Source organism: Drosophila albomicans, chromosome 3 (genome assembly GCF_009650485.2).
Source record: "Drosophila albomicans strain 15112-1751.03 chromosome 3, ASM965048v2, whole genome shotgun sequence".
Classification (NCBI taxonomy): domain Eukaryota; kingdom Metazoa; phylum Arthropoda; class Insecta; order Diptera; family Drosophilidae; genus Drosophila; species Drosophila albomicans.
Window position 1 is genome coordinate 26,707,201 of NC_047629.2, and position 72,089 is coordinate 26,779,289.

The 72,089-nt window shown below is 37.7% G+C and overlaps 4 protein-coding genes across 5 annotated transcripts in view; 3 read left to right on the forward strand and 1 right to left on the reverse strand.

Moving 5' to 3' along the window:
• Positions 1-258, forward strand: part of LOC117567874 (putative phosphatidate phosphatase) — an 80,107-nt gene extending 79,849 nt beyond the window's left edge. For both annotated transcript variants that reach the window (XM_034248142.2, XM_034248143.2), the window contains exon 2: positions 1-258. This exon is cut by the window's left edge and continues 1,388 nt beyond it. In XM_034248142.2, the coding sequence (XP_034104033.1) occupies positions 1-105 (105 nt within the window). In that variant the 3' untranslated portion in view covers positions 106-258.
• Positions 259-2,900: 2,642 nt separating this feature from the next.
• LOC117567876 (putative phosphatidate phosphatase) lies at positions 2,901-4,070 on the forward strand. Its single transcript, XM_034248145.2, has one exon. The coding sequence runs from the start codon at positions 2,961-2,963 to the stop codon at positions 3,924-3,926; it is 966 nt and encodes a 321-aa protein (XP_034104036.1). The 5' UTR covers positions 2,901-2,960; the 3' UTR covers positions 3,927-4,070.
• A 16,890-nt stretch (positions 4,071-20,960) lies between these two features.
• On the forward strand, positions 20,961-21,692 carry LOC127565389 (serine protease 1-like). The gene has a single exon (XM_052003543.1). It carries the CDS (start codon positions 20,961-20,963, stop codon positions 21,690-21,692), a length of 732 nt encoding a protein of 243 aa, XP_051859503.1.
• A 25,973-nt stretch (positions 21,693-47,665) lies between these two features.
• Positions 47,666-48,442, reverse strand: LOC117567880 (uncharacterized). The gene has a single exon (XM_034248149.2). The coding sequence runs from the start codon at positions 48,306-48,308 to the stop codon at positions 47,712-47,714; it is 597 nt and encodes a 198-aa protein (XP_034104040.1). The 5' UTR covers positions 48,309-48,442; the 3' UTR covers positions 47,666-47,711.
• Positions 48,443-72,089: the final 23,647 nt, after the last annotated feature.

A 72,089-nucleotide genomic window follows, 5' to 3' on the forward strand; every position in this document is an offset into this window, starting at 1 on the left:
GAGAATACATCGGCCACGCTGCAGGAGGAGGTTTGCCCCGCCACCCCGCCGCCGTATTGTGTGAACAGCAACTATAATGACGATCAGTATTGTACCAAAGTATAAGGCGCAGTTGGCAAAGATACGAGATGTGCGAGATAAAGTGAAAAATCCACAAAAATAAAAAACATTCCATACCAAATACAAGATAGTTAACTTAGTTTATAGCAAACGTGCCCGTGCTATTAATAAAAGAGTTACCTGTGAAGCAAAATCAAATGATGAGAATTTCTAGTATATAGTGTTTACATTTCCTTAGTTGATAATGTCATAATATATCGTCTTTTGTCTTATCGTTCATCTGTGCATTTGTATAGTTGTCATTCATTGTACGTTTAACACCTTACTCTATTCCATCGAAACTCGTATTATTTATGTAATAAATATTTAAAACCACATTACGCATTTGTCATGAGTACTCGTATTTATTTTGTTTGCGGGCTTCATGCTTGGCTGTCTCTCAACACAGACACAGCAACAAATACAAATTATCCGCATTAAGTCGGACTAAAAGTTAACCTCATTCCATTCGACAAGTATAAATATAATACACTGCTCGAAAGCGAAGGTTATTGGAGATAAATATCACGCTAAATGTTTGTTGAGATTCTAGATATAAGAGAAATTTTATTGAACTTTAATTGCAGCGAAAGTCAGCTCGATTGCAGCTAAACAACTAATGAAATAACTAACTAATTTAAACTGATATGTTCTGGAATTTAAATGAAAGGGAATCCCTTGCTGTATTTATTTACAATAATGAGTCGGGCTTCTACAACATGTTGAACTGAATTCCATTGTTTATCTTATTTGTGAAGTGTAGATTCATATGAGTTTGTTTCTTTGAGGCGTAATCATTGTTTGATGAGTCTACAGCAACCGTGAAAGCCGATCGTCATTAATGACTCACGAACAATATTTGAATACATATTTCACCCAAAAATTTCAGCCTAAACTTTGAACGTTGGGTGCACTCAACTGAAGTAAAAAATAATGAAACCCAATTAAATAAAATGAAATGCAAGTAATTAGAGTAAACATAAAAGAAAAAATATCGCCACTTTACTAAAAAGTTAGTATCTTCTTTAAGCTGACACTTTATAGATTCTAAAAATAAACCTGTTTGCTTAATTACTGGGTATTTTCTAGTCTATAAAGAGCTGCTAAGTTATTTTCGGGCAACTCTTTTTGCTGCGTCATACGCACGATGCAAGATCACCGAAAAAATTGAATTAGAGTTAAGATTTGTTAGCGATAAAACCTTTTTACGATCGTGGGAATTTGTGTGTGCCACAAAAGAAATACATAAATATTATAATATATACTTTCGAGCAGTAAATTTGTATAAAGCTTTTGATGACTATTTATTAAATTATTTTTGATTATTAGATTTACGTGTTAAATGCTCGCTCTGAATGTTTATGACACTCGTCACCCCAATTATAAAGAGAGCATCATAAGAGAAGTGTGAATTTTAAGAGCTTCGCTTCAAAAGCTCGTTCAAAGTGCACTAAGAAATAGTCGCAATTAATTGAGTTGCCAAGCCAACGAATTCAACAATATTATTATGAATAGACAATTTCTAATTCCGTGTCGTCAATAGAAAACAAAACAGCAAATAACTCGCGTGTTTTGTGAACTTTGAAGGCCAGACATATGTGAAAAAATAATAACAGATCTTTGCTTTGGTAAGTCCCACAAAACACGTGCCCCTGCTTCAACCTCTTATCAGCGGACCAAGGCAAGTCTGATGCTTCTTCAAGTGCGAAATCTGAGCTGCTGACGGAGATCAATAGAATTTCTAATTTGGTTTAGTAAATACTATAAACCCCCATAGTGCGATCATTATGAATAAACAACATTAACACATTTATTACGCACGAGTTAAAAGTGAGAAAGGGGTACATAAGCTATGCAGCAAAGGTTCTAATTCAATTGAGGATCGAAGACAAGGTGAAATAAATGAATTAATAATTAAATCCAATGATTAGCACAATTAGTAAATTTATCGATTGCACAATTAAGTACAAAATATTTCGGCAAATATTCCTATGAAAATATCTTTTAATATTCTCAGAACTATATCTTTAAATAACTCATAAGATTCTTCTCTACATATGTATTCTTATTAAAAAAGTTCCCTATAAATTTGAGTAGAGGTATTTTAACTTTTTTGTAACTTTCTGTTAATAATTTTGAAGCATATGCGTAAAATATGTATGGTGTATGTAAAAACTATTGCAATTGAATTATATATTATTTTTTATTATTTCTTCCAACTTTTCATAAGCTATACAGCATTGGTTCTAATTCTTGAGAATCGAAGAAAAGATGAAATACAAGTAAAAATAAATAATTTAAATGATTAGCACAATTAGTCAATCTATTGTACAATTAAGTAAACATTATAACTGCAAATATTCCGATGAAAAGATCCTTAAATATTCTCAGAATTATTTCTTTAAATAACTCTACAAACTCTTCTCTACACATTCTTATTAAAAAAAATTCCCTATAAATTTGCATAGAGGTAGCTTAACTTATTAATGCTTTTTGAGCTGTGCAAATATTTCAAATATTTACATAAAATATTTATAAAACTAATTCCGTTTTAATTATGTATTATTTCCTATTATTTCTGCCAACCTTTCACTTTAAAATCATTTTCTTATTTCACATTTGTTAGCTCTGCAAAGCTAGTGTATTAAAGCAGCGACATGCTTGATCTTTGCGATTGCCATTATTATTATTGTTATTGTTAAATAAATTAAGCTCGTGAAATCACTGAACCGAAGCTGAGATCGTAGAGTGTCGCAATAATAATCAAGACAGGCAGAGGCAGCGGCTTCAACCCACATCTCGACTCCAAGGCGCGATCAGTGACGCGTGAATCGTCGAGCCGAGCAAACCAAAAACCAAAAATGAGTGTGGATCAACGACTCAACTGGCTGTCAGTGAATCGAGGACATTTACGTCTTCTGCTGGACATTATCCTGCTGGGCGGCCTTCTTCTGCTGTCCCGGAATGTGAGACGCCTTTCGGGAGCTGCCACAAAGCGCGGCTTCTTCTGCGACGATGAGTCGCTCATGTATCCCTACAAGGAGAACACAGTGACGTCTAGCATGCTGCACTGGATCAGCTTGTATCTGCCAGTCGCTGCACTTGTGATCATCGACACCTATCGCTGCTGGCGTCGTGTTGCCGGTGGCAACTGCCGTTGGCAGCAATTTTGGCCTGTGTTCAATACTGTGCGCTGGTTCCTCTTTGGCCATGTGGTAGAGCAGTTCATCAAGGACATGGGCAAGCAAGTGATCGGACGACTGCGTCCGCATTTCTTTGACGTGTGTCGACCCCAGCTGGCCGATGGTGGCACCTGTTTGGATGAAGCGCATCGCCACGGTGGCATCTATCATATGGACTACACTTGCCACTCGGCGGATGCCACGCCCGAGATGCTGCGCGATATGAATGTCTCGTTTCCCAGCGGCCACTCCAGCATGGCCTTCTATGGCCTTGTGTTTATGGCTCTATATTTGCAAAGCATTCGCCTGTCGCCGTCGTCCACATTGCTGCGTCCCTTGTGCCAGCTGGTGTGCGTTGCACTTGCCACATTTGTCGGCCTTAGCCGTGTCATGGATTACAAACACCATTGGTCGGATGTTGTGGCCGGCTCACTGCTGGGCGCCAGCGTTGCCCTTGCGGTTGTCCGTGGAGCGGCGCAGCAGCATCGATTGCATCTGCAGGCTGCAACTGCAAAAGGACCTCAAAGTGCTGCAGTTGCAAGTGGAGGCAATGTGGAGGCAGTGGCAGTGGCAACGGCAACGGCAACAGCAACGGAGCAGCTGCCGCATGATTTGTGTGAAGTCACTTGCCACAGTAGCAATTAGTTTCGTTTCGTTTCGTTTTGCATTCTAGCTTTAAGTTCTAATAATTAGCATAGCGATAAGTTTTAGCATAAGGAAAATTCATTGATTTTGTATTCACTTTTTTATCACTCGCATTTAATTAAAATTTAAAGCAACGTCTTTTAATTTACTTTCATTACTTGCTGATGCTGTAAGCAGCTGAATGTAAACAAGAAATTCTGCTGACATTTGGTGACATTTCTATCAGCTGCATAATCTCACATTAATCTGCGAATTCTCGCTAGAAACTCTTTCCCCAGTTTTGTGCAAACATCGGCTTGACGTCAGCAAAGAAGATTCCCTTTCCTATCTCTAAGCATACAAACCGTAAAACATTCGGGGGAATCTTGTTTTGATGAGCGGAAATGCCGGAATTCAGAAGGCGATCATTACGTACCTGAAACGAGCAAAGTCAAAACAAAAGATTATAGTTTTTGAAATTCTAAATTTAGATTGCAATATCAAGTAATATTTTTAAAGAAATTTTGGGAACTAGAAATACAACTTCATAGTTTATTCATTTGGCATTTATACTGCTTTGATGCCAGTTAAATTAGTTTTAATATGCAAATGCGAAACTAAAGTTTTAGAGCTTTAAAATTCAAAATGAAAAGTACACAATTTTTAAAAGAAGTTTATTTATTTTAATAATTTTCAAGAATTATATTCTAAAATTAAAAACAGAAGTTCATACTTTATTCCTTTAACTTTTATTCTGCTCTGATAAGCAAAGGAAAAACTCAATTTCAAAACGTTAAAATTAAAAATCATTAAAAAATCTAAGAGTATTGAAATGTATATCAAATAATTAAAAGAAAGCTTACGTTATCAACAACTGTTTTTAAAATTTTTTGACTAGACACACAATTAAAATAATATAAATTTCATATCACATGTCTCATCTTTGAAACAAATGTAGTCAATTAAATTAGAGGAAGACAAATTTCAATGTTTAAAATTCGAAGTGTTAAAACTATTAAAAATTTATTTAAAATACCAAACAAGCGAATATTGTGTCAATTACTAATTTTTAAGACTATTTTAGAATTAGAAATACTACAAAGATGTTTATTTATATAAGATTTATTTTACTTTAATAAGAAACAGAAAAAAGTAAGATTGAGAACTCAAAAATTAAAAATCTAAATATATATGTAGATGAAGTTTCAAACAAATTAAATTTTCCTATTCAAAACTAAAATATTTTGACTACATTCCATTACTTTTTCATTTATTCAATCCAAAAATGTATTTATACAATATGACAAGGTTTAAAATCGTTAAAATCGATTTCAATTAACAAGTTTGCAATGCGTAAAAACCCAGTGAAAAGCCATGTCGAAGCCGCGTTAAGAACTTGAGAACGGTGCAACAATTAGCGGGTCTTTTAGTTTCATTAGAATGAAATTTTCAAACGACTTAACCCGCAGTCAACGCAGCTCATGGCGCCGAAACCAAAGCCAAATAACCACGCAACTGAAGTGGAGCAGTAAGAGAAAAAGAGAGAGAGAGAGAAATAAATAAATTTCAACAGCAGCAGCTGCATAAATTGGCAGCCAAACAGGCAATGAGAGACCGAGGCAGCCAGACGCTGATGATGATGCGCAACACCTGAGACTCAGAGACTCCTTCAGGAGGAATATGGGGAAGATAGAAGAGAGGAGCAGGTAAAGGACTACCCTCATCAGGACGAACGGAGACGGAAGCTTTTGGCGGCCATTTTCACTTGTGGCTCGCTTAATTGGCTCATTTATTTTGATGGCAAAGAAAATGCTAGAAAATTGTGGGCTCTTTTTTTTTGGTGTGTTTGTATGTGTGTGTTTGTGTCGGATTCTCACATTTACCTGGTTCGTTGCTGCCTCTGGTTTTATTATGATTAATTATGGCAAACCCACACACACAGACCGACTCACACACATATACACGCTTACAGCTATAATTTGACCCTAAGCTCCACTTTCTTGCCAAGTTTTGCAACTGTGTCAAGTTGTTGTTGTTGTTGTCTGCCCCGAGATTCGAATGATAAATTTCTATGCAATTTATTTTAATCTGCTGCGACAGAGTTCCCCTTGCCACCCCTCCACCACCACCCCGTTGCCCGCTGTCATCTTTGCAGCTAGTTTCCATGCGTTAATTAAATGGAAAATATTTGCACATAACAACAAAAACGGATGGCAACGGCTGGCAAAGGAAACTATACGAAAGAGGGGGGATTGGCTTCTAAACTTTAGCTGCAATCCAACACAGTGACCTACATTTTGCATAAGCGAAAGTTTTGCTTTTGCTTTTGCCTGCACCGAATAGAAACAACAAATAGAAACTGAGCTGCAGGGATCCCCCCTCATTCCCTCTGATGTGAGGAGTGAAGAGCCGTAGTCACGCCAACGAGTCTATGCGACAAGTAGTATTATGTGACTTATAAGATGGGGCAATAGAAATAACAAATAGTTGTAGCTGGCAAGTCGAAAAGATCCTCATTGCATTACACTCCGCAGAGACTTTCCTTGAGGTGCCACAAAGTCACGCGAGAAAGTCTATGAAGTTACTTGAGACTTGTGTGTGTTAAGTAAAATAACAAATGGAGAGGTGAAAAACAGAGATTCTAAACTAAGTAAATAATGGCACAAAGTCGGCACGATTTCTTTAAGAATAATATAAAAATGTGCTGTGAACTATAAAGTTACAAAAAAGATGTCGGAAATAAATATATGAAACTCTTCTAAAGCAACCTAAGTTATTAATGACATTTTTAGATAAGTAATTCAAATAAAGAGATAATGTATATTATCATAACATATGCCTTCTATGTATTATTAATAACAGGGTTATGAGCAAAGTATATTGAAGTTTCGATTTAAAGTATGTTAAGCAGGCTACAGTCGAGTGTACTCGACTATGACAATAAATGCAAAACAGTGCGATATTAATTTTAAAATACACCAACTTAATATACTACAAAAAGAACAAAACATACTGACGCTCACATTTGATACTTACAGTACTAAATTTTAAGAAACACATGATGTACAAAAATACCAGATAAATTACTTATTTTTTGTTAAGTAAGAAAATTGAATCTGCATTTTCTTACTGTAAATATTACCGAGATAAATGAACATTAGCGTTCAGATTATGTAATTATTTTGTTATCAAAAGGCTTGGCTTACACAAGATATGCACAATTGTGTTACTGCACTTTAATAGTAAAGATTCAGCTCTCACATAAATAAGAAATTCATTTATGAAGACAATAAGATCGTTTTACTTTGCAAAGCGAAAGATATGAAATTTTCACTACAACTTAAATTCATTTGAAAATCGGGGAATTGAAAAAGTTTTCCCTTGCTTAGCTCTTACATGTTCATTTGATTTGCACATTGTGCAAAACTCTCCACAATATTTGCCAATTAATCTGAACTGTTTTCAGTCCATTCTCATCAACATCATCGGTCTGCTTAACCCCTTCGAGCAGCACTTTAATGGCTTTTCCTGCTACGGTTTTCGACTGCAGTTGCTGTTGCTGTTTGGCGAAGAGTGCGAGGTATCGAAACCATTAATCAGCAGGTCGCTTAACTCTCACTCTCAATCAATTGGCCTCGCACTCGCATTCGCCGGACACTGACTGGAAACTCGAGTCCTGCGGCCACCGCAAACACAGACAGCACAAATTTAAGAGCAGCAGAAGCAGCAGCAACAACAGCAACAACAACAACGACAACGACTGACTCTCTAATCGCCGTCAGGTGTGATAATGTTGCCTCATGTGTCCAGTGTGTTGCAGTTGCATGTTGCTGTCGCTATTGCTATTGCTATTGCTATTCCTGTACCGTCGAGTCAGTTTGTCAGCGAAGTGTAAGGGGGCAAAGGAAGGCATCGTCAACATGGTTGTCATCAGCACATCGCAGCTGCATTTTTGCATGCCTCTTTGCCAGTTTGCTCAGCAGAATGTCCCAAAGCATTTTTGGCTGGGATTTTCTACTTTACTCTATAGCCATAGAGACAACACCTATGAGGTTGTTGTTGTTGCTGCTGTTGCTTCTGTCATCATCGCACCATGCGCTTCATATTTCTGCGGTTGCCAGTTTGTCCAATGGCCCTGGACTCCCTTCTGGCAACTTTTGCACTTGGTATTTGCCAACAGCAGCAGCAGCAGCAACAGCAGCAACAGTCACCAATCACTAGTCGCTAGTTGTGGGTTCTACACTGTTCTCCTTTTCGCATTGGTTTCATGTGTGTAAAGACAATTTGATAATCGCAAAATGCAGCATAGTTTGAGTTAATGAAGCTTGTGTGCCATGTGTGCCATGTCTGCCATCCTTTACATCCTTTAGAAAGGAGTGTGTGTACCTGTATGCTGCATGAAACCACAGCAGAGACTCGATCTCTCTCTCTCTCCCTCCATCTCCCTTTGGGTTGTGTGTTGTTTGTTAGAAAACAAGTAGAGCGTTTTGCTTGCCAATTAGTAATTTGTTTGCCGCTTGGCTGCTTGATTCTCTGTGTCCATTTAAAGATTGTGCTCACTCTAGCTCTGTGATATTGAAGCTGTTCGTTAATCTTGGAGATTTACTGCAATCACAGTTGGAATTCATTTTGTTCAACGAGACTCTAACTATTTCTCAACTGCGTTTCGTTTCAGACTTTATTTTTTCGCCGCTTTTGCTGTTGTTTGTTTGTCGCAGCACAATGACAATAACAACTCAAATAGCACTGCAGATTTTCCATTCATTTTCAATTTATTTAAATTAATTTAAAAGCATGCTCCACACGACACATTACAATGCATTTATCAGCAGCAGCAGCAGCAACAGAAGCAGCTTCACTCGTTTCTCTTCTTGCGTCGTGCTGTGAACTTATTCAATTTTTATCGACTGACAAGACGGGCAAATTCAATGTGACAATGCGACAGCTCAGCAGCATCAGCAGCAACAACAACCAGCTATAATAATGGACGATGCCGATGCTGCTGCTGCTGACCCGCCCTATTCCTCTGTGAACGTGAATCTTACGGCAATAAAGGCCAGCAAAAATAGCGATTGCATTGCAGCAGCAGTCGAAAATTTTCTCTACCGTTTTGCTTCCTGTCGTAGAAATCACACGCAGCCTCGACACGTGACGTCGCCAGCCGCCCAAAAGGGCAGCGGCCATTTTGCGTTTTTGTCGCCATCGCGCCATCATTATTAATATGGCCACCGTCACAGGAAGCGAGTCTCTGGCTCCAGAGTGCGACATTTGCTTTTGCCTTTGCCTTTGGCGTTGCCTTTGCACTAACTTCCGTTGCGTGGCGTCGCATCGCATCGCATCGCGAGGCGTCGCAGTTCGTGCTGTGATTTTTTTTTACCTCACTCTCTCTTTTCCCTTCGGCAGACTTGTTCATTTTTTTTTTTTTGTTTACTTGCTTGCCATGACAATTTTGATTGCCGTCCAACTGGTGCAGCAGCAACTACTGCTTTCTACCGGCTACTGTGTCCTGGCTGTTTGGAAACAGGTGTGTGTCCGTCAACTGGCAATCAACTTTCATTTAGCAGCATCATTTGTCACGCTTGTTTATTGCCCAGTTACGTGTTGGTCACACTTAATGGCTGTTATTGTCGCCATGCTCGAACTGCAATTGCAAAAGCAGACGGAGACAGGAGAGAGATGGCAATGTACAGGAGACTAAACTCGACTGTTTAAATACCTGCTACGCATTTTTAGGCAAAGACAATACATGTTTGAGACAACGTGTGTTTGAAAATCAAGTATGTAATTCTAACATTAAATGTCTAGATATAAACTACTAAAATCAATCATTATTAATGAAGAAAATGATAAAAATCCATATATATTCACCGCTCCGTTATGTTTTAGTATAAAACTTATTGTTAATATTTACTAAAATTAAAATAAACATAAAATAATAAAGCTTGACTATGGAATATACGTTCCGCATATTCAATGAAAGCTAAATATAGTTATTATTATATTATTCATAAAAATATACCAAACTAATATACTAAAAAGTATTCTAATACACTGGTATACCGATTATTGGCAATAAAAAAATAAATAAATTGCGGTATTATTACACAAAAAGCTATATTACACATTTATATACTAAAAAATAAAAGTGTACCGAAAATATACTAAAATAATATACTAGAAATAAATACAGTGGTATATTAATTACAGCTATTAAATAAAATAATTTAATTTCGGTATTATTCGTAAAATATACCAAATTAATATACTACAAAATACCTAAATACACTAGTACTTCGATTATAGGCATTAAATAAATAATCAATGGGAACTGGGTATCGTCGGCTAATTTCGCATTAATTTAAACCATCTATCAATATGTTTATGTTAACTGCGGTATATTGACACATTTTAGTTGAAGGTTAATTTTGTTAAATTAACATAACCATGCTGATAAGTTTAGTATTATGTCAGACTTGTGCACTCGTAAATGGTTCAATAAGTTTTCAGCGACAGGTAAAAAAGCGCTAATTAAACTAAGCATACTGCAATCAATCAATTAAACGTATCATTGTAAAAGTCTACAACGTATGATTGGCAGCTACTCTGTAGATTTATGGCTAGAAAGGGAAGGGAGAGATAGACAGAGAGAGAGAGATAGAGATGAAATCGCAACGAACTGTAAAACGTTGCCGTCGTTGCTAATGCAGCATTGATTATGAATATTTTAACGCCCTCTGTCCAGAGCCGAGCCCCATTTATGATAACGTCGCTTGATAATAATGATGATAATGCTGCCGCTGTTTGTTGCTGCTGCTGCTGCTGCTGATGATGATGATGATGATGGCGCTAACCGCACACGCCGCGAATGAGCAATAAATTTTATATGCACTGTGCCGAATTCGTAGGGGAGTCATACATGCATATGGCAGCATATGAAAATTTACATTTTGCCAATTTCCAGCTGTCGAAGAAACGCCTGCAACATAGCGCAGGGCAGTGCAGCATAGTCCTGCCTGCATCCTGCCCAGGAGCCCTTGGCTGCCTCGCATTTGCCTATCGTCAATTGCAAATCTTGGTCGAGTGCAGCGCGTAAATTCCGTTACCACGTCGCTTTATTCTGCCTCCGTCCGTCCGTCTGTCCATCTGTCTGTCTGCTGTCTGGTGTCTGAGTTTCGGTTTTGGTTCACTTGGTGCTGCCAGCAAATGCAATTTCCTAATTTCTCACTAGGGAAATGCCGTTAAGAACCTAGCCAGCCGGTCAGTTCGACTTCCCGTCTGATTGGGCAAGGGTCGCCGCCTCTAGTTCGACTGCGCTCGCTACCAAATTAATGACCCGGCGCCGCAGACGGTGAGTGCACAGAAAAAAAAGTAGTAGGAAAAGAAAAACCGCAGACAAAGGCGCATAAATGCATAAAGTGGACTTTGGACAGCCAAAAATTGCAGCAATCGGAGTTGGCTGCGTCATCCAGCAATTGCTGCCTCTTCAGTCGCTTCCTCTCTCTCTTCGTTCTTTCTGCGTCCAGTTCGCCTGAGCTTATGCAAAATAAATTGGTTTATGCATGAGGCCCCCAAACGAACCGAAAGCGCTGTGCAAGGAAATTCACACGGACCAAGAGAGAGCTCACATGATGGAAACTCCTAAATGGAAGGCATTGCCCCACACTCACGGCTTCCCTCGGTGCCTCGGCTAAGTAAATTGTTGGCATAGCCCTTGATTAGCTTATCCCTGTTCCAAGTTGGAGCTGCATTCGAAGCTGGCCATGGAACTGAAGCTGGAGTTGGAGCCGGAGCTAGAGCTAGAGCTGCAGCTCGCTGGGGGTGGTCATAATGCATTTGGAAAACCACACGAGCGGAATTCATATGCATCCGTTGGGCGGGAGGCTGGGTTAACCGACTTGGGAGAGGTCACTGCAACTGAGTAGAAACATTAAAATTTCAACATGCAGCAGGTAGAAATATTAAACTTTTGCTTATGTTGATTACAAACCAACAAACAAACAGTCTGGAGTTAACTTTTCGTTCTGCAAATGCAACAGTTTCATAAGCTAAATTCATGAATTCGGTAACGGGTAAAAGTAAAGGTTTTTCGCACAGCGATTAAAGTTAAATCAGTAATATTTTGATGGTAGTAAGGAAAGAATTTAGTAGACCTTAGAGCAAAAATGATTTTCATTGCATTATCTGAACTGTACAATTCTAAGTATACAATTTAAATTTATAATAATTCAACGCACTCGAATATGTGATAAAGCGTTTCTTTAATCTTGTTTGTTAGATCATTCAACTGTAACATGAATTCTTCCTAGCATTATCAATCAATAACCGCAAATCATATACAAATTGTATATTTAGCTTGCACCTAAAAATAAAGTATTGAACTTTCAAAACAAAAAGCATTTGCAATGCTCAAAAGCTACCCAAAATAAAGTGACATAAATGCCATACACACACAATGTGCAATGTGCGATGTGGGAGCAATGTTCAGTTGGGTGACCCTCAGCTTGCCCGCTTTCGACCTGCACGGACCACGGAGCGTATGAGTGATAATAATGTGGCTGCTGTGTGCGGGGCAGCTGACTCACTTGCTGGCTGCTGGCTGGCTGACTGCTGTGTGACCAAGAGCAAAATCAATAAACGAACACAAAAATTTGCTCGGCTTAGCAGCCAAATTGGATTTGGCAAAATAGAAAAGGAGTGTAGACCTCCCCCAACATCAACAGCAATATTCGAATGGGTAAAATATGCCAAGAGTTGCGAGGGATTGTTGGGGTTGATGCTGAGGATTGAGGACTGGGAGTTGGGGTAAGTAAGCAGATAATATGACATAAATGATTGGTTGAGAGCCAAACATTGCGTCGTTTGTGCACATGGTAAAAGTAAAAGTAAAAGTAAAAGCGCAGATTGTTTTTTTGCCTCCCCAATGGGGGATTAAGATTTGCAGAAACTGCCGCAACAGACAACGATGACGATGGCGACATAAAAGCGAGCGTTGCTCTTAAATGTTATGGAAGCCCAAAAAATGCTAGCCCAACTCAAATCCCAATCCCAATCCCAATTGCAATCCCAAGCACAATTCCAGTAGCCAAAGCCAAAGTCAAAGCCCAAACGCAATGCCAAACGAAAGCGAAAGAGTAAACGCATCATCATCAGTTTTAACGGCTCTCGAGACCAATGGGCGCCCAGTGTGCGATGTCTGTCTGCGTGTGTGTGTGTGTGTTTGTGACCAGTGTGGAGAAACCTGTCCTTGTGCCCGAAAAATCTCGCGTATGACTTTTCAAATGAATGACAGCAATTAACGCAGTCAATGAAGCCTATGCCATTGTTTGCTTCACGTCTCCGCTCCTCCATCGTTCCCCTTTCGACTATTAAATGCCGCCATCATCGACGTCGCAGTTGGCAAACAATTGCAGTCGACGGCACGGCACGGCATGGTTATGACACATAAAAACAGGCAACCAGCTACCAACTCGATTCGACTCGACTCGACTCGCAGAACAAAGCTGCCGTTATCTGCTGCGCTGCTGTCTGCGCCGCTCTCCAAAGGTCCAAAATAAACAAAATGGCCACCAGCACAAGAGAGGACAGGACATGCCTAGGCTTGGCTAGACTGGACCAGGACGGTACCACTAAATCTGTTATTTATATGACATCAACGGGTTATCATCGAGAGCAGCAGAGCAACAACAGCATGGGGCTAAAACGCATCGCTTTCGAGCATATTTTATAAGGCTTTTGTGGTTGGGCGACAATATTTAGAAGCGAAATCAGCACTTAAGTTTAATATGTAGAGCTTTATAAATGCAAATGCATACATATTTCTATCATGAAAGGTTCAAGCAATACATTTCAATATTACTGATTTCGCTTTAATGAGAGTTGCGTTATAAAAAGTGCAATGTTCTTGAATGTTTGCAAAAATGAAAATGAAAAATGAATTCACTTTATTGAAAGTATAGTGATATTAATTGTATTCAAGCGAAAGGAAAAACCAAATTAAAATATGTTAAAAGACATGATTTTAATATATTGAAATCAATTTTAAAATATTGAATGAGTTCAAATGTATCTTAAGGGTTTCTATATATTTTTTATTTGTATATTTCTGCAGCTTGCTGTATTTTCATAAAATGGAATAAATTCAATATGAATTTCACTTCAAGCGAGAGGTCAAAGTAAATTAATATATTTTACGAAATATAGTTGTAATAAATCAATTTTATAATATAGTTTGGCTGAAAATGTTTCTCTTCATTTATTTTTATACCCGCTACCCATAGGGTAGAAGGGTATTATAACTTTGTGCCGGCAGGAAATGTATGTAACAGGTAGAACGAGGCATCTCCGACCCTATAAAGTATATATATTCTTGATCAGCGTCAACAGCCGAGACGATATAGCTATGTCCGTCTGTCCGTCTGTCCGTCTGTGTGTCTGTCCGTCTGTCCGTCCGTCCGTATGAAACACTGGATCTCAGAGACTATAAGAGATAGAGCTATAATTTTTTTTCGACAGCATTTTTTATGTTTGCACGCAGATCAAGTTTGTTTCAAATTTTTGCCACGGCCACTTCCGCCCCCGCAAATCAAAAAAATCGAATAACAAGCGTAATTAAAGCTAGAGTTCCGAATTTTGGTATATATAATAATTACTATAGTAGTTATGATTTCTGAAAATTTGGTTGCGATCAGATAAAAATTGTGGAAGTTATTAAAGAAATACTTTTGTATGGGCAAAAACGCTGACAATCTGGTATATTGTGCCGTCTATGGTATATTTTGAATACGGTACTATGTCGATATACCAAATATACCATTTGGTATATTTTTAGTATTTTTGCAGTATATTCAGTATATTTTGAGAAAATACCGAAAAATATATTTCTTTTATTCAAAATGGGTAGCGGGTATCTCACAGTCGAGTACACTCGACTGTGGCTTTCTTACTTGTTCATTTTAATTTTGCAGCTGATTTCACTGTGATTGAAGTTAACACATAAGATGAAAGTGAATCTCTATTTTAGTCAAAGAGCAAAGCAAATTGATAAATTTTACAAAATAATTCGTAATGAAGTATATTAAAAAAAAATTTTAATTTGAATTTAATAGTGGTCTTAGTTAAAAAATAACTTTTAAAAAGTCTAATATTAGGATTTTTGCCTTTTTCTGTTTGTATTTTATTTTAATAAAAGAAAATCCATGCAATCAATAAGATTTCTGACTTTTTTTATAAGACAAAAGCCATAAATTCTATATGTCTATCTTTAAGCTTTGAGATTTATATATTTTACAAACAAAACTTTAGTTGCAAAAGATATTATAAGCATAGAACTGTCTTCTATCCAAAATAATTTTCTTTAATTTATATTAAATTTTAATGAAATGGATAAAAACTAGATATTAAAGCTTACTTCATCCTATCTTCAATGAAAACTGAAACAGTTTATAAATAAAAAAAGTTAATTCATATTAAAGTATCTTCGTATGACTTCAACTACACAATTTAAAGTGAAATTCAATTCCATTTAAGTAAACACAATTCGTAAGCCTTATCGTAAGTAAACCAAGGCAGTGTACACAAATATACGTATACTCTAGATTTATTTCCTGTTTCGATCGCATAGAAACTGACAGAGAGGGGGGAAAGAGTGTGAGGTAGGGAAACTGACTGCAAAAATGGAGTAGGCAACCTGCGGCAACGGAAAATGACATTTCAAAGGCAAACCGAAAACATTTCGCCTACAACATTTTCGCGTATTTTAATGAGCATTTGCGCGATGGTTGCACGACCGGACAGCGGAGCAGCGGAGAACGTGGAGGAGAAGGAGGTGGCAGCAAATATATGCATGAGACCGCACGGTACACGAGTCGTATGTGTGATAAAAAGCCCCAGAGCATTTCGAGTTGGGGTTCGGCTACTGTATTTTTTGCTCCAATGGAACCGACATTGACAATCAGACCGAAAAGGACGCTAGCAGCGGGTGACAGAGAGAGAAAGAATGAGAGAGAGGGGAGGAAGGGAAGTTGGGTAAGGACGTGAAGCAATTGCGACTGGAGTAAATTTTGGTAGAGTACGTGTTGGACGCAAATTTCAAATCAGTCGCGCATTTGCCTCTTTGCCACACACATACAGGGAGTGGCACACATACACACACGCATATGCAGCGAGGCCATCATTTAAATTCAAAAAAGCGATAACGACCGGGTAATGATGAAGTGCAGCAGCATCCAGCGTCGAAGTGGCCGCCGGGCAATGTCACATTGCAGGCGCCTGCCAAAATTGGTTACGCGTTTGGGTCAACAGCTGCCAACGTTTGGTATTACAGTCCCAAGCGTAGTAGAGACGAAGAGAGAGATGGAGATACAGAGAGTGAGATGAAAAGAGACGTAATGTCCATATATCGACCGTCAGTCGCTCGTTTGGTTTTTGCAACAGGACAAACATATTGACGCCATGGGTGACACTAGCCTCATTAGACCATGATGAGGTGAAACTGGGCACCGCTCCGTCCGTCACTAGAGACAGAAATACATAGAGAGAGCGTGTGAAAATGAGCTGCCGCCGTTGTGTGCAGCAGCAATGCGATTACTCTTTTCATTTCAGTTCAGCAACAGTTGCTCGCACTTCTCGTAATGCTTGAAAACAAATGCTAACATGCGTGACGAAAAACCACCTTAAAATTGATAACAGCAACTACTAATTAATGATTACGAATTGAATTGAATTACAAGCTCGATAATTACACAAACTCCAGTTCAAGGAAAGTAAACAGAACACTTCAGATGTTTAAGTTACCTTAAACAAATGTAGATCAATTTCTAATTAATGTTTTCCTATTAAATTGAATTACTAGCACAAAGACTACATTAACTTAACCCATGAAATAAGAATCAGTTTGATATTCAAGTTTATTATCAAAAAAACAATGTAGCTTCGTTTTTTATAGCTAAGAATGTCTGTAAATAAAAAAAAAACAGATAGGCCTTTCGAAATTCCAATTTCTTGGCATACAAATGCTTTAGGTAAAATTAGGTCAATATATTTATCCCCTTTAATAGATCACTTTGATAGTCAAAGTCATCGAAGCAATTGAATTAATTTTACAGTGTAACTGTCAATATCATTTTATTAAATTACTCAAGGCAGACATGAACTTTGGTCTGCATACTAAACTTGTTAGATAAAATTAGCTAAATATATTTCAATCATAATCTTTTAATGTCTTTGATAAGAGTAAAGTAGAACCATCTAAATTTAACTTACAGCATAACATTTTATTAACTGCCTTTAACATTTTATATTCATATTTTTGTGAATAAAAATGATTTATTTCTTAAAAATCTTTTATTTTGAAGCACTTAATTTATTCACACACAAAAGTGTGCCTACCATTTGGGCAATGTGTTTGTAGTGCAGTCAGTCAACACACTTCGATATATTCTTATGTCCATAAAGCCTCAAAAAAAAAAAAAAGAATATCAAGCTGTGCTGCATGTAATAACGAAATTGCAATGTGCACGTGCCAAAGGAAATGAAGAAATATTACGACCCGTGGCGCTCAGAAGCATGCTGCATTTGTTTTTCGTGTTGTACTCGTATTTTGTATTTCTTTCAGTTTCTGCTGCAGCAACAGAAGTGCCGCTACATCATCTCCTGCTGTCTTGTTGTCTATATGTCCGACTGTCCAGTTTATAGCGTCATGTTCAAGATGCTAAACACACACACACACTCGCACATGCTGGGAGGACACTCAAAGCTGTTAGTGAAGTGGTCTACTGGGCAAAAACGCCGACGTCCAATCAACATCGTCAGCAGCCGCTGAAGCAGAACGCGCTCTGTGAGCACATAAAACGGGGTAAAAACCCACAATGGACACTGAGGCTGCGCTTGGCTTCGCTCTGGCTTGGGCTTTGCGGTCCAGCTGCTGCCCATCATCTGCACTGGCAATAAAACTAGCAGTCGGAGTCGGGCTTTGCCTAGGCCATGGCAATGCATTGCATATAAAATATTTTGCCGCAACCAAAAAAAAAAAGGAAATAAATAGCACCGAAAAGATGTTGATAGAGGAAAAGAGAGAAGAGAAAGCTGGGGAAATTTTGCTGTGAAAGTGAAAAAATTGGCTGACGTGTGAAGTGCGCAGTCAAATTGGACAACTCGGCCAAGAGGCTTCCAAATTATTGAGGCATACTTTCGATGTGTGCCATAAGAGCCAGCTTAAGCCAAGTTGCGGTTGCTCTTCCCTTACATTTTTTCCCCCTCTCGCTTATTTTAAAGACACTTGTGTGTGTCGTAAAAAAGTCTTTCTCTCATTCTTTTGCTTCCTCTGCCATAAGCTGCATATCAAAATCAAATAAAATGAAGTATGGAGCAAAAGGATTCAGTCAGCAATCTTTCCCACTCCCATTTTATCTTTCTCTTTTGGCTTTTGGCTCGTTCGTCGTTTTGTTAATTGTGCGATTCTTTGCTTTGCTGCGCTTGCAATTTGACTCTTTTGCACATTTGGCTTTTTTTATGGCTTAACTCTCATATATGCATGTAATTGTTTGAGGATTTCATGCGGATTTATTGTTTCATGCTTTGTGCTCTTCGCTTGTTGTTTTAGCCCTTGAAAAGTTGTGTACACACATTGATAGGAATTTGATTTGTCAGTTTGCTTAATTTATGACATGGATTGCATAGATTTATGCTGAAAACAAATAAGAAAGCGACCGTCGAGTGTGCTCGACTGTGAGATACCCACTATACATTTCCTTAGAAGTGAAATAGTAGGTATTTAAGTTTAAAATATACCAAATTAATATACCGCTTAATATTAAAAATATACTATGAGCTATATTTGGTATATTGATATAGTAGTACCTTAAAAAATACCATAGAGTACAAAATATACTAGACTGCCAGTAAAAGTAAATAATTAATATACCTGAAAAAATGCTAAAATGATACTAAAGAGTCTATTTGGTATATTGATATAGTACTACATTCAAAATATAACATAGAGTGCAAAATATAGCAGAATGTCAAACAAAGCAACTAATTTATAGGGTTGGAGATACCTCCTTTATTCTTATATTAAATATATAAATATATTTCCTGCAGTCACAAAGTTATAATACCATTCTACCCGATGTGTAGCTGGTATAAAGAATGCAGTAGCAAATAAAGCAGAATTTAAACTTGAAATAAAGACAGCTGGCCCAGTGAAAATGGCATTCGCAGCAGGTTGACTAGAGATAGTTTCTTTTGGCTGCCAAAAATGCTTAGTACGCGCAATTGGCAAGTCGGAAGTTGGAAGTGGGGAAAAAAAAGAAAAGTGCAACAACTGACGCCAAAACAATAAATGACACTGAACACTGAACACTACACTGCTGCTGCACTGAACTGTAGTGCAGAGAACGACATATAAAACAACAGAAGCGCCAAATGGTTGGCCAAAAGAAAAATAAAATGGGCAGCAGCGAAAGGAAGAGGAGGGCACATGTGGAGCACATAGCGAGAAGCACTCGAAAATCGACGAAAATCCTTTTGCATGTTGTTACAAGTGGCCAGGAGTGTACACTTCGCTTTCTCCTCACTTCAATCCCCAATGCTGAATCCTGCTTCAATCCAAGCGGCCAAAACCCAAATAGTGGCACTTTTGGCTGCCTCTTTCATCCGTTGTTGCCACACGTTGCCAGCATCGCCTGCTGCTGCTACTGCTGCTGATTCAGCAGCCTCCCATCGAAAAGAAAAAGGACTGTGCCACCAAATAAAACCAAACCAAACCAAACCAAACCAAAGTAAAGCCAAGCCTTGGCCGCTTCGGATGTTCTTGCTTCGTTCTTTTATTATTATCTTTTTTTTTTGTATATTTTCGCTTTGTTTCGCTTTATTTTGGCTCATGTCCTTATGATATTTTCCCAACACTTCATAAACCATAAAAGCCCAGTCGGAAAATGTGCTGTAAAATGCAGTCAAATTTAATTTGAAGCTCATCATTTTTGTTTAACAGCTGCACAAATTGTTTTCTCACCCAGCTTTTCTTTTTCTTTTGGGTTTTTCACTTCCCTCCGATCACGTCCGCCACAAGTGTTCATACTCATTTGTGTTTTTTCTGTTGTTATTTTTATTTGTCGATACTCTGCTGCTCATATTTGCATTCCATTTTCAGTTTCTCAAAGTGCGAATGTGTTTCATATAACAACAACATCTTTGTGATATTTTCATATTTTGTTTCATACGTTTGTGGTTAAGCATTTGTCAATTTCAAGTTTCGTTTTATATTGAATTCATGGTATTTTTAACAATTTTTGCAGGGCCATAAAATAGATAAGGTATTTAATTTTATGGATTGAATCGTAATGTTTGTGGAAAAACAATTCTTAACAGGAATGAAAGCCACAGTCGAGTGTGCTCGACTTCGGGATATCCGATTCCGCAAAAATACTAAAATATACCGAAATTATACATGGTATGTCCTTTTTGTACTAAATTCAAAATATACTAAGGCACAAAATATACCAGATTGTCAGCCAAATTTTAAGAAATCAGTTATTATTGTATGTACTTCGTGGGTTAGATCGATTTTTTCGATTTTATTGCTGTGTTGAACTAAAAAAATTTACTAAACTGATTTTTAATGATTATTGTTTTGATGATCTTTGAAAGATCAAATGAATCAGCCTAAAACACATTTTCTACCAGAATGAACACAACTGTCACTTGTCTAGTTTCCACAGCACTCCAATTGAATAGAGTAGATAACCAATTCAAAGCGACTTAATATTAAGTAAAATACCTTATTAAATTGCTTTTTAATGGAGCTAAACCATATGCGAATTGCAAACCAGCTGGAAAATTAAAATAGTTATTTGATTTGCTTTGGTCACTACAAGAAGCAGAACTCGATGTACTCTCAGTTACCAGTGAAGTCGAACAGTAGCAAGTACACATATCGATTGATAATAAGTTACAATGCAAACGTATACAAAGTGTGTTATATTTCTACAGCTACTGTTTTGTTTGTCGCCAGTTTTCGGCAATAAAACCCAAGTACTGAAGCCGAAGCTTGTGCGTCTTATGTCGCAGCAGGCGAAAAGTTTCTTGGACTTTTCCACCGGTTTCGAGGATACATCAGAACGAAGTCCCTACATTGTGACCCTCGAATTTAGTGGCAAAAATACCACATGGTTCTGCGTGGGTTCGATTATCGATCATGAATGGATTGTCACTGTTGCCTCTTGCACAAATCCCTCGAGTTCTGTGAAGATCAGTTATGGAGCTGCGAATCGTCTGGAGCCAAGTTATCATATTTCAGTTTCGAATGCTTCGTTTTATCCACGCTTTGACTTTAACAAGTGGTATCATCATGATATTGTGCTAATCAAAGTGCCATTCATCACATACTCAAAGAAGGTGAAAGCTGTGGCTTTGCCCAAGACTCGATCGATGTTCCGGGATGTCTGGGCATATTCAGCAGGCTGGGGACAGCATAAGGATAACAAGGAGTTGATGCAAATATTGCATTCGACACAAATTCAGATAATCGGTAATAAAGACTGCATCAAGAGTGGCTATGGCGAACGATTCAAGTCAGGAATGATGTGCGCCCAGCTGCCGAATATGGAGAAAAGTTGCCGCCTCGACTCGGGCAGTCCACTTGTGATGTTGAAGCCAACCGTGTTGCTTGGCATTGCCTCGTTCGGCAATCAGCTGGGATGCGAATCAAACACACCTTTGGTCTATACGAGAATCAATTCGTATACGCAATGGATGGCCGAGGTGATGGCGGAGGAGGGGAGCAGAAAGTAGCAAAAGCGAGTTATCGAATAAAGTCAATAAAGCTGAGAGATTTCTTCCTGGTTTGCAATTAGTTTTTTTTTTCTATTTCGTTGTTGTTGGCTTCGTTGTTGAATTTGGCAGGTGAAATCTAATTAACACTAATCAAGGCAAAGTTTCAGCTCTGGCCGGAAGTCGACTAGCTAGCTGAACAGAATGCGCTTCATTTTGCGGCACTTCCGGCCAGAGCGGAGCAGAGCAGCGAGCAGAGAGAAGAGCATGGTCGACAGCTGCTCGAATGCTGCAAACGGATGCGCGAATGTCACAAGTGTCGAGCAAACATTTCATTAGAGCCAAAATTTTCGGTGTGTTTTCTTTTGCCTTTTTCACACACACACACACACACACACACACACACACACAGCGCACAGCTGCTAATGAGAAATTTTGCTGTCCGGGCGAGAATCCTTTTCAAAAGGTGCCAAGCCAAGAGACAGGGAAAGAGATAGAACGGAAATAGCGAGAAATTAATTAAAATTACAGAAAAAAAGGCACAGCCAGAAAAAAAAGAACAAGCAAAGTCAAACGAGAAAAACGAAACTGAATTCAATCTGGTGGCAAACAAATGCTGCTCTAATGGTCACTGATTTTGTTTCGGCGCGTGAACAACAAAAATCTCTCGCTTTCGCTCGTCACTGCGGGCTATTGTGTCTGCTGTGTTCTATATATATTAAAAAATATATAAATCATAAACAGATGACGCGTTTTTTGTAGCGATTTGTGATGGCGTCGCTACTTTGCGTATTATTTATTCATAATTTCTTTTTATTGTGTTTTATTGTCAGCAGAGAGAGAGAGAGTGAGAAAGGCCATAGCCCATAGATTCCACAACTTGTTCGTCATTTGTCGCGCGTCACACGCACAACGAGGCGTATACGTCACGTGCAGGTTCGCAGGGGCTGCGATGTCTCCTGTCTCCTGTCTGTTGTCTGTCTGCTCCCTTCGACGGCGGCTTTTTTTTACGCCTGCCTAGCTCAGCGCAATCAGTTGACACTTCCCTGAGCATGTCGCCATTTATCCCACAGTGCTGCACAACGCCCTCGCTTATTTTGCAAATTTGTATTTCTTGTACAACTGTCACTGAGACAAACACAGACGCGGGCGCGGGGGGAAGAGGCAGATTGTCATACACAACAACAGGAACAACAAGAGTAATCTGGGACAGTAAAAAGCAACATTCATGTCTCGTTGGCTCCTCCTGGCCATTGTCGTCGTCACACATGTTTCTCTCTGTTTCTCGCTTGGCTGACTGTTCCCTCCCCTTCCCTTTAACCGTCTCTTTCAAGACAGTTGTCATCAGCATCAGCATCAGCATCTTGAAGACAGCCGCAGCTGGTCTTCGTCTTCGTTGTCGTCTTCGTCTTCGTCAGCAGTGCAATCATTTTCATTATCATATGCGTCATGATTTTTTGGTTGCGTCCGTCAAAATCAGTCAGAATGAAGGAAGCGAAGACAGCGAGACAAGTTGCCTGCAAATGTTGCACAGTTGTTGATGACATTTTTGCCCAAAAGGATAACCAAAGTCATGGACACAACCAGGCACAAATACCTGATGCACTTAGAGCGACTTCTTAAAATTGCAAATGATATCTTATAAGCAGCTTTAATTTCCAGAGAGAGCGTGAGATATATATCAAAAGCCTAATGGGAAACAAGTGCGAAATTCCCAGCGAGCAGGGGAAGCATATATGACACCCAGGATATACGAATCAAAGGCCAAACTCACATAGCACAGACACAGACATAGACACAAAGCACTTCAATGTTAATTTTTCAATGGTGTTAGAAGAATGGTGAGGAGGAAGAGAGAGGAAGAACTTGCAGGGATGTTGCGCCTGGAAACATTTCACGGCACTTAATCCATGTGTCGCACAGGACGAAGGACGAAGGATGCAGAATGCGACTGAGACGACGAATGAATTATGTGCGACGTGTACGAAAAATTACGCGCAAAAATTGCAATGATGAAAAATGAAATTTATTTGTGTCGCGCTGGAGGTAGGGAAGAGAAAAAGGGCAAGGGCAGGGGGAAGTGCACCCCTTTTGGCATTCTGGCAGGCGCATTTAACACGCTTTTTAAATTTATAATGACATTTTATTCACTGTTCGCCAAGAGGTGAAAATGGGGCGGGGTCATGTCGAGCAGCCTAATTTTCAGCGAGTGCTGTTCAAAGTTTTTGCGCATTTCAGCGTAGAAAATGCAATAAATTAAGCAAAATACTTGAGTCACCTTGAGTCTTGAGCCTTGATCCTCGAACAACGGCAACGACATCTGGGCAGGGGGAAGTCTGAAAGAGGGTGATAGCGAGAGATTGTGCCAAAAGGGATGCCAGGCTGTGATGTTCAAGCAGGCGACAGCAGGCGCTTGCTTCGAAAGTTTATTTCTGCCCTTTTTGCTCTTCCCTCTCATCTCTCTTATTTTTTTGTATTTTTTGTTTGACTGAGCGCGTGATTAAATGTAAAATTGGATTTTTATTATTTGTTTGCAAAATATCCTTCCTTGTTGTTGTCCTCGCCTCTGCCTTTTGGCAAGTTTTCAAATTGCGTGGCAAGCAATAGCAACAGCAACAGCTACAGCAACAGCCAAGGAGGCAACAGAGGGGCATCAATTCTAGTGCGCATATTTTGCACAATTTTTCAAGGGGTTCGTTCGTTGGTTCGTTCACTCGCCCTGTAAACCTTTATAATGCGATTTCGTTACCCACTTTTCAGCTCTCCAGCATTTTCTACCGTAAGGCGTCAGCTGTTTAGCATGCGCTTGGCATTTATAATGAGTGCAATTTCGGGTTCGCATGTATGTATATTGTTCTCCTCGAGGGTGGAGAGCTTAAGCCCAACCTAAAGACTTATTAAACTACTTTTGTAATAAGAAGAAAAAGAAATGTGGTATATTTGTGGTGCGTATATGAGGCTTGAACAATGAACCTATATAAAAATAAGTTTATTATGCAGAATTTTTATAAAATGCAAAAAAATCCACTTATATTAAATGTCTAAAATAACGTAGAAGTTTCTATGTCTTATTTTCAGAAGTTGAACATATACATATATTGAATGATTAGCAATTAAATGAAATAGATAGATTTGAACATATTGATTAAAGACTCAAATAAAACAAGTAACAAAGGCGCACTCAGCAGATATTCGATACTTATTTTCAATAGATGCAAGTCGGTTACTTTTAAAATATACCTAATTAATATATCAAAAATCCCGAAGATATAAAATGATCCGCATAAACTTATAATTTAATATTTATAGAAACCGTTAAAGAGAAACCAAATTAAGTAAAGGCTCAAATAAAACAAGTAAGGAATCTGTTTATACAGACAGACGCAAAGACAGAGAGATAGACGGACTGAAAAAAGGCATGGCTATTTCGTATCGGATATAGGAAATTAGAATATCCTTCTATATAATATAATTAACTACCATCCAATACTGTAAAATAGACATTCTTTAAAGGGATTTAAATATATCAGATTAGCTATATAAATTTACATTATTAATACTATAAGTCTAAACTTTAGCTTCTGATGTTGATGCTATTCTTGAAATAACCAACAAACAAAAAGTATTGAATATTATGCAAAACAAAATAGAAGCTACTCGATAACTGACACTAATTGCAAATAGTAGAGTCAACAATTGGCTATTTGAAATGCAACAGACTGGTTACTCTGATTTTTGCCTCTGGCTGATTATCGGCACAACAGAGCAATTACAAAAGGCACGAGAAGCAAGAGCACAACAAATGAAAATCAGAAAAATATTTTTGGTGCGAGTAATTGCAATAAAGTCGTCGAATAGAAATTGGACCAATCGGACAGAGAGCGAACTCACAGACCGATAATGCGGCAAATGCATTCGCAATGTGTAAATGGTAAATGGTGAATACTGAATGGTGAATTGTGAATAGTGAGTACTCACACATTGAATGGTTGAATGGTTGCCACAGAAGCCGCAGACGAACTGAGCTCAGCCTAGGCTAACGGCCGCAGGACCCTCAAAAGTTGGGTAAAGGCTAACAGATGCACCAATCACTGAATTGTCTATCAAATGCTTTGAGTTTGCCAGTTATCATTGTTTACACACGTATCCATCCAATGTGTGTACCCCAAATGTATAGAATGTGCATGTGTTTAGAAATTATGGTTCCATTATGCAGCCATTAGAATTGCGAGGAGGCGAACGAAATGTTCCATAGTTTTTGCCATTGGCATTTTCAATTGGTTCGGCCAATTTGTATTGGACGAAATGTGTTGCAACATTTGCAGTGAACAATTTATGGGTTTTTGTTTAGTTTATGGCGTAAATGTTTTGTGCAATGGATCCATAATCCAAATAACATTAAGTTAATTGAAATTTTGTTGCAGAGCAACAACTCTACGTAGTGTATATTCTACATTGAATGCTTTTTCGACTGTGCATTAAATTGTCAGGCAGCTACTGAGCAGAGCAGAGCAGAGCGTAATTTCCATTGGGGGCAGTCCCTTAACAATTGGCGTGGAAAATCTCAGTAAGCTGATGCAACATGCTTGTAATGTGCTTCATGTGTGTCTCAGAGGCGCCTGGCAATCAAAATGCCATCGCCAGAATGTGCTCTAGCTGTGGCAGTAAGGCCATAATCAAATTTTGTCACATTTAAAGCACTTTTGACACATTTTAAAATCAAATTTTATGGCCAAGTAAATGTTTGTTGGGGGCAATAAAAGCCAAAACCGAAGGAATTCTTTTCTCTTGATCATAATAGGCACAAAATTTGCCAACAATTTGCGTTTTGGGAGCGATGAAGACAATCAGAGCAGCAAACAGCAGAGGCAGCAGCAGCAGAGTGAAAGCGAAACATGAACATATAAAAACAACAAGAATGCTTGTTTAGCCAAAATCGAGAGACAGACTGACACTTGGCCCAACTCTCAACTCTCAACTGGCAACCGGCAACTCCCCATTGCCATTTGCATCTGTGGTCGTGTTGCTGTCGAGTGTACTTAAATCCAATTGACAATTTGAAATTAAAATGCCGAAAAGTACAACGCATGACCGCAAAAACAAAACGAGATAACGAAACAGATGCAATTGCAGTTCCAGTTGAAGGCTATAGAGAGACAACAGATACAGATACAGATACAGTTGTAGATACAGATACAGTACAGATACAAATACAGTTGCAGCTGCAGATACTGTTGCAGTGGATATAGATACACAGCTATAGAGATGCACAGTGGCTTAAATGGAATGCAATGCTGCGCAACGCAAACGCAGCACAATTCAATGTGAGCACATGTGTGTGTGTGTGTGTGTGTGTGTGAATATGTGGGTGACTGTCTATGTGTATGTGTGTGTGTTCATTGGACTGTGTGCGCCAGGAATAGAAATTGCAATGTCAGCAATTGGCAGCAAAGCAAAATCTAAATAAACATTGTCACAAAATGCAACCAACTTCCTCTGCCAATCCCTTTCTCCCTCAACAAGAGTAGCCACGAAAAGAGTGTGAGAGGAGTAGAAGAGAGAGAGAGAGAGAAGGAGAGAATGAGAGAGAGAAGGGAGAAGGGGTTAGCGACCACGCCGCCTCCACGAATGCTTGTCAATAAAATTGCCAACAGCTACAAGAAGATTGGGAGTTTGAGTTCGAGTGTGTGTGTGTGTGTGTGTGGCGTGTAACATGCGGCATGCGGCCGGCGGCATTTGCTATGTGGCATGTGGCATGAGGATGGATATCCGTGTGTGTGCACAGCCAATAGGTAGTTAGACAGCAGACACAAGTGCTCAGTGCTCGGTGCTCTGTGCACTGTGAAGCTGCTTTGCATGCTGCGCCATGCCTGCCATGTAGCGATACGGATAAAGATACATTTACAGATAGAAAAGATACAGATACATCCTGTTGCTCGACACGGACTTGCTTACATCACTTCTCTAGTTCGCTCTCTTTCGCTTCTGCTGGCACTTGGCACTTTTGTCGTTTGCTTTATAAATAAATGCATTTTCATTTGCATGCCACATGCAACACACACACACACACTCTACTATATGCCTCGTCTCCCATTCCACACTGATTTGTCAAGTTGACGCTCTTCGAGCCGATCCCCAACTGGCCTCCACATCTCCATCTCCATCTCCATCTTTGTCTCCATCTTCCAATGCCATTCTAAGCTCAACTCAATCCTAATGCCTGTCTGTCCGCCACTCTTATTCAAATTTCCATTAGAGCTTTCAGTTTATGTTTGCCCTGACTGCCTTTTATCTCCCTCTTCTCTTCCATCTTCTTCTCAATCCTCCAACAGCAACACCTGAATTGTTAACTTGGACATTAGTCGACGACACCTTCTTCAGCTCTGTCTGCAAATATCTGCAGGACATAATTTTAATAAACTTACTAACACGGCCAACACAACTCTCACTTTCCTCCCTCTTCCTCTCTCTCACTCTCTTTCACTCTTCCCCTCCCTCTTCCACATTCAATGCGAATGTGTGCGTGTTTTAGCAGCAGGATGATTAGAAAAGTTGCTTTTTATATTAGTTTTACAATTGTTTGAGTACCCAAGCGAGCATAAAGCTAGTCCGAGCACAGCACTCGTAAGCATTCGATAACAACGGCAACTTTAACAATTGAAATTCTCATTAGAGAGGTGAGAGACGGGTGCACTCATACTCGTTTGCAATGAGTGTATAGCTGTTGTGAACACAACTGAATACTATTCTGTTCGTTATCACAAAAGTAATCGCATACACTCAGTACTAATCATTAGCACTGAATTGTTGCACATGGGGAATTCACCTTTGCTCTGCGAATTCTCCGAGTGTTGCTTCTGGGTGAAATGAGCATTAAAATTAGAATTAACATTATTAGACCGTAATAAATGTATTCAAGACTATTTATAGAAATGATCTGCTTTTAAGAATTTAAAGTGTTTCCATAAAAGTCTTTATATTTTAAATTTATCAGCATCTTTTTACATTTCAATTAAACATATTATATTTATTAATCTAACTACACAAGAATACTATATAAATCAATAACTTAAATGTTATTCAAGTTTTTTTTTGAAGAGTATTTCTAGAGAAGACCTGCTCTTTAGAAATGGAAGTATTCCCAAAAACAGTTGCAAATTTAAAATAGCCCTAATATTTATATTTACCTTTATTGGTAGTCATTCAAAAAATGATTAAAATAATAGCTATTCCTTAATTTAGCAAAATAGTAATGGGAACTTATGTAAAGAATAACTGGAACTTTTGTAAAGAATATTTTTTGCGGACGAATTATGTTACTGTGAGATTTTTACTTTGGGTATTGTATTCATTAACTGAATACATTTATTAATATGACAGTACATGAATATAAAACAAGTAAGAAAGCTACAGTCAAGTATGCTCGACTGTGAGATATCTGCTACCCTTTTTGAATAAAAGAGAAATATTGTAGTAATATTAAAACATACCAAATTTATACATTGGTAAAATACTTAAATTTAACGAATGCAATATTTGGATTATTTAATTGGTACTACGTTCAAAATATACTATAGAGTACTAAACATTGGTAAAATACTTAAATTTAACGAATGCAATATTTGGATTATTTAATTAGGACTACGTTCAAAAAATACTATAGAGTACTAAACATACTAGATTGTCTCACTATTCTTATATTTATATATTCACACTTTTTGCTTATGATATTTTGGAAGCTCGTAGTCCGAAATAATCCATACCAATCAACGATTTTTTATCATCACTAATATCTCATTTTGAGAATCTCCCCACTTCAGATTTGTTCAATATATTTTTTCCTCAAAGGGAGTCTGAAGCAATTGCGTATTCGCTGCTTTACAGCACGATACAAATAATCCGCAATTACTCGTATCATTTTGATGATAGTCAACATTTTGTTGCACTCCTGACTATTAAAATGCAATGAACAATGAACTCTGCGCTGTTCTCTTCTGTTCAGTGCTGCTCTGTTCTTGGTTTTTATTGCTGACACATGTGGAAAGCACTTGCAGGACGAGTGCAGCTCGCCAACTTTTAACAGTTGCAATTTCTTTTTTTTATTCTGCCTTTATTATTCATATCATTTCGCTGTTTTTTGTTGTTGCATGCAATAATTTGAACAATTAAAGTGGATAAAAAACAGAAGAAAAAAAAACACTACAAATTCATGACAAAGCAGCAACAAGAGCGCAATGCAGTTTTCAACTGAGCGAAAGGAATGAGACAGAGTTTTGCCCATTAACCCTTACACTTGTGTGTGTGTTATGGATGTGATTCCCTCTATGAGTGTGTGTGTGTGTGTGACAAACCAGCAACAGCAACAACAACTACACAAAAGGCACTAAAAAGTCACCTTTGCAGCCAGGGGACGTTTTTGCCACGTTCTCGTCCTTGTTGACGATGTCGTTGTCGTTGTCGTTCCTGGTTGTCCTTTTCAAATTGTCATTCGCTTTGTTTTATGCCTGCAGTCGCTGTTGTTGTTGTTGTTGTTGTTGTTGTTGTTGTAGCTGCCAAACTAATTGTACGCAACAAAAAGCACAACACAACATTTTCTGTGTAAAACATTTGAAAAATGCTCGTAAGGGGCAATTGCACTTGGTGACAACACACAAATGCAAGGACAAAAGGACTCTGTGAGGTGGGCTCGACTTGTATAGTAGTTGTTGTTCTGCACGCTCTACAAATTAAGAAGCATAAATAAAAATACTTATGTATATCTGCGCAAGTATTTTTTATTGCCGCTGCAGCAGGCCTCGTCCTCGTCCTCTTCCTCTTCCTCGCGCCCCTTGCCGAATTTTATTATTGCCACGGTGGAAAATTTAAATTAGAATTCAGAAACAGCAGCAAATGAAACGCTATAAATTATCGCATCCTTTTTTGGTGGTGATTGTTGTTCTTGTTCTGCTTTCTGTTGTTATTGTAGTGCTGACTTCTGCCCCTCCCCTCTCTCTGTCTTCCTTCTTGCCATTGTCAACTGGGGCAGGTAAAATTTAAATGCGATTTGTTACGGTTTTGGCTTTGTCGAAATTAAAGAACATCATCCCAGCAGAATAGTAGAACACGCTTCGGTTCGGTGGTTGTAAACTTTAGCAGGGGAATTATTGTGACAGGTTTTCTTAATTTGTATCTTTAAATAACGAAAACATGCTTTAATTTTAATTGCGATTAAGCGCGATTTCTGCTACCAAAAACAAGTTGAAGCATAACTTGCAGCTCAACCTATTAGCTGAGGACGCACTTTTCATTTTTTCGCAACGGGGGAAAAAAAAACAAAATTAAAGATAAGCACAAATTGCACAACAAGAGAGAAAGCGAATCCCTCACTAATGACCCAGGCCCAACAATTTGCTTTAATCGCTGACCAAGCAAATCTCTAAAGTGACCCCCCTAAAAAATTTTCTTCATTTCTCCATTCCCATCGTAATGAAATCAACGCCTTGGCACAAGGCACAGCCCCCCTAAAAAAAAGGTGATAAATTTGGCGCATAAATGACACAAAGTCAAAAATCCTCGACAAAATGTACTTTAATAAACTTCGTTCGTTCGTTTTGCTGCCTTCGGCCTGAGGGTCCAGATAAAACGAGTCGTGTCTCAAAATGCGGCGGCCGCAAAAAAGATAATAAAAAACAAAATTATCATAAGAAGAAAATGAAAAAAATTAATTTACATGAAATTTGCTTTTTTCGCTCTTGCAAATAAATTACTCGAGCGGAGAGAAAACACAAAGAGAGAGAGAGAGAGAGAGAACGAGTGTGGGAGAAGTCGGTGCCATTAGGTTTTATTAGTGTTGGATTTCCTGCATTGTGGTGCGAACAGTCATGCCTACCGCCCATATATATACATGTATATATATATCGCTTGTTATAGATATATATTTAAATTGCCAACCAAATGCTTGTGTTAACTGTGTTTTTTGTTGGCAATTCAATGTTCGGATTATTTGTGAACGCAGACGAGTGGAAAGCATAAAAACGCTAATAGTTATTAGTAATTTGAATAGTTTACTTACACACAAAACAGTAGAAAAAAAGTAATTTTATGATTTGCTTCCATTATCAACATACCTGCAAATAAAACGTATACAAATAATTGATTAGTATTTTCGCATTTTTAGTGGAGTTTTTGTTCGTCGCAGAAATAATCACAATCAATTTAGTTAGTTCTCTGGTTTTAATGATACGTATTTTCTCAACCGAGTAAAAACAGATTAAAGTCTTATTCAGCTGCGCACTTTAGCGATAGAAAAAAATAACCAATTTAGATTGAAAAACGCGCAAATTAAAGTCATCAAAATAGCATTCAAATTTAATTCGTATATTAATCAATTTTGTATAAATTGCTAAAAACTGAACCCTAATTTTCTTAACTTTTTTTTACTACATTATAATAAAATAAAGGCATTACAATAAGAGCAAATATTTAAATTAAATTCTTAAATAAATCGAAGCAATCAAAATATTAAAAGCTAATTTCTTTTATGGATAATTAGTATTATTTTACTGCAGAATAGAAACTGCGTTCACATTCAAGTCATAAAAATAGTTTTTAATAAATGGCATTCTAAAATTAAACAGTTTTGCAAATATTAAAAGAACTAAATGCCATTTTCTCTATTCATAAATTAGTTCATTTTCTGTGCTGCATTAATAGAAATAAAATTTAATTTTCGTAAGTGGCATTGTATTAACAACAATGAAAACATTAAAATATTCAATTTAAATTATGTGTTTTTTCAATTTGAAAATTAATATAGAAAAGCTATTTATTAGTCATGAAAAATCTTTTTTTTATAATTTATTGGCATATATATATTCAATATTATTTTTATTTTCCCGCTACCTATAAAGTAGAAAGCTATTACAATATCTTTGTGCAGGCATCTCCGACCCTATAAAGTATATATATAATATTAGTAATTAGCGTCAATAGTCGAGAGAATATAGACATGTCCGATTTTCTGTATGATTATGTATTATTCTTTATTATATTACCGGTTTTAAATGCTTTGGCCGATAATCTGGTATATTTTGAACTCTTTGGAATATTTTGAATGCGGTACTATATCAATATACCAAATATACCCTTCGGTATATATTTAGTATTTCTGCTGTAATATTAATTTGGTACAATATATTTTAAAATTAGTACCGCACTGTTTGGCTTCTATTTAAGATGGGTAACAAGTATTTCACAGTCGAGCTCACTCGACTTCTTACTTGATTATTTATGCTAATTTACTAATGTGCATATTAAGCCGTATTTTTCTGACAATATTATTGCAAATAGAGGTTTTTTTGAAATGTGTTTTCATTTCCTGAAATTGAATATTAATATTGTATTTTGTTTATTTTCAATGAGAATATAAAATTAAAGCCATATTTCTCTGACTATTTTTTGATAATACAAACTTTTTGCTTCTAAACTTGTTTAGCTTGCTTTTGTGATTCCAGCGAAGCCTAAAATACACAATTTGAAGGCACTTCACATACTTTAAAACCTCAAAGACCTCCAGAGATTTGTTCGGGAGACAATAAGTCAACGATTACAAATTACCAGCTGCACATCGCTCTGACTCTGACTCTCTCATCTTCTTCTAGTTGCGATGCTGTTTGCCTCTATTGGTGGTCCTGCCAACTAATTAAAAGGCTACAAACGCGCCAGGCTCGCCTGTGTTTGGTGTTTGGTTGACAACAACAATAACAACAACAACAACAACACGAACAGGAGGAAGATGACAACAACGATGGCAAAACCATAGACAAAGACAACAAACAAACGGCGAGGAGGCTGCGCCGCAGTTTGCTGTGATTTAATTAATTTCAATGCATAACGTCAACTGTGAAACCGGAACCAGGGACCGATCTCCCCTCGATCTCCCCTGATTACCCGTTACTCGTTACCCGTTACCAGTTACCCGTTACCCGAGTCCGAGTCCGAGCATGTCCGTGCTCGAGACTGAGCCCAAAAACCGGAGCCGTAGCCGTAGCCGGAGTTGTTGTCGTCGCACAGTCAAACTTGACACCGAAATCCGAATACGAACAGAGCCTTAACTAGGCAGACAGAGAGAGGTAGATAGAGTGAGGGAGCGAGAGAGAGGGGGGAGAGAGGGCAACGGACTGAGAGCGGCAACTGGACTGGAAAATTAAATCGAGTATAATTTTTTTGTTGTGTGACTTTTTGCTTTAAATTTTACGCCATAAACAAAAACATGAAGTCGAGAGTTGACAATAATTGTGAGAGCAAAAGAGAGAGAGAGAGACAAGAATAGAGCTATTCTGGCAGCTGGGACAGTAAAAATTCAAAGCACACAGCTACAGAAGGCATAACAATGCCATCATAAACCTTAAAGTTTTCTCCATTTTGCTGTTTGTTGTAAACATTTTTCCGCAACATTGCGTTCGGACTTTAATTAGCATTTTCACATTTTACCAGGCACAAGAAAATTTACATTTTCCCATTACACATTTGATTTTTTCGTTTTAAGTGAATTTTTTGAAAATTGACAAATTGCTGGTGTGCTGCAATTATTAGTAAATTGAAAAATGCAAAAACGAAATATGAAAATATATAAAGTGCTAAACAATCCTGAAAGCCAAATGCCACAAGTGATGTCGATGTGGACGGACGGATGGACGCTCTAAAATTGTATCTATAGAAATTATGCAGTCAAATTTATCACAGCACAGAATTTAAATGAGTTGAAATCGTTGTCATTGTTTTATTTATACAAAATGTGCACTTTGTTGTTATTGTTGCTGTTGCTGCTCGAATAATGAAAGTTACTCAATTGGAATATTTCAACTTATGTGCTTAACGCACAGATACAAATACACATACAAATACAGATACAGACACTCATGCAGCTGAACAATAAAAGTGAGCATTTGACAATGGTTTTTGCCCCCCTCTCCACGCCAATCAGAGTTGTGTAGCTTTGGCAATGGTTACCCATGGGAATCGCCAATTTATTTGCCACTCATTCGACTCCCCTCATCGTCCTCCCTTTGACGATCCTCTGTGAGGACGTCCTCAGTCCATTAGTCAGCTGGATGTCCTTTGTTGACTTCATTCACTTTTGCGGTACATTTGATTTGTATTTTTGCTTTGCATCTCATTTCTTTTGGCATTGTTTCTCTCTCCCATTTTCAAACCCAAAACGTAGTGCATCCCTTTTGTGTCTGTCTCTGTCTCCGTCTCTCAATGCCAATTGTCATCATTATAATGTCATTCGAGTGAGGCATCAAACAAGAAGAAGAAGTAAAAGGGCAATCTCACATCTGGAATTCGTCCTTGTCCTTGACGCATGTTAGTCGCACGACAAATGCTTTGATTTGATGTGCAATTTAAGGGGCGAAAGCACACATACGACGAGTTTAACCAGCTTAAAGTCTGACCTGACTTCACTACTTCACTTCAGGTTTAATTTGCACATAAGTTGCACACAATGACAATCGAAAGTGTCGCCCAAGAACTCTATTAAAAATCTTTTAGAGCTCGAAAGTATAAAGCAGATGATGAAGTAGACGCAGCAGCAACAGCAGAGGCAGCAGCAGCAGCCACGGTAGCTTCCAAGAAGGACGCAGACAATGGGTCTTGGGTCCCAAAGTTGTCGCCTTGGCTATAAAAACCTTGCGCCGAGGACCAACAACAATGGCAAATGCAGTAGAGCAAGTGGCGAAGATGTGCTGCTGTGGATGAAGATATTTATTTTAGGGATAAAAGGAATTCAGTAGGGCTTAAAAGGGCGGATGAGTGCCACTTCACGAGCAGAGCGCACAAGGAGCAAAGGAGCGACTCTGAGCGACACACGCGACAATGATGAGCACAAGGATGAAGCGAAGCACAAGGTTGAGCTGGAGAATGAGGCAAAGTACAACACACAATGGATCTTAGAGTTGGTCGACGAGGCAAAAGTTGAAGACGAAGACGAAGCTATGCAAAGACAAAGCGCGCGAAAAGCGCACAAGAAAATACCGAAGAGTTGAAAATGACGTTAAAGTAAACAAGATGAAAATTAAAAGCGGGCAACTCGACCAGCCGAAGAAGCGAAGGCAAAGTGGATGCAACAAGCAACAGCAACAGCAAACGAAAGCAAAAAATAACACTCACATTCAGTGTCTGTGCCGGGATTTGATTTAAAAATGGAGTGGTATTTAAATAAAAATCTTGTTGCATATTTACGTCGTGCGGCATGTGGCATGTGGCATGCGGCAGACGACGGACAAGCGAATGTGTGGCAACGCCGGCAGCAATTTGAGTCGCAGCTTAGTTGTCACTGGCAACGAGAGTCGAGGAAGTTGCTTGTCCCTCTAGTTGGCCACTCTCATCATTTTTTTTGCTCCGGTTGCTGCTGCTTTCAGCTTTTGTGTGCACTCGGTGAATAATTTAAAACCGCCAAAAAGAATGCAAATGTGGTTCAGTCCCCACGCTTGTCCCTCGTCAACCCTTTTGCACTCCAGCGAACATTCATTAGATGCTTCCACCTGTTTCAAAGTATGCAGTCGAAATGCCAGCACAAATTTCATATTTATTTTTATTTACGCTTAACATAAGCAGGTCAAAAATAACCAATTAATACGTGTGTGTGACTTAATGAATAACATTATTATTATTATTTAAAGCAGCATTAAAAGAACAAAATATTCTTAGCTCGAAATTCAAAATATTTTAATTGAGAATATACTTAATAAATATTATTTAGAACAGAATTAAAAGCAGAAAATAACTTTTACTTAAAATCCAAAATTCTTGATTTTTGAATTTCCTTTTTTATTTTGAACTTATAACAGCAATTTATACTTTCAGCAGATTAAAAGTAGAATTTAATTTCGGTACTATAGGGATATACCAAATAAAGTATTTGTTTTTTTTTTTTTTTTGATTTTTTCGGTACATTAATTTTGTGTATTTTAGAATAGACACACTGCTTTGCATCCTAATATCAAGCACTCTCGACAGACAAACAAGTAAGAAGTTTGTTCTACAAAAATCCCAGACTGAAACGGGATTAATTTCAACATTTTCTTTTATATATTGAATTTAACTGATTTTTTAAGGGTGCGTCATAAGGCAACTTAAACAATAATGTAAACGGCAATCAAAGATTTTTGATTTGGTTGCAAGTGGCTCGATTAGTTCATGGACTGCATGTAGTACAAATAGTGCCCTACATGTCACAGTGCTGTTAAGCTGTGCTTTGAGCTGTCTTCAATCAAACACGAAGCCGAATAGAAAGCATGCCACTCTCATTTGCCATGACACATTTGAATGCAAATTTATGCAAAACGTGTCAATGTGCTAACAACAAAAAAACAAATAGAAAGCCAACCTCGTCCAGCATGAGACTAAAACTAAAAAAAAAAGGAAAAACCGAGAATGATTCCAATCCCAATCTCGTTCCCAATGCAATGCTGACGAACGTGCAAAGTCAACAAAGCGAAATTTTCTGAGTGTGTTTGGGGTGAAGGAGAAACTGTGCCAGGGCGCGGTTCTTTTGCTGATTGACGGTGCCCGAACGAACGTTCGTCTCTCTAATCCGTTAATAGAAACATTAACGAGGCATTTTTCGAAAATTATTTCGAGCACGCGATAATCGACCAGTCAAACCAGGCAAACTGGGCAAACCAAACGAGGCAAGCAGCCAAGTAAAGTGAACTGAAGTCAGCTGGCCTCTTCAGGCACGTCAGTCAAGTTCAAAGTGCAATCGGCTACTCGTGTACAGTGGCTGTTGTTAGTTTGCGAACTACTGGCGAACAAGAAGAAGAAGAAGAAGAGAGCCCAGAGTCACGTGATGGGCGTCGTGCAAAAATATTCTCATTTCGCTTTAATTTTGTCGATCGTTAACCCTTTTTGCCAACCCGGTTTTGTTTTTTGGGGTGGACTGCCTTCTTCGTCTTTGCCTGGCAATCAGAGCGCGTCAAGTTGTTGCTGGTTCCCCTGTCGGTCCACCAGACCAGCCAGCCAGCCAGCCTGTCTGTTGTCCTGCCTGACTGCCTGCCTTCCTGACTGCCTGCCTGCCTGCCTGTAAAGTTCAAGCAGCCCGAAATAATTGCATTGTAATGCGAAATAGCTACCACCCAGAGCAATATACCCGAGAGTTGTTCCCATCCTCAAGCTTTGCATGCTTGACTCTTGTTATTTTAGCACGTTCGTTTGGCATGGACCTGGTGCAACCACCGCACCACCAACCTATCCAACCACCCAACCATCGTGCACCACCACACGCTCTGTTTATGTGTCGGTAATTTCCAATCTCACTTTGCAATCGTTTTACAACATTTTGCTTTTATTTTATGCCAAAGCGTCGCTGGCAACTTTTTGATAGCCAACTCCTCGCTCAGAGCTCAGGACTCAGGACTCAGGACTCGACTCGACTTTTCCCTCATTCGTATACACACACATATATCTAACGCCTTTCCCCGTTCTTTCACTATATGCCATCCTTTCTTGCTATTTTACTCTTATTGCAGCTTACTATTTATGTGTCTGCTGCAATTATAACGGAAACTAGTTGAGTGCCACAGTGGGAGAAGCCAACAACACCAATTGGGGGAGGAACGCTATACAATGTCATGTCATCCACGTATGTGGGTGTGTGGGTGTGTGTGTGGCGTAAGATCAGGAAAATTGTTTCCGTCTGGCAAAGGTTAAGGTTAAGTTAAAACAAATCTAATTACTCCTGCAGTCTTTGGCATTTTAGCAACAAGAGCTGGATAATAGATAATAGCTCATTATGAATTGTTTTTGATATTTATACGGGTAATTATTTTTATATTTACCACAGAAATATACAACATTTTAATAATAATAATTCCTTTATTCTGATGGCTAAATAAAATATATGTTAACTTGCGTTTAAATAAATGTAAATACTTTTAGTTTTATTCTACAACTTAGAGCTAAAAGTAAGTAATGAAAACAAACAACGCTTTTAGCTCTATTTTCCTTTGTTTTTTTTACCTATTAATTTGAATAAATTGTAAAATCTATATAATAATATAAACAATATACAAAATTGTTGAAAATTTAAATAAGAATATTAAAAATTTTGAAATGCTGATAAGTATTATTAATACATTTTTTCTGTATTTATTATTTTGCTGAAATGTTTTCCATTTTAATATCATTTTACCTTATTTTATGCCTAGAATTAATTTACATGATAGACAATCTGTGACTATGTTACATTGCAAAGTTCTCTGAGTGCCAAAATAATGAAACTTAAAATTATAATTTCAGTACAATCGAAACCAACAGCAAGTGGAGAATACAATTAGATAAATAAAAAAACCACAACAATTATTATTACTATTTCATGTATTTTAAATAACATCTTAAAGAAATAATCTACTTTTAAAAAACAATATAATTGCTTGTTTGGTTCCACTGTGCTAATGCACTGCCCCTGAAGAATGCAACTTATTGCTAATTAGTTTTAAATCGATGACCAGCTACGTGCAGACTTCTCCCAGCAATGAACTTTCTACTCCTAGTGGGGGAAGCATAAGCTTGAGGGAAAACACAACAACTGAGCTCCAACACAGTCCCAACAATTTGTGCAGCAGATCTCTGTGCAAGCAGCTAAAAGGCGCAGATTAAAGAGCAAATTAAAATTGTTCTAGCAAAAGGCTGCAATAACAAATAAATAATCGATTTGAGTGAAAAAGATGAGGATCCCGGACAATTTTATGCGTATTTGGCAACGCGCTAAGTGAACTTTAGTGCAATGTTCGGCTGTGTTTTTTATGTTATGTGTTCTGCAGGACAGAACATTTTTTCGCATTCCTTTATTGCTGGCACTCGGAAGCAGGGGCAGAACTCACACTAAAATGTAATAAAATAAAGTGTTGGGGATTTCGTGCACTTTCCGTTCGTTCAGTTTTGCGTCAAGCGGGGGGATCGGATATCGAGCGGGGAATTCGAATGAGAAGAGAATGGTAATAAGGGGGATGGGGAATAGGGTACCAGGATCAGGGGTTTGGCACTTTGGCCGCGGGCGCGTCAATGGCGTGAAGTATGTATGCAAAAAAGGCAGCTAACAACACAGCAACAACAGCAACAACAACAACAACAACGGGCAACATGCGAAAATCGATGGGAAAAACTTTTGGAAAATCAAGCAATTCGTTAGCTCTTTGCGTGCAACTGAATAGGTTGGGCCTTTGGGCTTGGCAACAAACTGAGGGAGGGGAGGTGGTAGATGGGGGAAGGGTAACTCCACCCGCTGCGGGTTTTATAGATTTGCTTTTATTGTGCGGTATTTATTGTGGTATATGGCCGTCGCTTGACTTTTTCCTCGATTTGCTGTGTGTAGCCCTCCAAAAATCGCAGCAAGTTGTGCGAAGTGGCAATTTCGATGCTTGTTGCTGCTGTGCACTCGTTGCTCTCTCACTCTCTTGTAGTCGCTGCTCGTATTTTGCAGCCCTATATTCGTGGCCACTGGGTTCATAAGCCGATTAAATTGGTTCGCCTTTTTCTGTTTCGGGCCATGTTTTTCGCATTTTTTTTTTTCCTTTTTACGGTTGTAAAACTTGACGTCGTTGCCATTGCCATTTGCTTTGTTGGCTTGGTTATAAAAATTGTTAATTAAGTTAAGTTTGATAGGTTGTTTTATTGCCCCAGCATTAGGTTGGCAATATCCAGCAGCGTATTATGGGCGTGGCAGTAGTTTTGCTTTTCATTTAATGTCGTTTTAAACTAATGGAACTAATAAATGCATCCATACTTCAATTGAAACATTAATTTAAAGCAGAAATTGCATAACTAAATTGTTTGTTCATTTATCAACATTATCCAATTATTTGCCATAAATTAATAACATGCAAAATTGCCAGTTTTTTAATGAGATGATGATTATTTTCAGTTTGCTTATCGATCTTTAGTTTGGATACAAAATTAACAAAACTCTTTCTCTCTTAATGCTTAAATTTTAAACAAATTGCAGCTCATAAAGTATTTTAGATCGTTAACTTTTTATGGGTTTATTTCTCATTGCGCATTTCTGAAGACTTTTCGCGTGAATGCATTTGGAGCGCAGACAAAAGCGCACACAAATATGTATCTCGCATATCATTTACAATTGCATAATCCTGCACCCACATGCCACAAGCCACGTCGTAGTCGTAGTCGCAGAGCCCAAAGCCCCAGGAGCCTAGAAACACGATCGTCCCGACGGAGAGGAAAGTGCTGTTATTGTCCTGGTAATGGCGATGGCATTGCTGATGTTGGTGTTGGTGTTGGTATTGGTGTTGCTAACATCATTAGGGGTAACCCCTTCATCCAAGTTGAGCACTTGGCATTCTGCTGCTGCTGCTCCTTCTGCTGCTGATTCTTCTTCTGCATAAAGTATTCTTGATGCTCGTCGTTGCGTCGTTTTGTTCGTTAGTTCACTAGCTCGTTTTTGCCGCTTTGTGCTCCGTTTTGTTTGCTTGTTTACACTGTGTGTGCTCTCTGCTCTCGCCATTGCTGTTGCTGTTGGTGTTGGGCGCGTTATCCCGTCGCAAATCCTCCATTGGCGCATTGTGTTGCTTATCTTTGTGGCATGGCCATGGTGCTTGCCTCGCTCGCTCGCTTGCTTGCCTCGCTTGCAACTGAAAGTGCTTACATTTGTGTTGTGCAAATGCAGCAGGCGAGAAAGACGTTAGCTCTGTTATTTAAATAAATCGTTGCATACTTTGCGGCTGGATGCGGCCATCAACGCTGTTTGCTTTTTGCATATGAGAGCTGCGAGGGAGACAGCGCTGCCCCTCTTTCCCTCTCTCTCTCTTTGGGAGACTGGGGACGACTTTAAATCTCATTTGAATTATTATGGCAAAATGCACGACAGTCGCGATGTCGTTGCATTCTGCTGCATACTTTATGGCGTTTTAAGTGCTGCAAATGCTAAAAGTGTGTTTGCAGCCTGCAGCCTGTCTACTCTCTCGCCACTCGACTGTCGACTGTCGCTTGTCAAGCGTTATTATTATTTTTTAGCTCGCCTCCTCCTCTCTCACACTCGAAATCTCCATTTTAGTATTTCTTGCATAATATTTGCCATTTGTTTGTCGCGTTGTCTTTCTTGTTGTGTTTTTTACTGCCAAGCTGTTTGCTCATGACCCAGATTTTCAAATATTGCATGCAATTAAACATATATTTACTACACACAGAGCAGGCAAAGATAAATGCTGTCAACTGACAAATTCATATTCACAAGAGAGCGAGCATGAACTTTTTAAGTTACTTCTTAATTGCATTTCTTAGGAATATAAATAAGGGTTGTGCCGTATATTCGTTTTTTTATTGCTATTTTAACTATATAACAAGCTCTTACAGTTCAGAAATTTCTCTTCTTATTTTATTCTTTGCATTTGCAAATGTATTAATGCAGGGTATTTATAACTTATGCTACTCGAAAGTAGGGCAACATGTCAAGTAATGTGCTAAATTTAAATGACTCTAGAATGTTGACTGCTAAGAAATAAATTTATCTAAAAGCCAGCAAGTCGATTGTCAAGCTATAAAAGCGCGTCATTCCACATATAAGTTATATTACGTATACGCCGCTTTGTCATGTTTTTTCTGCAATTTAGTTTAAAGAGAATCTAGCATTTAATAATTCCGTTATTCACATTTAAAATTCGAAATTTGGAATTTAAATTAAGAGAAATTTATTACTTTGGTATAAAAGCACTTCATTCTACTTAAAAGTTATATTAGTTATAAGCAGTGTGATGAATTTAAAGTTTGAAATTGAGTTTAAAGAATGTTTAGCATTAAATAATTTAAGTGCTGAGACTTAAAATTAGAAATTAGTTTAATAGACCTATTGCACTAAATATTTTACTTTTCCATACTTAAATATTGAGATTCATAAAACAAACAAGAAAGCTACCTATTTTAAATCAAAGCAAAACAATGAGTATAAAAATTTAATACAAATATAATTTATCATATTTATAACTATATATTAAATACCAAATGGAATTTACAGTTGTTTGTTTTGCTTGTTGAGAACCGAATAGAAATATTTCATGCTTTAATTGATACTATTCCGCTCAATAAAAATAATCATTATTTGTTTATGCATCTTTTACAGTTTAAGTCTCTTAGTAAGTTGATAATTTTCAGTATACTTAGGAGGTCCAAAAAAAGACTATTTAACAGCTTGCAGCAGTTGCAAACGTAAATCAAATGCCACATCTTGCAGTGGCAAGTGGCGCTGCTTCCTTTACTCGCTCTCTCTCTGTATTTGCTCATGGTGCGTTTATTTTATTTTCCATTTTTAACAATTTGAAAACTGTGGGTGGATGCTCAGGCAGCGATGCAACACACACACACATGCCTGTTGCAAGAGTTGGCTGCAACAGGAGCAGTAAGAGCAACAGCAACAGTGGCAGCCAGTATTTTGATTTATTATTTTGATTTCTGTTCCTTTAGTACCTGCCAGGATGCAGCCATTTCTCTCTCCCACTCACGCTCTCGTTTGGTTGGCACTTCAGCCACACTGCATCATTATCCTGGTGCTCTTCATGTCGCCTTCTTTATTTTTATTCACACGGTTTTCTGGTTTTATTGCTCCAATTATTTCATGTTGTACTCGCCGTATACGACACTTCAGTAGATTTCACATTTCTCATCCGCAACCTCGATTTCCTTTTTTCCCTCTCTTTTTATTTATTTTTTGTTTTCAACTTGCTTTTAAATTTATCGCGTCGTGTTCGTTGAGTTTTCTCCCATTTTTGTTGGCCAATTGTGCGAAAATATTGTGAGCAAATTGTTGACAGATTTTGAAGTTGAGTTTTCTACTTTTTTTTATTTGTTGTCAAGTTGATAACTTTGATTTCCAACAGTCGAGAGTCGAGCAACAACAACGAGCAGCTGCCAATTAAGAACACAGGCATTTTGCCACTCAGCATTTGTATGGCAAAGCAAACCGTATCTCGACACAACAGTTTCATAGATGGCACAATCCAAACGCTTAACTGCACATAAAATATACAAAAACTAACTTAGTTACCGCACATCGTGGGGCATAACTCATGAGAATCCGCATACAAAAATACCCTTGTATGCTCTGCCTTCCCCAGAGCAGCTGACTGCACAAAGACAACAGTCCAGCCGTGATAATAAAAACAACAGCAACAACGGCAACTGCAAAACCAATTCTAACGAGCGTCACTGAGGTGACTGCCAGAGAATTGCCCCAGTCTCCTGTTGCCGGTTTCCGGTCCCCTAACCCCGACTGGGGGATGGGGCTTTTACCTCGCCTCGCACTCCCCGCGGTCGAGTAGTAACCCATTTTTTAGATATGACTAAACTAAAATATTGCCATAATACTTGCACTAGCATTTGCAACAGCTCGAATGCTCTTGCTCTTGGAGGGTATTATGAATATGGATAATAAATTGGGGTAGTAGAAAACCGGAAGGTATGCAAACTTATATGAATTTAATATTGTAGTGCAAGAATATATATTGAGAATATATATATTTTCAAACTTAAATGAATGTAATATTGGCTTCTACATATATGAGTATCTACTGCAACTATTATTGCAACTATCTTAATATACATAATTAGTCAATAGAGATCCTTTTAATATAAATTAATCGATACAAATAACGGGAGCTTTCAAATTTTAGAATTTATTATTCATATTTAACAGCCATTTATGACTCTATAGTTAATATACATAAATGTTACTATTTATTTTAATTTGAATTATATTAAAATTAATCAACTCTTCTTTCTTCTACGTTGACGTTCTACATTTTGATCATAAATTTATTAGCTGATTAATGGAAAACGAAATAATATACAAATAATAATCTTGTTTCTCGCATGTTGAGAGCATTTTCAATTCGTTGAGTTGCCAAAAGCGATGACAATTTTTTTTCATGTAGAGCTCTCTTCTAATGGCAACTGCTGAGTGGATGCAACAAAGCGTGTGCAGATGCAAAGGGCAAGAGGAGAGGTAGAACATGAAGAAAGGGATACACGGCAGGTCCTCGAGCAGCAAACAGCAGCAGGTGAAGAGCAGAGGAAGCGCACATCGAAGGTGGAGCAACTGTGGTGGGCCATGTATAAATTCATAAAGAGAGCATGCGACGGTGACTGCGGCAACATGTTGTAATTGCGTATTTTATAGATACACACACAAACACACACACGTTCATACATAGTCTTTAAGGGGGAGAGGGGGAGGAGGAGGAGAGTGTCGCTAGGTGTTGTATCTGGCGTTGTCGCTAGCTGGTTTGGCTTTTGTTTGGCGCCCGGAAATGGCAACCGGTGTGCAGCGAAATATGTATGTATGGCAATAACGGCGACGACCAGAATACGCATACGCCATGTTGCGCCATTTGAAGTTGTTGGCGTATACGTAATTTTTATTTTACACACACACTCACACACTCATACACAACCAAAAAGACTCTGAACTGAAAAATGCATTCAAATAACAAAAACAAAACGCGAAAAAATGGCACACAGCGCACAGAAATTTTAATTGCTCAAAAGCGACCCCAAGAGATGAAGTTGGGTTAAAGGGAGCCATAGGGGGAAGGCGGAGTCAACTAAATTTGCTTCCGTTATGAGAGCGCAATCCAGCTGTCCGGCGTCCCATTTATGACTTTTAATTCAATCAAAGTAAATTAAATCAAATAAAATATTTCACTATGTACTCTCGCTCTCTCTCTCTCTCTCTCTGTCTCTCATTGCATATTTGAGCTGAGATTTCAATTCTGCTTTGACAGTTTCGCCTTTTGAATTGGAAAACACGTAATGGGTTTAGATGGATTCTGCAAATATGATGAAAAGCAAAGAGCACTTCAGCAACACACAGATTGCAGTACTACAAAATGCAGACTATTGAAATTTAAGGATACGCGACTGATCCTTTATAGAATTGAAATGATGAACGCTTTGACTAAAGATAAAGATTTCCAGCGTTGCATCTCGTTTATGTCCATTCACTAAATCGTTTGGCAAACGTCCTTGTTCAGTCTCCCGCCATTCCGAATGTCCTTGTTGGCACATTAAACACACACACACACTTCTTTACATTCAACTTGTTTTTGTGTTCCTTTTTTTTTGAACCATATTTATATGATCGTGTGTGGGTGTGCGTGTGCGTGAATTTGTGTGTGTGAAAAGCGAAAGGCTGCTTCACAAAAAAATAAAATTCATAAAAAGCCGCGCGCAAATGCGCACTTTTCTTTGGTGTCCTTTCCATGTCCTTTCAGTGCGTGTGTGCATTATCAGCCATGCGTAAAAATCAGGACATGCGCGTGAGAGGAAAACCTTTTGTTCACTTTTATTTTGCATGCTCTGAACTAATGGTGATTATCTCCCTCCTCTGTGTATTATGTTGTGTTCTCTATGTGTGTTGTTTGTGGGCCGAAAAAAAGAATATATAAGAGAAAACTCGCTGCTGCTTTTCTATCAAAGGATAATCATCGCTGCCTCGTTGCCAGTTGCTGTTATGCGAAAGTGAATCGCACATTTTGTGCGACGTCATTTAAGTGTGAATGTTGCGATAAGCTACAACCACAAAAATTTAAACAAATATAGAACGACTCCCATAGAAAAGTATGCAGTTGCCACAACACATAATAGATTCAAGTAACATTAACTCTTTATACCATTTCAAAGGGCTGCACCGAAAGAAAAAACGTGCTAAAATCTAGAATATGATGTCAAAATTGAACCAAGATGGTTTCCTTTTCAATCACGATCAAAACTCTACAAAAATTCTAAATTGCCCAATCTTGAAGTCCAAGATTTTTAATGTTGTTGTTCGATCGTGAAATCTTGAAATAAGATTTTAAGCTTTATCAAGATTTGTAAAGACTTCTTAAAATTTTTTCTTTATAAATCTTGATTTAAGATTTTTTCGATCTTTGTATCTTGAAATCAGAATTTTAGCTTCAAAAAATCTTAAATCTTTTTAATCTAGATTTTCTCTCTGTGTAAAACGATGTAAATTTAGTGAAGAGAATTTGCTGATTGGTAGAATGTCCGAATATGTTTTGTGTCCTTGTAACTTTGTAGTTCACAGCGTAAATTTAACTTTCTTTAAATTATAATTTTAATAGTGAAATACTAAATCCTTATCATTTATATTTATTCTAAATTTTGGCTGCGAAATAAATGTCAAATATATTTTATGAAACAATTACTATGAATAAACATGCCAACAACTTGGACTTTGAAGAATGTGCGTTTCTGTTCCATGTTTGTTTTGCTTTACATAGCCAAAAAGTGTGAGCAGCGAATGCAAGGAAAAGAGCTGAAGGATCGTTTCCATTTAGGCCACATTCTAAGCAACTATCTACGCTTGGAGGCGGCAACAACCGAAGCGAATCTGTCAGCGGGTGATCAAAAGGCTAGTCAAATAATGTGGCTGCAAATATTCTAAATGAATGGATTAAATTAAATGTGCAAATGACGAAATTTCATCCAAGAGAAATGTGATAAATTTGAAATTTGCAATGCAGCTTCTTAAGTCACATATGGTTAACACATTTGCCTTAAAGCTGTTGCAAGATTATGGCCAGCAGCTGACAGAAACAAAAGCTGTGTGGCAGAGTATTTGTTGTTGTTCTTGTCGTTGTAGTTGTTGTCCTTATAATTGTTGTTGTTGTAGTTGAACGCCACAGGCCAATATGGCGGCAGTTCATATGAGCACATAAATTACGCCAACGCCAACGCCAATGACAATGATGACAATGAAAGGCGATGCTCCAGTGTCAGTTAGTGTGTGTTCATGTCTATTTGTGCGTGTGTGTGTGTGTGTGTAAATGGCAGCTGGACAGTTGCTTTGCTTTATGCTGTCCAGTGCATTTGTGTCTGCCATTGTCCAGCCTGCGTTGTCTGAAATTTCAGTTAAATCGATTTTAATGGCAGCTCATGCAGCAGATTCTAATATTTCAATAAATAGTCTGTTAATTGCAGACTACAAAACCACCATCTTTGCATTTAGTTTTTTTTAATAATAGAGTGATTACCAACAAAATTTGAGTTTCAGTTTAGACAAATGTGAAAAACTATGAGTAATGTGGATATAAAAAAATACAGATACGAACAATGCTGAGACCTTGTTGTTCTTGAGTTCTCATAGATGTTCGACTCCATGTAAATGATAACCGACGACACCGTCTCTGCTGAGTGTGACTTTCGCTTACGTTTGCAACTCTTGTGCAATTCGTCGGAGTAAGAAAATGGAAAGGGCATGCAGTTCACAAGTATCGAGTCTTCAACGTCCATTGCATAGTTGCGGCCATCGCAATAGAATTTACCATCTTCGAATACGAGATTATAGCAATTTGATAGTGGACCCTCGTAGAAGACAATTAGGAGCATCGATGAGGCAAAGAAATCGGCTCTCTGCCAGATGGCGTAGGGCGCATCGATAGCCGGTATGCGATCCTTGAACTGTAGCCGAAGGTCTCGATTATAGAATCCGTGGCACACAAACTCCAGAATGTGGCCGTCGATGAAGGTGCAATTTTTGGACGCGTTTGACTGCATCACCAGGGGTGAGAGAATGAGCAGAAACCAGCAAGCAATCAGATGGATATTGTTACGTCCTCCTCCTGTTAAATGGGGGCTCACTAGCATGGCCTATAGTCTTGCAGCAAATGATTCCGAGATCATTTTAAGTCAATTTCTTCACCAGAGACACTAAAATCTATGTGTAAAATTGTTTTACGAAATATCAACACAAACATACAAAAAACACAAATATAAGATTATTTCTCTTTTTTTCCCCCGTTGACAAACGTTTAAAAACTTGGCCAATTCATTTCTTGTCTCTTGTCAAATGCACTTTAATACAATCCGAAAATACAATTTGCAAAACTGTTTTGAAGAAATATTAATATAAAAGTTAACTGGTATTTAGTACTCTTGAAAGCTGAAGTAATTCTATTCTTTATTAATCTCAAAAACTAAATAACTATAGGGTAAGTAATATTTCGCTCTAATTTTATAATTGTATCGTTTATATCTTAAATATAACTCAACTTATCTAAAGTAAATAAAGAAAACATTTGGTATATTTTGATCTGTATGGTACATTTCGAATGCAGTATTTCATCGATATACTAAATAGCATTTATGTGGTATATTATTCTGTATAATTTAACAAATAATAACGCACTCTTTTGATTTTATAAAACTTAGTAAAGAGTATTTTAGAGTCGAGCACATTCGTTTATTCTCTGATAATTGAATAAAAACTATTTACAAAGCCAATCATGCTAGTAACTGCAATTACAATTAACATTTGCTGCATTCCCAGTGTGGCTGCCTCGCTTTTCCTTCCGTATTGTGAATAGTGCAGCACCGATTGCGCCTTTGTGGTACCCTCTTCGTATGATTTATTAAAACAGTGGGCAACTAAGGCAGCTGGATAACCAGTGGGAATATTGATGCAGTGCAAATCCGAGTGTTTGTCATCGTTGGTGTATTTGTAGCCCCCCCTCCTCAATGATCTGGCAAAAATTGTATAGTTCTTGCCATGGATATCCATTGAATGGCATTGGAACAACGGTGACTTATTGAACGATATAAAGAGGAAATCGTCGTTAAGTTCGGATCTAAAAATCACATATGGCGTGTCTTCTGGTGCTCTAATATCACCCCATCGATAATCGATTATTCTTGTGACTTTTGCATTGCAATATTTTGTTAAATGAAATGGATGCATATACGAACAGTCGCCAGTATTCCAATTGGGTGTCAGACTATTGTCGTGGCCATCAAACTCATACTCTTCGGCGGCCACGAGTCGAATGAGCAACAAACTGAGAAGCATCAATCTCAATTGAATCATTGCTAATTTTGAATCTTCTGGTACTCTTTACGCGACATAAATCTGATGAAGTGCTATACAAATTAAAATTTAATGAATTTAGATTGAAACTATTTTCAAAACTTGAATGATTTCATTTTACTAATTAAAGTTTTGCTTTTAAATGTCATGTATACGCCGCATGTGCTCAATTCAATTAATGTTTAGTCAAGTTATTTTCAGAGGAAACTTGATTACTTTTACTATTTTGTGATGTGGAAGCCACATGCTGGGCACAAATGAAATAAGCTGAGCAGCTAATGAATGAAAGTAATTGCTTGAGTACGAAAAGTTTGTCTGTGTAAAGTTTTGATAACAAGTTCACCTTTTATTTTCAATCAATTCGAAATTCCCGCTCACCCAGCATGTTTATAAACATTTCAGTCATATTGATAGCTCAGCTCAGTTTGATTAACTTGGTCGAGTCGAGGAAAACGCAAAAGGCTCCCGTGGCTCGCAACTTTATGGGTGATTGCTCCAGATTCTTTGGAGTGCATCTGCGATGGGTTTGCAACAGTACACTCACCCATGAGCTGAGCCAAAACTTTCCGGATAAAAATGCCGAGAACGAGGCATCATATGCCATGTTTGCACCTAAAGGTCTTCTGATCTTTGTGTTCATCACGATGAACTCGTCGCCCTTGATGCGCTGCAATGATCTGATTGCAATGGAATGGAACATCTACATTTGTGATAGCATTGAGCTCACGTTGAACACATCGAAGCTCTACTGCTTCAATTATCCTATGCGATATTTTGCCAAACTCAGAGATGAATGTTTACGATATAAAAATGTGGCAGATGAAACAATTGACCATTCGGTGTTGCATTATGCGAGAGTTGCAAATCGAGCTGGGTTTTGGACAATAAATATGGGATTGCTTTTGCTGTCAATTTGTCCAGCTTTAGAGATTACTTTAAAGAGATGGCTAGTGTAACAATTATCCAATGCGATATTTTTGAAAAGTACTTAAATGAGTTATCTTCTGAACACTTGGTCTATGACAACAGTTTTTCGCTGGTATAATACATTATGTAGCGAACTATTATCATAGTCAAGTGCTCACTTGGTCACTCAATGCAGTCCACTTCATTTAATGTCCAACTGCAGTCGAACGTGCGATCTGCAGCGATGAGAAAAAAGGAGAGTGAGACACGGAGATAAGGCCAAGAAAAGGTCGAATGTTGAAAGAAAATTTCCGGTTAAATTGATTTACATACTCGTGCATGTCTGACGAGGACTGCAGCAGCAAGGATGTAAAAGCGAAGCCTTGGCCCGCATCTTGGCTTAAACGAAATGTGAAAGAAAAGAAATCGAGTCAAATTTATAATACGTGTACTTTCAATTTCAATTCAATGACAATTCACAGATTTAACTCGTTTTTTATGAGGATTCTTTTCCTCTCCTCTTCTTTTTTGGCAACGGCATTCGCTTTTATTATGTTACAATAATAAATTGTATTAAGTGTATTTGTGCAGTGGAGCGACAACGTCAAAGCAGGGCGGCAGCCAGGGCACAGGTGTACTTGCATGAAGCGACACACGAAGAGACTAAATTGAATTAAATCAAACAAATGCAAAAGCAGTCGGCACTCGAAATGGAATTTCTCTGCTGTTTCTTTTTTTTTTGTGTTGGGAGAACAAACAACAATTCGAAAAACATACTACAATTACCATTAGTGGAGAAAAGGCAAAAGAGAGTGAAGTTACATTTGAAGAAGTAGGAAAACTATAGTCGAGTGTGCTCGACTGAGAGATACCCGTTACGCATTTTGAGTAAATGAAACGCAATGGGGTATTATTCTTAATAAATACCAAATGAATATATCCTAAAAGTACTTTATCAATATACCGAATATAGCCTTCGGTATATTTTATTACTTGATGACTTATTCTGCTTTTAGCGGGTGTAAAAACAGGAATTAATTTCTTGAGTTTGAGAACTCTCCTGTCCACAAACAAATCTTGCAATAAAAATTTCAATCTTAAAGCAATTTGTTAAACCTAAAGCAAGATTTTCGATATGTGAAAGCTATGGGATTTTTAAATTTAACCTTTGCTTTAAACTGTGTGTAATTTGAAAGCAAGATTTCCTTTATTCTCATAGTTTGTGATTCTCTTTAGCTATACGTAGTTCAAAGACATATTAAATGGCTAATAAATACATCAGTTAATGTTAGACTGTAGTTAACATATGTCGATTGACAAGTTGAAGAAGTCTTTGCAGCAAGTCATATTGATATAGATACCTCTACAGCTGGTCAATAATTTAGTTTGTCATTTTGATGACACGCTACATCGTTCATAGAAAGAAAACTAAAGAAAAGGGACGCACCTAGACAAGCAGTTGCTTCGAGTTCGCCAGCAAGCAATCAATACCTCGGACTCACATGCTGTCATAATATAGGCGGAAAAAGTAAAAAAAAAAAAAACGTCATCCTCGGCGAGGCGAGGAGAAATATAAACGACAGCAAATTATTTGCTGTCAGTTCGAGCCAAGAGGAGTGGCAAAAGGGGCTGCAAAGGGGAGTGCGTGTAAGTAACAGGACAAAGGCGACAACCGTTGAAAAAAAAAATCGAAGAAGACGGGGCAGCAATAACGATGACTGCCAGCCAAATGCATTGCGTGTCTTCACCCAAAAAAAAAAGCAGAAAATCAAAAGAAAATTGATATTAAGAAATTGCATGAAATGAGTAAATGAAGCGTGGCAAAACACGCCCGCCTAATGGACTGCCTGATTGCCAACCTCGAACCAAGTCGAAGACCACGTCGAAGACGGCATCGAGGACGAAAAGCGAGCCAAAATCCATTGGCTAACGTAGCGTTGAATGCATATTAAAAATTCTTGGAAAACTAATCAATGTCAAATGTCTCCAGATTGTGTCGCAGCCACGATGTCGCCACCAACAACATGGAGCCTCGACACAGATAGATAAAAGACCAGACTGTCTGTCTATCTGTCTTGCTATCGGTTGGTTCGACCTGAGGGTCGACTGCATCGATTTAAGTTCGTTGGTTGTTGACTGTGCTGTGAACAGACGAGCGCGTGATTAGCAGAAATTAGAAAATAATTTGCTTCGTAGCTGGCAATTTATTAGCTGCCATAAATTTCGTCGAAGCATGTGAAGCACACTCCTTGAAGGCGGCGGAAAACTCTTAGGATATCAGTCGAAAAAGGTGTTTTATCTGCACTTAATCAAATCCCTCCCTCTTTTTGTTATTATTATTTCTCAATGCGCATTTCCATTTGTTCAGAGTTAAGCGAGTAATTGCAAAATTTTCCACTCAATAAGCCAATGAGAAAACAATGTCCAAAACAAGGAATCATAGTTCTCCCATAATACATATTCAGTGCAGATGGATAACTTCTGTGCGATGGGGCAATCACCGGACAATGGATGGAAACAGCGCTCTGTTGAGCAAAGGAGCAAATGAGTAAATCTATGTGTGTATGTGTGTCAGTGTGTGTGTGTGTACGACGAGGACTTCAAATGGCAATCAGAACTGCGAGAAGTCGGCAATAAGTCATGAGATGAGTTGCCAGCAATTGAAGCACAAGCGATTAATGAGTACCATTTGTGAGTATTAGTGAATGCGAGCAGGGCGCCGAGAGAGCATTGAGTGAATGCTCCTCTTAATCCCTCTTATACTTGTCCTATTTAGCTGTTAACTGTGTTGCCATTAATTCTCATGGATTCTCGAATTATGGAAATATTCAAGTGAATGTCGACAAGCAAGTAACCATTTAAGTGCGAGTTAAATAGATTGAAATTTTCTGCTGTAGTTAAAACGTTTATTTCATGTCTTCTTTAAAAAACTAATTAAACTTTTAAATACTATTTCATGTATGTATAACTATTCTGCTCAAGAAATACCCGCTTTAGTATGAAATCTTAAACTTGATTTTCTAAAATTACAAAATAATATCATAGCATGAAAACCTTTAAAGATAATGTTTGCTTTAATCTCCTCTATTTACTTTCCTGATCCATCATTAAGAGCCTTAACAATAGCTTAATATTCTCAAGTCTCAATAGGCACAAAGACGCTTTGGTGAGCATAAGTGTTCGATAATATGCAGCTGTATTGTTCTCCGGGTTTTTCACACGAGGATAATGCTGCATTTGTCAGAGCAACTTCAAGTGCTGCTGAATGAGTTGAATAAGTATGAGTGTGAGTAGTATTTACAAATACAAGTATTGAGTGCTGAAATTGTTAAAAAGAGAAGAAAATGCCTCTTCATCCCTTTTGCTTTTTCTGTTTTTTCTGTTGTGCAAAAAGACAGCTGTCAAATTGACATTTCTACTTAACATGCGGCATGCAGAGCTGCTCAATTTTTAATCGGTTTTTCAAGCTGCTTTTCGGGAACAGCGACAGCGACAGCAACAGCGACTCATTATTTTTATTAATATGATTTCCACTGCACTTGAGTGGGTCAGAAATTTTTGCATTCTGCATTCCGCATTCAGCTCTGCATTTTGTAATTTAAATTTTCATATTAAGCTGGCACTGATGATAGCGGATGATGATGATAATGACGCCGATGATGATGATGATGACAATGAAGATGCCAGTGTCAATGTGTGTCATTGTTTTCTCCAATGAACACTCATTTATTTGCAATTATTTGTTTTAAGCATTAAAAATACAAAAGCTCTCTGCCTGCCTTCCTGCCTGCCCCGCCGCCTTTCAGCCCTGAATTGCTTCAGGCGCCTGGGAAAACGCTTCAGCTCAAATGAACAAGAGTCCATTGTCCTGGGATCGGATCGTCGGTTGGAAATGCTCTTTTAATTGCTGTCAGAAAGGTTCTCGCCACTGCGTGTTGAATTATGTCAAACAAGTTGTCAACCCGTGGCCAAGTTGGCCTCCCACCTCGTTGCTGATGATGCTGATGCTGACGCTGATGTTGCTGATGCTGATGCTGACGTTGACACACTTTACGGATTTTATTTAAACCACTTTTAATTTTCATTTGGTGGCGTTGCATGTACTACGATATGAGCACTGTCATTCCGAGTCGACTTTCAGCTCGTTATGACAGCGACACAGCGAATCGAATGATTCTGCTGCTGAATGAATAAGCAGTTTGTCCTTCTTGTAGATGAACAACGTCATTGACACCAGCAGAATCCATCATTAAATACTATGTGGAGTGAGGTTATAAGCTCACTAAGGTATACAAATTGTTAAATACTTTACAGTTCATTCAATTCATTCGTTTATTCCATTGCTATACTGTTTTATTACGTATACGCATCGACATCAATTTGGCTGCTTGCGCGTTCATTAAATGTGATATTTTTGCAGCACAACAGAGGCAACCACATGCACACTTATTATTGCTTTGCTGCAAAATTGATAAGCTGGAAATACTCTCGCAGAAAACGAATACAACTGTGTTGTCATAATACAACTTGAAAGCGTTTTGGTTTTGGTAGTAGGATGCCGCTGCTGCTGTGGTTTGCCAGAGTTGGCCATCTCTGCTTCCATTTTCCCTATTCTTCTCATCCCCTTACGGTGGCAATGGCGACAACTCGGCTTATGTGAACCTTGTTAAAAGTTAATTGCTTAGTTTCAGTGTTTTGTTTAACTGCGCTCGTTTAGAGTTAGAGCGATGGAATGAATCTAGGGCACTAGAACTCAAAGCCAAGTTGTATGAACTAAATTACTTAGCTTATATCGGATAATTTAGATTAGTTTAAATTCTTTATTTCCTATCATTCATCCTTATCAAATCAATTTAGAGCCAGATTTATAACTACGAGTTAATATTAAGAACACTTTTGAGAAAACCAATTTTCATTTGTATTCACAATTTGTATTGTTCAAGTAAAGCGTCAATTCATTTTAAATGCTGCTATTTATATGTTCATATCAAACTTGTGTTGTAAATATTTAAATTTAAGTTAATTTTCCAAAACTGCTATCGATGTCGGCTTAAACTTCAGCCCTCTAAAGCATACTTTATTAAGAAACACACTTGCAAATAGAGCTGCCACAAATCTGGAGCAACTACTTAATCAAATGAAGCCATATCCAAATATTTGAAGTCCACGTGCACTTAAGTGCACAGCACGAATGCCCAGACGTTGTTTGCCGGCCCAAGCACGTTAATACAATTAAAAATCCACCAATTCAATCGCAGCCACAGGACGATGTCGCCTCGCTTTCGGGCTCTACTTGGCGGTTGCCTTGGGGCCCCATTGACGAGCCTCAACATCCTTGTTGTTGTTACTCACTGCGTCTTGTGGCTAAGAAGTGGTTCTCCTTCTGTCTGTCCAAAGTCTGTGTCTGTCTCTCACTCTAGCTGCCTCAGCGACTCTCTGTCAGCTGCAGAGCTCTCTGATGCCATTAGGCATAAGTGGCATTTTCCTTTTGATTTTGGTGGCATTTGACTTTATTAAGCAAAACTACTGCTATTCTCTGCTTACTGCCTTGGCCAGGTGGGCGTCTACTCCGCTTGGGGGATTGTTTGAGCATGTCAAAATGGGTCAATGTACACACACATGTGCCTGTGCCTAGCGATGTCAGACGATTCGTGATGATGCCCAACGCTTTTCTCATGTAATATTCACTAGGAAACAATCGACTGACATCTTCTGAGACCTCACACGGATTGCACACAGTACTCCCACACACACATATATACATATGTGTATATATATATTGGTGTGTGGGTGTTTGCATTTGGTTTATGCACGCAGCGCCGCCGGGCAGACAGTGTAACCTTTGTCACGTGTCCCATGTAGTACTCATTTGGTGGCATCTTCGCATCTTCGTTGGTTACCTGAGAGTTCTCCTTGTCGTCGTTGTCGTCGTCGTGAACTGCTCGTGACAGGGAAGTTAAAGTCTCCGCTTCGAAGCTGCTGCTCAATCATTCATTTTGCTTTTGTTTATTTATTTAACTAATGGAATTATTTGATGCCCTCCCTCCTGCTGAATAGTTTACGAAGGGAGTAGCTCTGGTTTTTGGCCCTCTGTGTTTGCCTACGTGTGTGTCCCGAGATTTGATTCGCTGCTGGGCCTTGTTCTCTCGCTCTCGCTCTCCCTCTCTCTCGCTCTGTCTCTGAGCTGCCTTCACTTTTGCTGTCATCTTTTCATATTTATTCAACGTGTGTTGGCTCTCACCTCGGCGTCTATTGTCTCCAATCTAAGATCTGTTTATGCTACGTGTCTTTTGTTGGCAAAATGTTTTATTTGTCGCTTTTGCCTTCAATATTCGTTCATTTCTTTCGCTCTAATTGATTTCGCTGGCACAAGTGGGCGTTGCCACTCCCACTCCAACTGCTATTTGCTTAATTGCCCATCACTGATTGGCATCAATCTTGGATAAGAAAATCTCAATTGGAACAATAAATCATTAAGAGAAAATTTGATTGAAATACGTGTAAAAATAATTATGTAATTATGTATGTAGGGGAAAATAAATTGTAAGAAAAGTTTTTTGTAGACGAATATCTAAATTATTAAAAGCCAAAGTTTCTGATAAAATATTTATTTATGTGGGATATATGAAATGATTAAAAGATATGAATTCTAATATGATATTTAAACTTTCAACTTTTGAAGCATTGAAACTTAACTGTTTCGTCTGTAAGCATAGTTTTTGATAAAATATGTGTTTACTGTGTATATATAAATTTATAATAGAATCGTAAATTATCTGCGTATTTTGCTTGCAATATTTAATCCTTAAAAACTTTAAAATGTAAACTAATTTATAAATATCACTCTGAAGTATTTCTTAAAATTAGATTGTCTTTTTTAGAGTAAAATCTTTATAAACTATTAAGAATCTAATACTTAAAATTCATAACTAAGTTCAGAAACAGAAAGGTTTCGATAAACAGGTCAGTAGTAATATATTTATTTCATCAAAATGAAATTTTTCTTAATTAAGTTAATATATTAGATCTCACCCAAAGCTAAATTAAGAGAGAAATGACTATATTTAATATAGTTTAAACAGTTATATATTCAGATATTTAAGGTCGGAAGAGTATATTTTCTAAAATTACTTCATACGTAAGACCCTAAAATAAACTAATTTAGGAGCTGCTAATTGTGTTGAGTTGTTACAATAATTAATAAATATCAGAGAGAAAAATATTTCTAGAAATAAATTAAAAAGTCAGCAGAGACATTTGGACTACTAAGTTGTGGATGACAGGAGAAATGCAACGCCAACGTTGCAACCTGATGAGTGGACACGTGCGAGAGAGAGAGAGAGAAAGAAACGAAGGAAAGAGTTGGAGGAGCAGTTGAACAGGACAGTTGACAGGCCCCCGTCTCAGAGCTATGCACAGTCCGACACCTCGGTTGTGAAAGAAAGCACCTACAGGGCACTAACTAACTGTTAACTGTTAACTGCTAACTGTGAACTGTCGACTCTCTGGACTCTAGCTGAAATAACTGACAGGCATTCAGGCGATGCAGTGCAACCAACTGCGGAGAAATGCAACGAAAGTGTCAGCAACAGTCGAGTCCAAACGAGTTCTTGCCTCTCATTGGAGACCTTTGCGTTTTGCAAATTTGCTAGCTAACTTAAATATTTATTTCAGGCAATTTGCAATGGGTTCACTTAAAGGTAAATCAATTTTCGGACAATAGTTGCTGTCCGGCAACATAACTGATGTGCCCAGTCTTTGCTGCAATGAATAATAATGCGATGCAACAACAACCAATTCCCAGTGCTCTAATCCATGGCTTATTGAGTTGCAATCGAGACTCGCACTCGCACAGACATTGAAATTGAATAAAAATGCTAAAAAGGCACAGAAGGCGCAAAAAAATATGGCAGCAAAGGTTAACGTCGTCGCCGTCGCCGTCTAGTCTGCTTTGGAGAACTCCGACGATGATGATGACGTCGACGACAGCACACACACACACATACAATCGCCATCACAATCGGGAATCAGGATCAGAAGGATGAAGGAAACATGGCACAAACTTTTCTGCAGTTTCCTTGGTCATGTCATTGGCCTGTCTGTAAAATCTGCCGACATCACTGTTGCTTTTGCTGTTGCTGCTGATGTTGCTGTTGCTATTGCCATCGTCGACGTCGTTGCCGTTGTGGTTTCCAGTCAACGTAGAATATTGACTTCATAAAAAGTTTACTTTTTCGACTTCATTTGCTGGACACGGGACACGAACACGAACACTGGACTCATAGGACTCACAGGACGCACTGAGCTTCAGCATCCTTTGGGCTGTCAGTTGTCAGATGCTTTTGTGTCTCATCCACACGCTTTATGAATTATAATAAAATTGTTGGCGCAACGTTTCTTTTTTTATTTATATCTGCGTCTGCTCAGATAATACGCCTTTTGCTGAGACTCAAGAGAAGTCAAAGTCAAAGTCGAAGCCTTTGAAGTCTTTTGCAATAGATAGATGCATTTGAAGATTATATGGATTCATGTCTTAAGTTACGTTCAAGATAAACGGCGATTATGTGAGAGTCAAAAGAAAGCTCTAAGAACATAATTTTAATGCTGTCTCGCCATAAAAATGAGTTTAATATTTAATAAAATGGAAAAAAAAAGAAAACATGTTAAACTACCCTAAAGTATTTACACCCAGTCTCTGTTTAACTACACATATCCATTTACCAGACTCCATTCAAATAAAAAGTAAATCTCAGTATCCATATAAAAGCATAAAATCCTGAAACGTCTGTCTGATACGTATAATAATATTTAAAATGGATTTTTACCGATTTATGGCATTTCACTTGCCCTTTACAGCACACACACAAATTTCATTCTCTTCGTTTTTTTTTCCATTTTTTTTGGTTGTATGTGAACGCGACCTGAAATGGTGCAGGACCATATGCTGTTATTTATGTAATTTGCGTTATACTTTTCATTTCGATTCCTGCAGCTGCAGGTACAAATTGATATTTATTTCTTTGCAGTTCCAGTTCAGAGAGGGGGCGCAATGTGTGAGAATGAACATGACATAAGTCAACAGTGCAGAGCAATTCGCTGGCAGTTGTGGTAAATGACTTTAAGGCCACTTTATAAATTGCCGAAATTGTCGAAGTTACCGAATTGCAATTCGCCCGAAAGCAGACAAAACTTAATTGCTCACCTTAAAGATGCATTCGACCGAAATGAAATTTAAATTTTCTTTGGCAAAGTTGTTGTGCTTAAAGCCACACACAGAAAGATACTTGTGACCTATCTTTTTGGCTTTCATATTTGCCTTTATGCCTGAGCAAAGGCTTCATTAAGAAGTCAACCCCAGAGACAATAGTCCGCAGTCGATGGTAAAGGCTAAAACACTGAAGGTCTTTAATTAGGTTTTTGCTCCCCATTATAAGAAAATGTAGTAACCATATTTCCAGCTGAGGAAATCTTAAAAGCTTTTCATCGCTGGTAAAACCGCGGGTGCCCTTTTTAACTATATAAGTAAATAACAATTTTTTCTTTTTTTTATACTTTTTTTACTATAGGAACGTATCTTCTTAAGCTAAAGCTACTTCATCAGTTGTAGTCGGAAAAAATAATACTACAAAATATATTTTATAATCACCAATACAATTACTGTAATGTGTATTATTTTAGCTTAGAAAGCTTAATATATCACATTAAAATATATTTAACAGTATTAAAAAAAATAAGTTTTTGAATTCCTTACTTTTATACCAGTTACCCATAGGGTAGAGGTTATTACAACTTTTTGCATGCAGATTTTCGGTATATACAATGAAAACTACAGAATTTTTGATTCCTAAAAATTTAGTTCTGAAAAGATAAAAATTGTAAAACTTAGTTAAGACATACTTTTGTATGAAAAACCGCCTACTCTCTACGGCATTTTGTTGCTTTGGCTGATATTTCAATCATTAATCGATATACCGCTTTTTCAATATATTTTTGGTATATTTCAAGAATAATACCGCTCTGTTTTGCTTTTATTAAAAATCGATAGTGGATATCTCATAGTCAAGTACACTCGACTGTATCATCAGATTATTTAAGCTCTACAAAAATGACGCTAGTCAATTAAAACCAAATTTATAATATTTCTGTTAAGTATTCGAGTGCAATGAATGTTGAATATATTCTTCGAAATTGGGTATTTGGTAGTCTAGCATACTTAACCAAAGTCTTTGAAGTATTATATTAAATTTTAGTTAAAATTTCGAGGTTAACCTCCGCTCCGCCCCACCCCGCCATCTACGCCACGCTTCGTGTTACCTTTGAGAGGCGACTGACATTTTGAGTTGCCTGCGAGTGCTGCCTGCTGTCAGGTTTGTTTCAGTTCTGTTCTGTTCTGTTCTGTTTGTAGGCATTTCTCGGGGCCTGTTGCCAGTTCTTTGCTTCACCTACGTTACACTTCATTTTGCAACTTGCAACTTTCGAGTGTTGCCTGCCTGCCCATGTGTGTGTGTGTGTGTGTGTTTACAAAATAGTTTTGTACTTACTTCTACTTGAACTTTTTAGCTTGCTTTCTTTTGCTGCCGCAACTTTTTGCCTGCATTGTTTTTGACTGCAGTCGCAGTCGCAGTCGCCGCCCGGCATATCCCGAGACCTCGTATAGCATATCCTGGCCTACAAGTGTGTTCGTTTCGTATCTCAACCCTGCTCTGCCTCCTTGCCTGCCTTTTTCCATGTTCTGTGCTGTCTCTCTTCAGTTTTGCGTTAGTTCGTTCGTAGCTCGTGTCTGCCTCTGCTCTCTGCTAGTGAAGCCTGTAATTTATTTCTTGTTTTGATTGAAATATTGCTTTACAAGCAAAAAGACACGCACACACACACAAACACACACACACACTTATAGTGCTTCTACCCCGACGCAGGCAGAAGAGATTCGTTAAGCTTTGCACAGTGAAAAGTGGTGAGGAGAGGCGGCAAGGTTTAGCAAATACGCAGCATAGGCTGGCTGACTCTAAGCCAGAGTTTCGGTTGCCCTCTGTTCAAGTGACAGCCTGTCTGCCCTACGCACACACTTCATTACACAGAGTACACTGAAAGAAATAATTGCAACATAATGAAGATCAAAAACAATATTAGAACATTTTTAACAAAGTTGCAGTCTTTGCTAAAGTCAGCCCCACAGATTTAAAACAAGAAAAAGTATATGATATAGACTCTCAAATACAATAGTTCATATAATTTTAATGTTGCTGATGATAATATTTCCGGATTTGGTAAATTTTGAATATTATTGAACTCTTGACATGAGAATAACAAAAACATATATGATATGTAAGATCAAGACAATTTGCTCTTAAAACATATTTCTTCAGCATCAGGTATATAAAAGCATATAAATTGTATATTTTTATTGCTTTCAATATCTGTAATTATACCTTAAGCAATTTAATTTGAGACAGCTTTAATAACAATTAACCCATTTCAAATTATGTGGTCTGTTATTCAAATAGCATTTGTTTTAAGAGCGAACAACTTTGTTTTGGCCATGAAAAGACGACAGTTTAGGAAATATTTCGATTTGACCAATACTATTATATTGTACAGATCTTGACATCTTCTCTTTTGGATGTCTGGCTCAAATAAATACTATCGCACGATTGTTAATAAAGCACATATTGCGACTATTTTGATTAAGTCTAGAATTTACATATTAAGTTTCTTTTTTAGAATGCGTACTTTTTTATACCAAATTTTCTACATCGTCTTAGTCTTTTCTCTCAGTCTATCGACTTTAAAAAATTGCATTCATTTCTTAACATATGCACTTGTCTCCTGCCTGTGTGTGTGTGTGTTAAGTTGAGTGTGTTAGTGTGTATATGTGTGTTTACCTCCTTCTTGTTTGCATGTAGTGTTTTTGTTTTCCTGTATACCGTAAACAGGCATATTTCAATCAAAATTACGTAGGAGTATTCAATTCAGTGCCCTAAAAGCCAGTTGTTGTTTTTGTTGTTATATTGGAAAACAGGAGCAAAATCAACATGAACATCAACTAAAAGTTCTGCTTGAACTTCCACTTCAAATTTGTATTTTGTTTTTGTTAAGGCAACAACTTTTGCTCTCTATTATTGTTATTGTTGTTGTTGTTGTTGCTGTTATTATTCTTGCTGGGAGGAAATGTTTAGAAATTTGCAATTAACTCCAGGAAATAAGTGTTTACAGTTAAATTTTCTAGTATCCCAATCCACAGCCTACGAACAATCCAATTGTAGCACATTGCAAATTTGCAAATATTAGTTGACTTAATAACTGGACAAGGTAGTTTAACGACAGCTCCTGCTGCCTGCACATTCAACTCGGAGCACAATTCAAATTTCAATTCCCAATTGCTATGCGAAGGTTTGAAGGCCTTGCAAACTTTGTGATTTATGCGCTGCTTTCAAATGCTATGCAAATCGAGAAAAGGGGGGGGAAACAACTGCGTTTCCATTCGATACGATTCGATTTGAGGATTCGAGGACTCGTAACAATGCAAAATTAATTCCAAGGACTTGTCAATTTAATACGCCTCAAATCTAAACGACATTCAACGGCTTTTGTGCGATCGGCTCAACGGCAAAAGTCAAATTGAATCAACAACATTAGCAACAAAGAGCATGCAACCAGCCCCGCTTCCCCACCACCTACTCCCCTTCTCATTTTCAAGAGTTCCCTCCACCATTATCCATTTGCATTACCATCTGAACCCTTGCCGACAATGTAGAGAGCTTCATCATCATTATGATGCTCAATATCTCAGCGGCGTCTTTTTACATTATAAATTGCATTATAATTCAAATTTTGCAATAAATCTCAATTTCAGCACAAAGACGAAAAGTGGGCGGCACTAACGGGAGGCACGAGGCAGGAGCAGCAACAGCAATAGGAACAGCTGAGGCAGCTGCTGGAGACGAGGAGGCAAACAAGTTTATAGCCCTCGACGCACCTTGAAAAGAAATGCCCGGCAAATCAATCGATTACGCGACTTAACTTTTCAATAGCCTAACGACAAGCGGACAAAGTCAGAAAGTTGGACCATGCTCAAAACGAAGGGTTAAGGGGAGAAAAACAGTTGGACAAGACAGGTGCGGACACCGGGAATGAGAGAGTGAGAGAGAGAGAGGGATGAAGTTATGGGAGCTACGCCTTTATGTTTATGATAATAATGGGGCTTGGGCTGCGATTGATTGTCGGTTAGTTGTCTGGCAAATTCTGTTCAATATACATGCCTTCCTCCTCACTCCTTCCTCGTTTTGAAGAAAGTATTATCGAATATCAGGCAAAGTCGACGTCGTTGTTGTTGGTATTGTGCAAAAGTTTGTGATTGTATTGCTAATAGGGATGGATGTGACTTTGAAAGCTTAAAGGAGACCGAAGTTATACAATATTTGAATTTTATTTTGAATCTGGAAGGGCTTTAATTATAATTTGTTTAGTTCATAAGGATTAAAGTTGAAAATAACTTTCGAGATTCAACTTATATTATTTGAAGGCTTTGATGATTGGTTATTTGGTTCATAATTTTTATTTTTATTTTTATTATCGTTATTATTATTATTATTATTATTATTATTATTATTATTATTATTATTATTATTATTATTATTATATTATTATTATTATTATTATTATTATTATTATTATTATTATTATTATTATTATTATTATTATTATTATTATTATTATTATTATTATTATTATTATTATTATTATTATTATTATTATTGCATTTATTATTATGATTTCATTCTTTCAGAACATACATTTATTCATTTTTAATTTCCATTTTCCCTTTCTATATTTTAGTGATACAAATCGACTCTTAAACTACGATTATTATTTGTAATAGTCGCTGGTAAATTGCAGTTCTTAATCATTTTAATCTGCCTGCAGGCTAACCCAATTTTGTCACCGTGCTTTATGCGATTCTAATAAACGATAAATCTGTGCCAAGGCAACAAAACAAGCCAGAAGGCAAGCAAGAAAAAGAAATAAAAATGTAAAAAATAGAAATAGAATACTGCTTATAACCTGTGTGAGGGTCCACCCCATAAAGTATGCAACTGCCAATGGCATCGATAGTCGAACTTATTAAATATTTACACCCACACGTGAATATACGGTTATACGGATATATAGACAGGTTTGTCTGTATGCCATTGTTGTGTCGCATCTAATGTAATAAGTTTTGTGTGCCGAAAAAAAAAGGGTCACCGAACAAAAGGGAATCCGCAAATGGGGTTAGACACGGCCCCCAAAAACGAATTGAGTGAAAGTGCAAAAAATCTGATTTCTTAGCATTGCCTTTTAGGCTGGCCCAACTTTGACCGCCTCGGCAATTTCTCAATCAATTTCCACCTCAACATACATATATATATCAGATATTATAGGCAGAACTGGTAATGCTCTCGTGCATATCAAATGAAGATGGTGGAGTATCTACATATATGCATTGAAGGTCGCAACTTGTGTATGTGTTGAGTTGTTCAAGCTATTTTTCAATATTCACACAAAAGATTAACATAATTTAGCAATTTTCATAACCTCAAACCGAGCCGTGCTTAACCCTTTCGCAAAAGGTAATGGGCATTTGGCAATTTAATTTCTTGCACGCACAATCGACGAGCTAAGCTCCAGAATCACATACACACTTGCACACAATCGTACACACACACACACACGGAGGACTGCGAGCATCTTCTTATGCTGCTGCTTCTTACCCAGCACGGCAATATTGCCAGTCATAAATCCTGCTTAAATTGTGCATGTAGAGGATTTTTGTTCCAGAACGTTGCCCTCCCTCTCCCACTCTAAGCTCAACGCATCGCAACCCAACACTGTCCATCCCAAAACTCGAACCCAGCTCCGCACACACAACTCTTCATTCTCCACACTCGTTGCTACTTAGCTGCCAGCAAAATTCCTCGGTGTTCAGTGTTCAGTTTCAGCTTCAGCTCTTGGCTTTCTCTCTTTTCCACTTGCTTCTCTTTGGCCATGCATATGTTAATAACCGTTAGCTTTGGCATCAGTGCGTGTTTATGCACACGTGCCATCCCTCTCACACTCTTCACATCTTCTACTTCAGTTCCATCTCCAATGCTGGAGATTCTGCTGCTTTCCGCTCTCTCTCTCTCTATCTTTTAAAATGCGCTCCTTTCGTTTTATTTGATATTATTACGATAATTTATTTGGCCAATAAATTTCGCAAGAGAAAAATGCATTAAATTTTTTTTGTTCCCCAGTGCCATAATTTCAATCTCTTTTTTCCATTTTTAGTGTCGATGGCGCTTGTGATATTTGCTATAGAATTTCGGTATTCAATGATTTTAAGAGCTTTCAGTCGCCAGCAACAAATAAACTCTCTCACACATTCTCTCTTTCTTTTTTTTTTAATCTGTGGTAGCTGAATTAGCCAATGATTCATCTGACAACAACAAAATTACCAAATGGATAACTTGCACATAAATTATCAATTTCCATGCGATTTATGTGGAAATCGAACAATAATTGTACTTTATGTAGTTCTAATATTATTATGTTTTTCCAATAGATCCTAAATGGGAAATACAAAAAATTATTTTTCTCACAAAGATTTGTAATGACTTATTATAAAATGAAATCCATTCGAAATTAGCAATATACGCAATTAACTTCAGAAATCTGTTTGCATATCGCCAACTGTTTTCGACTTTAAAATAATATTAAATCATCAGCAGAGTATCAAATTTTTAGCATACCGTTATAAGCCAATATTTACAGCATGTGAATGTTAAGGCTTCCATACATACATATATTTTTTTATTGAATGGAATGACGTGTTATGGTCAGAACTGCAATCTGGCAAATGTGAAATCCGAACATATGTTGTTTGCAGTGGTATTTCAATGTATATATGTACGTATATCTTTTTTCAGAGTTTTTATTAGCACAAAAACGAGTTGAGTACAAGATGAATACAGTTATATGGCAAACGAGACAGCAACATGCAAAAACGTAGAACAGATATGAGTACGACATCGAGAAAGCAACAACAACAAAAAAAAAACAGTAGAATTACTATCACAAAATGGTTATAAATTAAAGTAAATAGGTTGTAAAAAGCATAAATCATATTGTTAATGGTTTGTGTAGTCGCACAAAGTCCATAGTCCATAGTCCTTTTATTATTTGTTTATGCGAACATTCGTACTGACTTCTTTTTAGACACTTTCATTGTATGCCACTAATTTATCACTTTGTTTAACACTCGAAACACTTTTTGCTGTCACTTGTTGTTGCAGTTGTTGTTTTTTAGTATTTACTTCTTTTTTGTTGTTGTTTTTAAGGTTTTTGCGTTGTTGACACGTTAATTTAAAGGCTGGTAAACAAAGTAAATGACCCATAGTTGAAATATTGTTAATAAATCATTTAAACGCGCGCACAGACAATTAAAGAGAAATAAATAGATATTATTCGAAAATATTATAAATATGAATTATCCGATTTATGGTAAACAAAACGTTTATTTTTGTTTGAGAAAATATAATATGATTTAGTAAATGAAACGTAAATAAATTAAGTTTAAATGAAAAACATGTAAATTTAAATATTTATTGTGACTAAAATTCATAATTTTCTTTTTTATTATTTTCTCATTTATTTGGATGTTTGTGCTCCACAATCGGCCTCAGTTTTGGACGGTTTCAATCGGAACAAAACTCCCAAACACACCAAAACACGTCTAAAACTAAGGTCACTCGTGGGCATCCTCTGGGGGTTGGATGGAAGATATCCCTAACACACACACGCACACACTCGCAGAGTTTGTTGTCGTTGTGTAATATCCAAAGTAGAAATAATATCATAAATATGAATAAATTGGCATCTAATATCATGCTGAGTTGGAAATTTGCATGCTGCTTACCTTTGAATCAATTCAATTTCTTAATATCAACATTTAGCTTCACTTACCTGAAAATGGAAAAGAGGGGAAAAATATGTATTAGTGAGTGCGATAAGTTTCAATTTAACTGCTGGGGAAAAAGTTGCTCAAGTTGAAGCATATGGAAAATCCTCAACATAAACTGCAAAATACTGCAACATATTGCTGACTCCAACTCTTTTTTACCCTCTCTCCCTCTCTTTCTCTTTCTCTTTGGCTTTTGTTCGCGGGGGTTGGGAAGGATATCAAAACTTTTTGCACGTTTGCCGCCATTTTGTGCCGCTTTTCCAAAGTTTTTCTTGGAGCGGAAGTGCGCGTTCTGCGCCACGTTGCATTCCTTAGTTATTCTTTGGTGACCGGCAAATAGGAAAGTCTTTTTTAATGCTACTTTACTCGGTACTCGGCAATAAAAAAGGGGTCGAGAGTCGCACAATTGCCGTGTTGTGGGTCAGAGAATTTGTTCTGCTCTGGATTTGCTCTGTTTTTTTAATGTAAATGAATGTCAGCACGCATCCTTGATGCATTCTGATCAAATTCATTCTTCAGTTTCGATTCAGTGCACTCGTAAAAAGCCCACAAAGCACTTGAAGCGAAACCAACTAAACGGACTAAATTAAAACACGAATTGAATTATACAAAACTCGGACTGAAGCCAACCACAGAAGAGGCCACTTCTACGTTAAGTTGACCGTATTTAATGGAACTCACAGCAAAACCACTTGACGCACACACACACACACACACTCACACACCCTTATTTAGTATGTGGATTGGATTGAGACTGTGGCAGAGTCAACGTTGGTTGGCTGGTCATATTTTCAATGGCTTAGAATAATCATTTGGAGGGCTTTGGAGGAGGCACGCACAACTTCTAATTAAACAAACATTTTGTAATTTTCGTTTAACGGCAAAACGACGACACGTGGTTGCAAAAAGCAAAAGGACGAGGGGCGTGGCACAAACCACTTAAGTGCCAAAGCAATTTAAAGCCAAAGCAAAACGCCAAAACGAGCTTTCAGCAGGTTCAACAACGACAACGACATCGTCCAGGAGAAGGGAGTGAAGTGAAGTGAATCCCACGACAGCCCAAGGCTGTATAAGCAATCTCACCCCTCAAGTCACATGTCCTATTTTCCCGTTTTCCCGTCAACCCGCTTTTGCTTTCGTCTCTTTTGGGTCAAATATAATACTTGGGTTCGCATTGCATTTGGCCGAAAAACGTGAAAGCGGTTAATGGCAGGAGATCGCTTTCAAATTTATTTGTTTATTTATTAACTGCATTACATTTATTTCTTTATTTTGTGCCGCGGGCTTTGGGTTGCTTTAAACATGTTCAGAAAGGTAAAATAGACTTGTATAATAAAATCTTACCCCTGACTTTGTTTCAGTTCTTTCGAACTTTGTTGGAACTTAAAGTGCGGCTACTTCAGCGTAATCTAGTTCACAAGGATGCCCCATAACTGTCCCTGGTAAGTTCTTTATCAGACAATTAGCACTTTATATCTACGAAGCAAAAATATCTCAGCATCCGCAAAAATTATTTATAAAGCCATCCAAGTGCTGCAGTAGTCGAAAAGTTTTCTCCCTTCGCTTCAACTTATTTCCCCACTTTTTGCCAAACTTAGCTCATAATTTGCTGTTATTTAAAACCATTCATTTCCGCTCATTTTACTACTCGACTCCTACAAATGTTCCCTCCTTTCCTCCCCACAATTCTGCAAAATCGGTGTCTATTTTTTGATGCGCTTTCTCTCGCCACTATCGAACCGAGTCTTGGGTCCTGTGAATTCCATTAAAAGTTTTACACGAAAAATAGTTGCACACACTAAAAAGATATAACTGTTAAGTTATAGTACCCACCAAAGTTTACCCACTCACTGGGAAATACGAGAGGGACAGAGTGTGTGAGAGAGAGAGAGAGATGGCAACAGTAAATAGCAAAGTGCAGTAAACTTTAAAATGGAAGCAAGAGTCCAAGAGTTGTGAGCAGCCTTATTAATAATTTTTAATTTCCTTGATGACTTCCAAGTTATTAACAGCGCCACGAAGAACGAATGCAAGTATATAGCTACTTTTTACTACCCTTTGTCCCTTCACTTTGTCTCTTCCCAACTCTCTCTCTAACTTTCTCCCGCTCTTTCGATGCTGTGCTTGAGTTTTTGACAAGTTGAAAACGAGTTTTACGCGTATTTGGCTTATATTCCTTATAATTATTGCATTGCTTCGGCAACAAAATACCGAAAGTGTTGTGCTTAACTTGAATATACCCTGTAAATTACTGAAATCGAAGATCCAGCTCGTAATACATTCATTTAATAGTTAAATTTTCTGGAAAATATAAAAATTGTATGCAAATTATAAGTAGTATTTGCATTTCTTAAAATACATAAATTACAGGGTATTTAGTGCACAATAAATCGAGTACTTTGTGCAGCGTTCATTGGCTGTCGGCGACGTTTTAATTGTCCGTGGCTCTCTGGCTTGTTTATTTGTTTGTTCTTTATTTATGCGCTCGTCCCGTTTCGTCCTGCAGGCATTCGTTCTCTATGTTTTTAATGACAGCTGTCAACATTTTCTCTGTTGAAATAGTCGAGCCATAATTGCAACGTAATTTGATTGATTGCCTCTGACGCTGTTGTCCGCTAGATGGCGCTCTCTCTATCTCTCTCTCTTTCTATCTGTGTGTGTGAGTGTGTGTGTTTTTCGCCTATAATTGAAACTGATTGAATGAAGTGAATGCAGTTCGTAGTTGGCAATTTGCAATTGCTGTTTTCATCTCATAGAATTATTAATCACGACACGTGTAGAGTGTCAGCAGAGGACAAATTACCAAGGAAAAAAACATTGATGGCAACTGCAATAACTCTGAAAATAATTTAGATTTCCCTTCCAGAAAATTGCAAAAGAAGGGAAGGGAGGAAGGCAAACAACAACACGAAAAAAGTGATGTAGTTGTTGTGGCAACTTTGCTGCATTGCTTTGCCAGTTGCACACAATGCCAAAAATGTCATTTGTCAAATGCAAACAGCTAAGAATAAACATCAACGGAAGTAATGCAGCCACAAAATACATAAAACAACCCAAAGGGCTGAGACAACAACAACAACAACAACAGTGAAGAGTGTTGAGGCAAAACCAACAGACAAAGCAGCTAATTATCAGCAACAAGAACTGTGCAGCAACTTCTTCTCTCTGCAGCAAAACAAGACAAATGCAGCAACAACAACACAACTAGGAAAGGGTGGAAAGATGGAGGGACAAAAACTAAGAGTATTAATGAATAGCAAACGACTTTGACTTTGCCAGTGAGTGGGCAACCAAACAGACCAACTAAGATCCAGCCCTTAGTCACTCTTCCATTCTCTCTCTCACTCTCTGATCCAGTTAAGGTGGCACTTTTTACTGCAAGCTAAGTAATTTGGGCAAAACTGTAAGGAGTTAGAAGCCAACAGCAGTGATGAAAACAATGATAATGTTGGTAATGATGATAATGATAATGATAATGACGATGTGATGCTGGCGCTGATGATAATGGAAATGCATTGAGTGCTGCAGCCAGCGACATTGGCTATTAATCATCTTTAAACAAAAGACAGGCAGCAAGTAACAGCAGCAACTACCACAGCAGCAGCAGCAACAACGACAACTACAACTACAACAACTAAAACTACAACAGCCGCAGCAACAACAACAACAACGGCAACTGCTTGCTGCACACCAGCAATAACAACAACTAAAACATAAACATCAGGTTAACCCTTTCCGGCACCAGCAAAGTCCCCGTTGCATTTTCGTTAGCTTAAAGAGCTGAGACACGCACAGTGGTTCAACACCATACATCAACAAAGTTTTGTAAATTATTTTAATTGAAATTTAATTATTATATATTATTTAGTTAGGATTTTTTATTAAGAGATTTTCTGCTTGTATAAGCATAAATGTCATAAATTGGCATGTATAAATTATCTCATTATTTTTTTAAACACATATATATTATATAAAATATTAACATTTCTCTCAAATATAAAAATAAAATGATATACTGCGACTTTGTTATTTTGGTTTTATTTAAAAGAGCTTCTTTGTTATTTCCGGAATTCACATAAATTGAATACATCAGCTTAAGATAATAAAGACGCTATTTTAATTTAAGAATCTTAAGTTATTAAAAAAAAATATTTGCTCCCATTTTATTTAAATTTTCTTTGCTTTCAAGCAAAATCAGCAGATGAAAAAGAATCTAATTATATAATAAGTGATAACAAAGAGTACATGGAATCGAAATGGCAGAAGAAGTTACATTTGCACTTTGCAGAAAGAGTTACACATAAAAATTCTTAAAATATTATTATTTTCCATTAAAATATATTTATAAAACGTTGTTCACTACAAGCAAATATCAAATAAACAAAAAGAATAACAAGTATGTAAGCTACAGTTAATTTTTTCCGCTACTTAATTTCGATAAAGCTATATTCTAAAAATATACTACAAAATAACTAAAATATACCGATAGCCGTATTTGGTTTATCGATTTCGTACTACATTCAAAATATAATATTCAGTACAAAATATATCAGATTGTCGGACAAAGTATAAAAAGTATTTGAAAACATATGAATAATGAAAGATATGAAATTTCTGCCTTATATTGCTTTTAGGTTATTGAAAATTAAATTTACTTTGCTCCACTGTGCGTGGAGTCTGATGC

What these genes read in the sequence shown, in the direction of transcription:
- LOC127565389 (XM_052003543.1), top strand. Translation starts at nt 20,961, where the DNA reads ATGTCGCAGCAGGCGAAAAGTTTCTTGGACTTTTCCACCGGTTTCGAG.
- LOC117567876 (XM_034248145.2), top strand. Translation starts at nt 2,961, where the DNA reads ATGAGTGTGGATCAACGACTCAACTGGCTGTCAGTGAATCGAGGACAT.
- LOC117567880 (XM_034248149.2), bottom strand. Translation starts at nt 48,308, where the DNA reads ATGCTAGTGAGCCCCCATTTAACAGGAGGAGGACGTAACAATATCCAT.